Source organism: Humulus lupulus, chromosome 6 (assembly GCF_963169125.1).
Source record: "Humulus lupulus chromosome 6, drHumLupu1.1, whole genome shotgun sequence".
NCBI lineage: Eukaryota > Viridiplantae > Streptophyta > Magnoliopsida > Rosales > Cannabaceae > Humulus > Humulus lupulus.
In genome coordinates this window covers 205,730,863-205,802,951 of record NC_084798.1, presented here as the reverse complement: position 1 = coordinate 205,802,951, position 72,089 = coordinate 205,730,863, and the positions used below count along the sequence as shown (strand labels likewise).

The 72,089-nt window shown below is 37.2% G+C and overlaps 2 protein-coding genes across 3 annotated transcripts; one reads left to right on the top strand and one right to left on the bottom strand.

Annotated features, from left to right (window-relative positions):
* Positions 1–25,946: 25,946 nt before the first annotated feature.
* On the bottom strand, positions 25,947–26,867 carry LOC133785895 (uncharacterized). Its single transcript, XM_062225110.1, has 2 exons — positions 26,258–26,867; positions 25,947–26,191 (listed from the first exon to the last, which is right to left on the bottom strand). The coding sequence occupies exons 1-2, from the start codon at positions 26,865–26,867 to the stop codon at positions 25,947–25,949; spliced, it is 855 nt and encodes a 284-aa protein (XP_062081094.1).
* A 3,985-nt stretch (positions 26,868–30,852) lies between these two features.
* LOC133784408 (WAT1-related protein At4g28040-like) lies at positions 30,853–39,732 on the top strand. Of its 2 annotated transcripts, none has more exons than XM_062223765.1 (9): positions 30,853–31,062; positions 31,229–31,294; positions 31,532–31,846; positions 31,938–32,006; positions 33,022–33,138; positions 36,200–36,422; positions 38,998–39,159; positions 39,268–39,416; positions 39,531–39,732. In XM_062223765.1, exons 3-9 carry the CDS (start codon positions 31,665–31,667, stop codon positions 39,652–39,654), a joined length of 1,026 nt encoding a protein of 341 aa, XP_062079749.1. In that variant the 5' UTR covers positions 30,853–31,062; positions 31,229–31,294; positions 31,532–31,664; the 3' UTR covers positions 39,655–39,732. The 2 variants fall into 2 exon arrangements, with proteins under 2 accessions (XP_062079749.1, XP_062079751.1); XM_062223767.1 differs by having other exon boundaries at positions 31,229–31,371.
* The last annotated feature ends 32,357 nt before the right edge of the window (positions 39,733–72,089 follow it).

The following is a 72,089-nucleotide window of genomic DNA, read 5'->3' as shown; positions in this document are numbered from 1 at the left end:
AGGGGTCGACCTATGCTTTGACTTTTTGTCTCGAACAGACCAATCTTGCAGCAGCCTCGATGTTAACGTGTGGAGGTTTCTTAAGGGAGACAACACAACCACCCTCTTCGACCAACGTATGGAGCTTGGGGTTTCTCTAAGTCTCTCTAATTATTTATCTATTTATTTTCAAAGTTAGTTGTTTTCTAATCGTCATTGTTCTACCTTTTAGGCTCACCTCAGATTTATGTGTCAATGTTCCTTCCTGTCCTCAAAGGTCGCGACCGGCGAGAAACTGGTCAACGATGTTTACCAAGCTCGAATCCAAGCTGAGGACAACCTGAAAGAGGCTAAGGTAGCCTAGTCCAAAGCAAAAATTTTGCTCAAACAGGCCAGGAAGACCTAGGCCAAGGTCGAGGACGCCCTCAAAGTTACCCAGGATAAGCTTGCCTCCTCTGAGGCTAAGTCCAGCCGTCTGAAGGTGGAGCTTGACACCAAGACAACCGAATTTGATGCTGCAACAGCCGAGCTTTACAACAATTCCTCGGAGATCGAGCGCCTTAAAGAGGAGAAGAGTGTCTCCTATGAAATCCTTGAAGATGAAAAGAAATGTATGCTCGAGGAATTCATTGTAAAAAAGGATTGGGCCACTGACAGAGTTATGTACCAGATTTGGTTGCTCAACCTCGATGTCGACACCTCATTCCTGATGGACAAGGAAGAGGAGTTTTCTGATCAAGTGGAAGGCTTAGTTATCCAAAGAAGAGGCAATTGTGGGCACCACTTTTTACGCTAGCGGCGAGGAGGAGAAAGGAAAGGAGGCTTAGTCTACTCATGCTGACCAAGAGTAGTTTATTTGCAATATACACTTAATTAAGGCCCTTGAGGCCGAGTCAATTTATATTATGGCTAGTTTGTACACTCCAGGTCGAATGATGGATTCAATTTGATAAGGTCCCTCCAAATTTGGCCCGAGCATGCTTGCAGAGGGGTCTTGTGTTGCCAAAAATACACACCTAAGCACCAAATCTCCCAATCCGAAGTGTCTATCTTGAACCCTTTTTATTGAAGTATCTTGTAACCCTTTGCTAGTATGCAACATTTTTTAGATGGGCTTCCTCTTGTTTTTCTTCAATTAAATTTAGGGTTTCTTCGAGCTGAGACTAGTTTGAGGTCTGGTTGTATGCCTCGTGTCTGATTGTTGGAATTTCAACCTTAATGGGCAACATTGCTTCGTAGCCGTAGGCTAGGGAGAAAGGGGTATGTTCAGTTGAGGTTCGAGTTGTTGCTCTATAAGCCCATAGGACTTGAAGTAATTCTTCTGGACATTTGTCTTTAGCTTCTTCGAGCCTTTTCTTAATGGAGCTCTTTAGAGTCTTGTTTACAGCTTTGACCTAGCCATTTGCTAATGGATGAGCCACTGAGGAGAAACTCTTAATTATCCCATTTTTCTCGCAGAACTGTGTAAACAACTCACTATCAAACTGGGTTCCATTGTCTGAGAAAATTTTCCTTGGTATCCCATATCTGTGAATTATATTTTTTACCACAAATTCCAAGACTTTCTTCGAGGAGATTGTATATAGATGTTCAACATCGATCCATTTAGTGAAGTAATCAATAACAACTACAACATATTTGACTCTCCATTTTCCTGTTGGTAGTGATCCTATGATGTTGATCTCTAATACCGCAAATGGCCATGGGGAGCTCATCAGGGTGAGTTCGGTTGGTGGAGTTTGCGGGATTGAGGCAAATTGTTGACATTTATCACAACGTTTAACATACTCGAACGATTCTGCTTTTACTGTAGGCCATAAGTATCATTGCCTAATTACCTTCTGTGAGAGACTATGCCCCCAGTGTGATCTCCGCAAAATCCTTCATGGATTTCTTCTAAGATTTTTCTAGCCTCGGGTGGAGTTACGCATCTTAATAACAACATAGAATATCCTCTTTTGTACAATTTCCCTTCCAAGATAGTGTATCTTGGTATCTTGTACATCAGTTTTCTAGCCTCAATCTGGTCTGCTGGAAGGCTCCTGGTTTCGAGGTAGTCAATTATGGGCGTCACCAGGTAGGCTGTGAGTTTATCATATCGACTTCAAATTCGTCAAACTCGATTATGATAAGTACTAGTAAAAGTTCAACCGGTACCACATTCGTATTCTGTTCTCGCAGAACTTGCTCAATCGCATAGAACTCGAATTGTTGACCGCTGCTTTGACCTTTTACAAGTATGCTGGCATTTTAATTCCCCGAGCTTGGTATTCTCTTAGGACTTGGTTAAAAACCAATTGGGAGTCACTATAGAAATGAATGGATTTTTCCTTTAGCTCAGAAACCCTGCTAATAGTGCCTCGTATTCAACCTCGTTATTCGAGGCCTCGAAGCTAGGACTGGAAATTTGTGTAAACGTGTCAGATTCGTGTCGACATGGTTATGACACGACATGATTAAGGTAAACATGAACACGACACGGTTATTAAACGGGTCAACATGATTAAGGTAAACATGAACACGACATGATTATTAAATGTGTTAAACACTCAAACACGAACACGATTATTAAATGTGCCACACAAACCCATTTATTTTTTTGTCGTGTCGTGTCGTGTCATCGTGTCATGACCCAAATTTCCACCCCTACTTGAAGCCAAACCTCAAGGTTGCGTTAAACCTATTTCTCGACAGGGTAATTAGGATAACACCTATTCCTGATCCATTCTCGTTAGAGAAACCATCAACATAAAGTCTCCACAGCTCGCGGGTTGTGGTTACAACTTCCTCGTTGCTCCTTAATCAAACAATACTGAACATATATTATCAAGGATAGGAAGCTGACTTGTGACAACCTTGTTACTGGTTTCGGCTTCTCCCTAGGTCAAAGTGAAGACTCTGGCTAGGACCATCTTGTTATCTTTCTTCTTGTTACACCCAAATTTTGAGAATAGAAATTTTGATCTCGAAAGTCAAGCTCGTAAAGTGTAAGCTCGAAATAAGCAAATTAGTCATGAGATTAGCATTAATGAGAATCGAGTTTGACAATCTCATTCAATATTAAAACGACGACGTCGTAGGTGGTAAGCTCGGAACCACGTGATCTCGAAGGTTCGAGCCAAGCTTGAAGTTACAGTGACATGGGTTCAACACTTGTTTAATTTTCCTGGTCTGTTTGTATTAGCATCAGTCAAGAAGGTTCGAGTCTGAATATTGTAAGCTCGGAAGGGAAGACCTCGATAAAGACACTTAATGAGACTGAGGGAAGCCGAGCTAGCAAGCTCGTGATGATTTGTTGATCTTGAAGATATGTAAGTCGAAAGTGTGAGATCGATGGCCAACTGTGGACACGATTACTGTTTAAAAATCCATATATCTAAGGGATTTGTTGTAATCTGTTAATGAATCTCGAATATCATGGGATTTATACGCGTATTATATATTTATATGCATTTAATTGTATTTATTTTGAGATTTGAATCATAACTCCGTGAAATGTGAGGGGAGATATTCTGTAAACCAGTCTATAAATAGATTGGAGAAATTCATTTGTAGACACACTAAAATTGGCCCTGGGAATACTCTGCTGAATCGCTCCCTTAAAAAGAGCTTTTAGAGAATTCCATAGTTGAATAACATCGACTTGTGGACTAGGCAGATTTTAACTATTGAGCCACGTAAAAAATCGCGTGTTTCCTCTTTATTTTTCTGATTTTGTGTTTAGTGCTCTTCATTTCTAAGTTGACGAAAAACAGCATCAATAGTTTGGTGCTTTCGTTGAGAGTCATTAAACAAGATGTTAGCCTGTTTATTCAGAAAACCTTCTGAGTAATCAATGGTCGCCGCAAACAATCCCAGCACTGGTGGGCAACCATTGCCCTGAATACCGAAGGAGCAAACTCTTCATACCAAAGACTATCTGCGATGACCTGGAAAGCAGCCCATGGATGACCCAGGCCCTGAAGAAAGAAGTGATTCATCTGATTCTCAGGGGTCGCCAGCTCCAAGGCCTGATGAAGATCTGTACTACAATCCTGAAAGGTATGTTCCTATTGTGGAACTCAAAAATCACAAACTGCAAAAGCAGTTGGCAGAGGCGACAAAACGCAATGAGGAATTAGCTAGACAGGCTGCGGAAGTCCAGGCACCTCCCTGAAGGCCTAGAGGACGTCCTCGTGGGAGCACGACCGCCAGGAGGGCGGAACAAGCGCCACATCCAAATCAGCTAAGGCCCCGGAGAAGTACCTGGACTGAGGCCACTGCCAACCTGACTGCAGAATTACCAACAGGAACGGGTAATAACCGAGCCCCTCCAGTGGCTCAGAACCTGAATCCTGAAGCTGCAAGAAACAACCCAAAACCTGTCCAGGAAAACTCAGGGCCATCCAAGCCCAAAAATGGGAGACAGAAATCGTTGCCCATAAGGCATCCACCATCACCAATAAGGCACCCTTCACCAGTCCAAGAGGTCCTCTGACCTGCACCACAAAGACCGTCTCGCAGTGGCAGTCGGGATGGAAACTAACAGGCCAGACCTGGACGAGGAAATGAATGGGAGGCTACCCGAGAGCACAGAGCTCCTTAACCGTCGGGAAGCCAAATTTCAAGATCACAATTTACTGGGTTAGGGAGTCCGACAGGGGACCCACCCCATAATTATCGAGCATCACAGCCAGAAAAGACTGTAAACTATACAAGTAGGAACTCGAACTACACTCGGTCTGTAAGCATTTATTATACTTAGCATAGACATACAGGAAATCGGGGGAATCATCCTGATCTGCAGGATCACCTGAACCATAACCAGGAATGAGTTCGTAACGACCCAAAATCACTAATATGGCTTAAGGGCATTGATTAGTGTGCTGGGAAGGCATAATTGATTATGTGTGAATTTATTAAATTAACGTGTGATTATATGATAAACATGCTTGTATGGTTATATGAATGTAAATGTGATTATATGTTATATTTTTTAGAACCACATTATTATGTGGGTAAATTTGCAGCGTGTGACTCGAGGCGATCCTAGGGAGCTAGTTAGCGGGAAGTCACAACAGGGCTTAATGTTTAACTTGGGGCAAGTCAAGGGGTGATTCGGGTATTAGATGATTACTTGGGTTATCGGGTTCTGGAAATAAATATATGGAGATATATTTGAGGTTGGGAAGCCTAGGTGGGAATATTGGGGAATTTTACCTTTTTTCCCTTGGAGACGTTTTCGGTACCCTGAGCCCCTGGATTAACTTAATTACCTAAGGTTAGGCTAAGTAAAAACCTCAGAATTTGGTGGAAATAGAGGAACCGACTCTCCTATCTCTCTCTCCTTCTTTCTTCTTCCTTTTCAAGGGAACCATTAGAATCTAAGAAACTCAGCTCGAAACTTTATGATTTGGGCTAAAGTTTTGAGGAAATAGCTCAGTTTCAGCAAGGGAATTCAACCATAAACTAAGGTAAGAACTAAATTTCATTTTTGATTAGTTGATTATGAGGTTTATGGGTTGAAATCTAAGGGTTTTTAGGTTCTTAACTTCAAGGTTGAATTAAGGTGGAAAACTTGGGAGTTAGCTCGGATTTTGCTTAGAGAAGTGGTTCTGCTGTGGAGGTAAGCTTGAATCCATGAACTAATGGCTGAATTATGGTGTTCCATTGCTGGTTTTTATGTTCTTGAGCTCCTGGGTTTCAGAAATTAAAATGGGATTTTAATGGGTTTTAAAGCTAGGTTTTTGCTGGATTATGTTGCTAGAATCATGTTAGAAGTTTTGTGATCAATGGGTTTTGGAATTAGGATGATTTTGGGTGGTTTTGAACAAGGTTAGGATGTTAAAAATTGTGATTTTTCTGGGCACGAGGGGTTGGGCCGCGGCTCTGTTCTAGAGTGTCGCGGCCCTGCAAAGCAAAGAAGAGCCAGGGAGGCTCTGCCAAGGGGAAGCGCCGCGGCGCCACAAGGCAGGGCCGCAGCGCGTGTCTGTGATCAGAGAGGCCTAGCCTCTGTTTTTGGGGCGGGCCGCGGCCCTAAAGGGAATTTTTGGCTAAATGAAGGTTTTAAGCGCGGGAATCTAACCTAGGGTGCTCGGGATCGATTCCACCACCGTGTTTGGTGGAATTCGATGTCCCGGAAGCTATAACTATACCCAGAAACCTTTATTTGAATATTAATGGAATCCATTATCTTAGTTGTGACTAGGTGCTAAGCTAGGGCTCGGGGATCGGATCATGCTCAAGAGGCATCGCTCGTAGTCAGTACACTTGAGAACTATTGGTAAGAAAACTGCACCCGGTTGTGGATTTATAATGGGACTATGGGTTCCCTATCTTGTATGCTTTGAAAGGATGGTATTATGCCATGTAAACAGTAAACCAACGGCCTAAGAATGCCAAAGTTTACACTAGTGCACAGGGTGCGGCTCGGCCACTGGTAGTTGAGGACAGCTTATTATGCACTGAGCTCGGTTTAAGCGGGCCGGAGTCAGTGGGGTAAACAGGGGGTGCGACCTAAGGTGTCGATCCTGATTATTATGTGATGTGTTTGTTATTATTGATTGGTGGATTGTTATGTTGTATAGATGGGTGATGATTAGCTGATTCTTTGGTTGAAACTTCATGCTCTGTGATTATTGTGATATGTTAGGTGTACGAACATGCTGAAAAGGGTTATCCAAATGTTATTATTGTTTGCTTTGTAATATGATATGTTTTCTTGCTGGGCCTTGGCTCACGGGTGCTTCGTGGTGCAGGTAAAGGCAAGGGAAAACTTGAACAGCTCTGATTAGGAGAGCTCTGAGAGCAGAATGTACATGATCAGCTGCTCAGCCGCCACGGTTGACGGGAGACAAGGACAGGAAAACCATAATCTTTTGTTTTGCCTTTAGAAAGGCTGGTGGTTGTCTGTACACTGGAAATTTTGTAAACAGACTTTTAAACGATATTTCTTTTGGGATCCCATGTGTAAATGTTTAATTATATGGAAAGTATCTTTTGAGACCAAAACCTTTTAACCATAGTGCTTTAATGACTTTAGAATTCACATATTGTAACTGTTTGGCTTGATTAGCAAGTCCTGCACCTTTACAAATACACAGTGTAGCGGTCTTGGCTATCCAGGGCGTTACAGAGTTGATCCCCCAAACCCTGATCTGCGAGACCTTCTGAATGGTCGTAAGCAGTCGGTAGATAACCCCATGCCAATACCAAGAGCTGGAATTTTTATTAACGAAAACTAGCCCCATCAAGTCTAAGCTCCACCCACAGTGGATCTGGTCCAGGAAAGGATTGATCATTTGGAAAGAGCATTTAGGCTCCTACAAGACGAGCAGAGCAGGGATAAGGCTGAAGAGTCCGACAAGGAACTCGAGCCTTTTGCCCTACATATTTCTAGCACTCCATTTCCCCAAGGATTCAGAATACCTCACGTAGCACCAATCGATGGGAGCTCAGAACCATACAGTCATCTGAGCTCCTTTAATACCATCATGCGAGCCAGCAATGTTGGTTACGAGCTCATGTGTATGCTGTTTCTAGCAGCTCTTATGGGACCAATAAAAAAATGGTTTGAAAAGTTTTGGAGACACTCGATCTCGTCCTGGGATCAATTAGCAAGAGAATTTAAAAAGCAATACAAGGCTATTACAGCAGAGGGTATTACAAGGCTATTAGATTTACTGAAGAAGACGCGTCACACGTCCAATTTCCTCACAACGACCCTCTGGTCATTACTCTCCAGCTCGCGAACAAGAGGGTACACTAAGTCCTAATTGATAATGGGAGCTCGGTGAATATCCTTTACAAAGCCACTCTAGAAAAGAAAGGACTCGCACTTCACGATTTGAAAGCATGTGGAACAACATTGTACGGTTTTTCAGGAGAATGGATTGCCTGTTTGGGATCCATTTAACTCCCTGTAACCTTGGGAGAATATCTAGTCTCGGTAACCACGATGATGGAGTTTGTAGTGGTGGACCTCCCATCGGCCTACAACATACTGCTCGGGAGACCCGCCCTGATTGGGCTGGGGGCAGTGTCGTCTGTCAGGCACTTGGCCATCAAGTTCCCGACTTCTAGTGGCATCAGGACGTTGAAGGGGGGCCAACTCGTAGGAAGGGATTTCCACAACATTTCCATAAGAAGAAAAATCAAACGAGTGCGCAAACACTAGTAGTTGTTCAGGAGATAGATGGGCTCTTTTTTTTATATAGATGAAGAAATTGACCCCAGAATGGAAGAAAAGGCTGACCTCGAACCTTTGGAAGAACTCGAGGAAGTGACGCTCGAAGGAACGAATCCCACAAAGGCGGTAAAGGTGGGGAAGAGTCTTTCCAAAAAGGAAAAATAGCAATTAGTTTGCTTCTTAAAAGAAAACCAGGACATGTTCGCATGGTCACACTCGGACATGATCGGAATCAGTCCAAATGTCATAAGCCATGCATTGAACATTGACAGGGGCTCCCCCGCAAAGCAGCAAAAACGAAGGCTCCTAGACGATGACAAAAAGAAAGCCCTCAAAGAAGAAGTCAATAGGTTAAAAGAAAATCGATTTATACGAGATGCCTTTTATCCGAATTAGATCGCCAACCCAGTGTTGGTCCCAAAGCCCAACGGCAAATGGCGAACCTTCATCAACTACTCAGATCTTAACAAGGCATGCCCAAAAGACTGTTTTCCCTTACCTTGGATAGATCAGCTCGTAGATGCCACTGTAGGTCATGGCATCATGTCATTCATGGACGCTTATTCTGGATATAACCAAATCACCATGCATGCACTAGTTCAGGAACATACGAGCTTTGTAACTGACAAAGGGTTATACTGCTACAATGTCATGCCTTTCAGGCTCAAAAATGCTGGAGCCACGTACCAAAGGCTGGTGAACAGGATGTTTGTCGAGCAGATAAGAAATAACATGGAAGTTTATGTTGACGACATGTTGGTCAAGTCTAAACATAACTATAACCATGTGGATGATCTTGCAGAATGTTTTGTTGTGCTTTGGAAATACAACATGAAACCTAACCCACAAAAGTGCTCATTTGGAGTGTCTTCGGGAAAGTTTCTTGGAATCATAGTAAGTGCACAGGGAATAAAGGTGAATCCAGACAAGATTAAGGCTTTAATCGATATGCCTTCACCTTGAAAGCATAAGGATGTCTAGATCCTAACTAGGCAAATGGCGGCTTTAAGTAGGTTTATCTTGAAATCTACAGATCGATGCCTCCCATTCTTTAATCTTTTGAGAGGGGGTAAAAAATCTGAATGGAAAGAGGAGTGCGAGTAAGCATTTCAGAATCATAAGAAGCACCTTGCCGAGCCACCAATCTTGTCCAAGCCAATCATAGGAGAGATTTTGTATATGTACCTCGCTACAACCGAGCACGCCATTAGTGCAGTACTAGTGCGAGAAGAGAAAAAAGCACAAAGACCTGTGTATTACGTCAGCAAAAGATTACTGGGGGTAGAATAGAGATATCCATTAATGGAAAAACTGGCCCGAAGCCTGATACATGCATCTCGAAAGCTCCAACCATACTTCTAGGCACACACTATTTACGTGTTGACCGACTAGCCATTGGGACAAGTTTTGTCCAAGCCAGAAGCATCAGGAAAATTGTTAAAGTGGGCTGTCGAGCTTGGGCAATTCGAGATCACATATCACCCAAGAATAACTATCAAAGGGCAGGCCCTGGCAGATTTCATTATCGAATGTACCGGGATCTTAGATGACGAAGTTGTAACCCCAGCCCACGAGCTGTGGAAACTTTATGTCGATGGATCCTCTAATGAAAATGGATCGAGGGCAGGTATCATCTTAATTACCCCGGTGAGAAACTGATTCCACTCAGCTTTGAGGTTCAGCTTCAAAGCATCAAAGAACGAGGCTGAATACGAGGCTTTACTAGCAGGACTTTGGGTAGCCAGAGAGCTCAAAGCAAATGCTATACATTGCTATAGTGACTCACAACTAGTGGTTAACCAAGTCTTGGGTGAATATTAGGCTCGTGGCATCAAGATGGCTGCGTCCCGCCTCAGATCCGTCCCGCCTTTCATGTTCATTTTCCTTCACAATCTAAATAAAAAGGAATGAGCCTAATGCCCAATAAGGAAAAATTACTAAAACATAAAACATAAAACATAAAATAGACTTAAATATTAATGGTCATTAACTCATTATCGTAGTATGTAATAAAAACCGCTATAGTCCTCTTATTTTAACTATTATTTTAGAGGTAGGATTAGACACAACTATAGTCTATGATAATAATAAAAATCTCGAGATTTTTTATCTAAGCAACCATATTTCCCGAATGACTAAAGACATAAAAAAAACATACAAACACATAGCACATAAAATCAAACTTATTTTCATTACCAAAATCGAGATATTGGAGACAAGTGCGGGATTGAAAACTCCTAAAACCAAACATTAAAAATCATAAGTTTTATAGAGAAAAGAAGATGAAGAGAAGATCTAAACCATCGCAATAAAGACTTACCAAAAATTTTAAGTTTCAAAGAAATCGAGTATCTAACCAAAAGTCATTATGAAGAGTTAGGTTTTGAATTAAAAGAAAAGAATAAGAAGAATAGAAATAGACCAAATCCGAGGATTAAGAGTACCTTAGATAGCTAGAGCTTCAATCTATACTACAAACACCGAAATCACACTATATCTTACTTTCCAAGTGTTTAGAAAAGCTTAGATTTGAAAGTTTTATTCCCAAACCCCTAGTGTTTCTCTCTAGAATGAAAATGGATGCTTGGAGGCTCTGAGAAGTGTTTGAAAAATGATGCAAATGACTGAGGGAAGAGACCTATTTATAGGATTCAAGGAGTGAAACTAACTCCTATTAAAATGAATAAATAAATGAATAAAAATGGCACTTTCTGCTCAACAAATGCTCAGAACTTGGTGAAAATCATTTAAGAACAAGTCCAAGTAGTTGAGGATTGATTCTAGCTTTGGATTTCACAGAGATTCAAATGTGACACATGCAGTCGATATATCGCCCACTATAGGTAGATATATCACTGCCCTGTTTTTCGAGGGTTCGTGGTTTCAATCATGCAAAGTCGACGTGTTTTTCCATATCAGCATAAGCGATCTATCGCCCCTTATAGTCGCGATATATCAGCTTACGCTTACGTACTAAACCACGTTTTTGCACGTTTTAAGCACACTTAAAGCTGTTTAAACCACTTTGACTGATTAATATGAGAACCTAGCATATGAGGGAAGGTTCTAGACTTCCTAGGCTTATCCTTACCTTTATCTTTATCCTTGATTATTGTTATTCATCTAAAATCCTTAAATCCTTAATAAATATACATGTGACAATTGTCACATTCTTAATTATTCTATTTAAATCTTAGTTTATAATAAATAATAATTTTTTAGGACCAACCACATTAATTAAACCATATAATAAAATTAATATTTCTAAACTATAGGCTAAACTTATAAAATTCATAACTAGCTCTACGAGTTTCCAAATAATTCTCGGCTTGGACCAATATCACAAAATTAAAAATACTACAACATAAGATAATATTATATAACTAAGTAAAAATTTTAGGCACTACATGAAGGCATGTCAATTAAAGCCTTTATCTTATCCGGGTTTGCCTCTATGCTCCGAGCGTTTACTGAGAAAATTTCACGAGGATACTCCAAATGAGCATTTTTGTGGGTTGAGTCTCATGTTGTACTTTCGAAGTATAGAGAAACACTCAGTGAGATCATCAACATGGTTACAAGTGTGTTTGGACTTGACTAGCATATCATCCACGTACACTTCCATGTTGTTTCCTATCTGCTCGGCAAACATTCTATTTACCAGTCTCTGATATGTAGCCTCAACATTCTTGAGCCCGAAGGGCATCAAGTTGTAACAATACATCCCTTTATCAGTCATGAAGCTCGTGTGTTCCTAGTCATGCATGGCTATCTTGTTATATCCAGAATATGCATCCATGAACAACATGATGTCGTGACCCGAGGTTGCATCCACGAGTTGATCAATTCGAGCTAGGGGAAAACAATCTTTTGGACATGCCTTGCTGAGGTCCGAATAGTCGATGCAAGTTCTCCACTTGCCATTGGGCTTCGGGACCAGAATTAGGTTGGCTATCCATTATGGGTAGAAAAGCGTCTCAGATATACCAATTTGCCTTTATTCTTTAGACCTCCTCTTTCAAGGCCTTCTTCTTCTCGCCATCGAGGAGTCTTCTTTTCTGTTGCTTTGGAGGGAAGCTTTTGTCGATATTCAATGCATTGCTTATATTATTGGGGCTGATCGCAATCATATTTGAGTGTGACCGTGCGAATATATCCAGATTTTCCCTCAGGAAGTGAATTAATTGCTTTCTCGCATCGTTTGGGAGGTTCTTCCCAATCTTCACCACCTTGGTGGTCTTCTTCTCATCAAGTCGAATGTCTTCGAGCTCTTCAATTGGCCCAAGATCGGCCCTGTCCTCATCTACCTTGGCTCAATCTCTTCTTTGACCTCGTATATCACTTCAATTATTTCCTCAATAATTACAAGAACCTACGCATTATTTTGGCCCTTCCCCCTCATCGAGAAGCTATAGCACTCTCGGGTGGCTAATTGATCTCCTTTCAGTGTCCCAATACCGCTAGGCGTTAAGAATTTTATGGCCAAGTGCCTAACAGATGTAACTACCCGTAGCCCAATCAAGGCTGGTCTCTCAAACAGTACATTGTAGGTGGACAGGGTGTCTACCATGATGAACTCCATTATCTTGATTATCGAGACTAGATAGTCTCCCAAGGTCACTGGGAGCTCGATAGACCCCATACTAGCGATTCCATCTCCTAAAAATCCATACAACATTGTCGCACAGGTCTTCAGGTCTCGAACAGACAATCCCATTTTCTCCAAGGTTGCCCTATAGACGATGTTGACCGAGCTCCCATTATCGATCAGGACTCGTCACACCTTCTTATTAGCAAGTTGAAAGGTTATGACTAGAGGGTCATTATGAGGAAACTGGACGTGAGAAGCGTCTTCTTTGGTGAAGGTAATGGGTTGGGACTCAACCTTTTGTTGGTTCAGAGCTCGTGGTTCAGGCTCATAAGTAGATCCACCCCTTATTTTGAGCTCCTGGAAATACCTATGTTGGGCGTTCCTGCCCGACCCTGCAATGTGTGGTCTGCTTGTGATGGTTATTACATCTTCTCCATTGATTGGGGGAGGTCGATTATCCTCTCTTGCATGTGGGGTCGCTGATTGCTGGGCAGGTTGAGTCGGAGCTGCCTTTTGTCCAAGTGAAGTTTGGGCTGGATTTTGATTTTGGCATACGGCCTGAGGTAGACTCTCGAGATCAATCCTTTGATCTCATCTTTTAATTGTTTGCATTCATCGATGGTATGACCTACATCCTTGTGAAATCTGCTGAATTTGCTTGAATTTCTCTTGGATTTCTAGTTTCGCATCGCATGCTGTTGCCTAAAAGGGATCTGATTTTCATTCTCGACAAATATATTTTCCCGAGTATTTGTGAGCTCGGTGATGGACCAAAAACGGGTATGTTATAAAAATTTATAACTCGCAAGCGCACGAATCGTATATGAAATATAGTGTTCATGTAAGCACGAGATTGAACCCAAAGGAGTTGTCTAAAATAAAAAAGAAAACTATTTTAAACCAAAATTAATAAATTCTAACCTAGCTCCAAAGATTGATGAGATTTAATGTCATGAACATAAAATAAAAGATTTAAAATAAAGCTATTTAAGAGAATACAAAGGAAACCAATTATGATTTGAAAATAAGTTGTAAAAGAAAGATTATTAAGATACTAGAATCCACAAAATGTAAGTTTAATAATATTTATTAGATATTGATTCCCAAGTTTTAGTGATGGTTAAAATAAGTTAAACTATCATTTTCCAAATAGATTTATAATTTTAAGCACAAATTACTTCTAAAAATATAGGATTTTTCTTCACTTTTCAAAAAGTATAATTTCAAAGTATTTAATGTGAATACACCTAATGAAACAACAAAAAATCAAATAACATTATATTTTTCAATGGCCTCACTGGTCCTCTGAACTGCCTCAGGACCCAAGTATCTCATTTCACCTGTCTCATCCCAATGAATGAGAGATTTGCACTTCCTACCATACAACATCTCATAAGGTGCAACTGATAACTCTACAAAATAGAGTTATTTTACCACTTTTTATGTGTTAATTATTGCTTAATTCTTGAGTTTTTAATTGATTTATTAAGTTTGTAAGTAATTTTGAATTTATTAGTCTTATCATGATTTTATATGTTTTTGTGTGTTTTTATAGTTAAAATGTTGTAGTTGATTATTTGAATTATTATTGTTAAGTTAGTGGTAAAAAAAATGTTGTATTATTGAACTTGAATGTAAAATATGAATTAAGTTATAATTAATATTTTCAAAGAATTAAATTGATTTATTTTATAGATTGAAAATATTGTATTATAATTTATTTTATATTTATTTTGTAGGGAATTTATGCTCTTGAAAAGTAAGGAAAAAGAAAGAAAGGAAAATGGCATTTTTAAAAATGTCATGGATCAAGTTGCAAAGGCCCAAACGCCAAGCCCACGAAGCTTCTCCACCAAAGAAGCCATGGCCCAAGCCCAACAACTCCTCCAAATACCACCTGCCACTACAAAGCTTCTCCTTGCCTCCTCCGCCAGCTGTCAACCATTTATGCACCTCCATTCAGCCTTCCCAAAACATCAACCTGCCAGCTGCTTCTTCAGCCTTCATCAGCCCACGTTTGGGCCTTCTCCTCTCCAAGTCTGCACCAGCTCCAAGGCCCAGCCGCCTCCAGCCTTCTTCCAGCCCGCCTGCCAGGAACAAAGCCCCCTGCCAGCACACTGAAGCCCCAAGTCAGCAGGCCCCATGCATGCCATTTTTTCCTTGAGCCCATAATTTGTACCTTTGTCCCTATGTCCAAAAATACCAATTTTTACCCCACTTTCTACACATTTTACCCCCAAAACATCATAATTACACCCTATAATTTACCCCTATTTTCCATATTATAATCAATTAAATTAATTTAATTAATTTAAGTTGACTATTTTAATTCCCATTTTTTGGCTATAAATAAGGGATTTAGGGTGTCCATTAGAGGAGGTTACTATACCATAATTTCTACACATTCAAAACCTCTCAATTCTTCTTCTTCTTCTTCTTTTTGGTTATTTTCTATGTATTTTTAGAGGAAATTTTGGGGGTTTCTCCTCCAAATTTTCCTATCTATGTTTGTAATTTTTTTGTTTGTATTTTCTATTATAGTTATGAGTTTCTAATCTTTTTAAGATTATTAAGGTGATGATGAGACAATTTGTAACTAGATAGTATTTATTTTGTATGTTGATTTCCCATTTTGTGCAACAAAGTTCATGGAATTTTCTTCTTCAAATACCTTCTTTCATCTTAAATATAATGTATTTTGGATTGTTAGCACATATTTAAACTTTGTTCTTCATTAGTGCAAATACATAATATTCTTTGTGTAAGATGTGTCATTAAATTGTACACATCCATGCTTAGAGCAAAAATATTATGTTTTGCCTTATAAATAATGTTCATTGATTTATTTGTTATTTCATTAGATTGATTTACACTAAATACTTTGAAATTATAATTTTGAAAAGTGAAGAAAAATCCTATCTTCTTAGAAGTAATTTGTGCTTAAAATTATAAATCTATGTAGAAAATGATAGTTTGATTTATTTTAACTATAACTAAAACTTGGATATCAATGTACTTACAAATATTATTGAACTTATATTTTGTGGATTCTAATCCTTAATAATCTTTCTTTTACTATCTTGATTTTTACTTTTAATTTATATTTATATATATATTGTATTTTATTTATATATATTGTCTTTAATTTCTTTATTATTGTCTTTAATTTTGTTTTTATTGTTACAAATTTTCATCAATCTTTGGAGCTAGGTTAGAATTTATTAATTTTGATTTAAAATAGTTTTCTTTTCGATTTTAGACAACTCCTTTGGGTTCGATCTCGTGCTTACACGAACACTATATTCCATATACGATTCGTGCGCTTGCGAGTTATAAATATTTAAAACATACCCGTTTTGGGTCCATCAGCAACTCCAATGGTAGACTGATAACTATTATTGTAGGAGAACTCTATCAAAGGTAGATACTTGCTCCAAGATCCACCAAAGTCCAGCACACATGCCCGCAACATGTCTTCCAATATCTGGATCGTCCTCTCAGATTGCCCATCTGTCTGAGGATGATAAGCAGTACTGAACTTTAATTGTGTCCCCATAGCCTTTTTCAAACTTCCCCAGAACTTAGAAGTAAAAGTAGGGTCCCGATCTGACACGATCGACTTTGGCACTCCATGGAGGCGCACGATCTCTCTCACATAGAGATCTGCATACTGGTCAACTATATATGTAGTCCTCACTGGCAGAAAGTGAGCTGACTTGGTGTAGCGATCCACTATCACCCAAATGGAATCATGCTGACCAACAGTCCTGGGTAAGCCAACCACAAAATCCATTGTGATGTCTTCCCACTTCCACTCTGGGATATCCAGAGGCTGCAATAACCCTGCCGGCCTCTGATTCTCACCCTTGACCTGTTGACATGTCAAGCACTTAGCCACATACTCTACTACATCTCTTTTAATCCCTGGCCACCAATACAAAGATCTCACATCCTGATACATTTTCGTGGTGCCTGGATGCAAAGAGTAAGGTGTAGTATGAGATTCATCCAAAATCTCTCGCCTCAAAGCAGTGTCTAACGGAACACATATCCTCCCTTTGTATCTCAACAAGCCTAATTCAGACACTGAATAATCTCTGGATGCTTCAGCCAGAACATCCTCTCTGATCTTAATCAACTGTGGATCACTCAACTGACCCTCCTTGATTCTCTCCAACAGTGTATATTAGCCAACTGGCCCACCAACAACTCTATACCAGCTCTGGTCATATCATCTGCCAACTCTCTGGCTATCAGCCTCATACCATAAATCTGTCCCAAACCCTTCCGGCTTAAAGCATCAACTACCACGTTGGCTTTTCCTAGATGATACAAAATCTCACAATCATAATCTTTTACTAACTCTAGCCAACACCTTTGTCTCATATTCAGGTCTTTCTGGGTGAAAAAGTATTTCAGGCTCTTGTGGTCTGTATAGATCTCACATTTTTCTCCATAAAGATAATGCCTCCATATCTTTAAAGCAAAGACCACAGCCGCCAACTCTAAATCATGAGTGGGATATCTCTTTTCATACTCCTTCAACTGACGAGAAGCATAAGTAATTACCTTCTCTGACTACATCAGAACACAGCCCAAACCTTGATGAGAAGCATCACAGTAAATCACAAACTTCTCCTGATCTGTCAGAAGACTCAGAATCGGAGCTGTAATCAACCTCTGCTTCAGTTCCTGGAAGCTGTTCTCACATTTATCTGACCACACAAATTTCTGACTCATGCATGTCAGCTCAGTCAACGAAGAAGCAATCTTTGAGAACCCTTCCACGAAACGCCTGTAATAACCTGCCAATTCAAGGAAACTTCTAACCTCAGAAGCATTCTTTGGCCTTGGCCAATCTCTAACCGCATCGATCTTTGCTGGATCAACCTTAATCCTTTCCTTACTAACAATATGCCCAAGAAAGGATACCTGAGATAACCAGAACTCACATTTCTTGAACTTTGCAAATAGTCTGTGTTCCCTCAGTCTCTGTAGAACCAACCTCAGATGTTGTTCATGCTCTGACTCAGACTCAGAATATACCAGAATATCATCGATGAAGACGATCACAAACTGGTCCAGATAATCCTTGAACACTATGTTCATCATATCCATAAAAGCAGCAGGGGCATTAGTCAATCCAAAAGACATGACTAAGAACTCATAATGCCTATACCTGGTACAAAAAGCAATCTTTGGTATATCTCCCTCCTTGACCCTCAACTGATGATAACTAGAACGAAGGTCGATCTTTGAGAATACCTTCTTACCTTGCAACTGATCAAACAAATCATCTATCCTTGGCAAAGGATACTTGTTCTTAATTGTCAACTTATTCAGCTCTCTGTAATCAATACACATCCTCAGAGAACCATCCTTCTTTTTCACAAACAGAACTGGTGCACCCCAAGGTGAGAAACTAGGTCTGATAAAACCTAAATCCAATAGTTCTTGCAACTGTACTTTTAATTCTTTCAACTCAGCTGGGGCCATTCTGTAAGGTGCTCTAGAAACTGGCTCCGTCCCTGGTGCCAGTTCTATAACGAACTCAATTTCTCTATGTGGTGGCAACCCTGGCAAATCTTCTGGAAACACATCCGGAAATTCATAAACTAACCTGGTATCTTCTGGTCTCACTGGCACGACCTGAGTGGTATTAATCACACTGGCCAAGAATCCAATGCATCCTCCTTGCAATAGATCCCTAGCCCTCAATATAGAAATCATAGGTATGCGAGGTCCATGTACAACACCAACAAACACAAAAAGATCCTCACCTTCAGGCTCAAAGGTGACCATCTTCCTTCTGCAATCAATGGTTGCCCCATACTTTGCCAACCAATCCATATCCAATATCATGTCAAAGTCAGTCATAACCAACTCTATCAAATCCACTGATAACTCTCTGCCCTCCACTGTCACTGGCAAAGATCTGACCTATCTCCTGGATACCACTAACTCTCCAGTGGGTAACAAAGTTCCAAACCCCACAGCATAAAAATCACAGGGTCTACACAATCTATCAATAATACTACAAGCAACAAAAGAATGTGTAGCACCAGAATCAATCAATATATTATAAGGGATTCCAGCACTAAGAAGCTGACCTGTAATAACTGAGGGAGAAGCCTCAGCTTCTGCTTGAGTCAACGCGAACACTCGAGCTGGAGCCGAGCTGTTTGCTTTTTTGGGTTCTTCTTTTCTTGCCTTAGGGCAATCCTTTTTAAGATGACCTACTGCTCCACATGAGAAGCAAGCCCTTGCCCTACACTCTCCCAAATGATGCCTCTTTCATCTAGGGCATTCAGGATAAGGCAGCTGCCCAGCTGCTGGCACCGACACTGGAGGTGCCTATGATACACTAGCCACAGCAGGCGCTTGCTGCTGTCTCAGGAGATAAAGCTCTTCTCCCTGTCTTAGCACTGTTGCTTGTAAATCACTGACTATCTGCTGCCAGTTTACAGGAGTTGGCTGTGGAATCTGTTACTGGTCATTCTCCTGACCCTGACTGTTATTATTCTGGCCTTGATCACTTTGGCCAGCTGAAGTATCTGTCTGCCCTGGATTCATTCTTATCTGTTATACCTTGGTGAAACATTGATCAATACAGCCAGTCAGGTAGTAATAACTAAACCTCTTGCCGCCTTACGGTCCAAGAACAAGCAGACAATTATCACATTCCACAGTCATACAATTATACAAGGAGATACATGTTTATAGCATTTAGCACTCAGCATGTATCACATAATAGTTCACGATCAACCATACTTATAAGTATGTTCCAGCAATCTCAGTACTAATAAGCACACAGTTGCTGAGGATATAATATTTCAGGGCACAGGTTTAACATGGTGTCTCATGCATACAGGTAAAGCATATATACTATATTTAAGCAGTTATACATATAACTAAACCATGAGTCGAGCTTGACTTCAGTGGTGTGTGTACATGCCCAGCCAGTCTACAGGAACCCTAACCTTGGCACGCTCTGATACCAAGTTGTAACGCCCTGGTTACCCCAGAACAATTATGGTGAACCGGAAATTTGACCCACTACCCGAGTCCTTTGGTTAAAACATGCTCTAAGTGTTATTAACAGGCTAAGGTGGAAAAACCAATAAAAAGGAAAGGATATATTTTATTTAATACATAAAACTGTACATGGGCCCATAAAAACATTTAAAAGTTATTTACAACTCAAAAAGGTCATTAATGTTTCAAATTTACAAACCCGCCGACCTAAGCGGCAAAAATAGGGTAAACCCCTTAGTTCCTCTGAGTACTCCTTGGTCGTGGTGGTCAAGCGGCCGCATATGTACACAGCACCACCTAAGCTCTCCACTCAAGGTTGGGTGAGCTTTTCTTTCCCTTTACCTGCACCACATAGCACCCATGAGCCAAGGCCCAGCAAGAAAACACAATATAGCATGATATAATATCAATAATGATCATAATAATCATTCAAGACTTTCAGTCCAAAATAGATGGGTAGCAGTCGCAAAAGTCACTAAGTTGGGCATAGCTCCCTTTAGCCTTGTGAAGATAGGGTCACCGGGGCTTAATAGATAAGTGAACCTTTCACTAGCTTAAGAAAGATAGGTGCATGATGACTAGTCACCAACATAACCTTCCTCATGACTCTAGAGTCATAACTATCGAACTTTGTTCCCTAGCCATGTGACAAGCAGTCACCTAGGCCTTTGGCCCTGGCTCTGAGTAACTAGTCTTAGACTAGCCAAGCGCTTATAAGTTTCATCGACCTTAGGGTCGGTCCAGCGTTAATGCCTTAGAGTCATTCAATGCTGATATCAATTATATCTAATCTTCATTCGGCCCTGCGTTCAGGACGCTTATGCCATTTCTGACTCTTAGGTCAGTATCCCTGACTAGTCAGTGCCATATACAAGTAAACAATATTCGCTAGCATTTAATATGCAATCAATGTCCACATTTATCAACCAACATGCCTCAATAACAATCATGCATGTCAAATACACAGGGTGCAGTTTTCTTACCTCTGATTCGAGCGAGAATGAATAAAAGAACGACCCTTGAGAACGATCTGACTTTTAGTCCTTTAGCGGTCACCTAGTCATAACCAAATATGGGACACCATCAATAAAATGATTAACAAAGGTTCCCAAACCAAGATCTAGCCTCCGGGACATCAATCCCCACTAATCCGAGTAGTAGGAACAATCCCGAGGCCTAAAACCAAGTTCCCGAGGCCAAAACACTCAAACGGGCTCAACCCTGCTCAAGGACTGCAGCCCTAACACCTTAGGCCGCGGCCCCCAGCCACTCCAGGAGCAAGGGCCGCGGCACCCAACACCAAGGGATGTGGCGTCCAGCAAAGGCAAAATCGTCCACCTGTTTCTTCGAGCTAGGCCGCGGCGCCCAAGAACAGGGTCGCGGCCCCCAACCTAGAGCCATCCCCAATCACGTTCTCCTTCATCCCAAAGCCTCCAAAATCATACCTAAACACTTCCAAATCATCAAATAAAAGTTCCCAAGCTTCCCAATGGTAAAAAACCATCAAATCCCAAGGCTTAATCGAACCAAAAACTCAACGATTCACAAAAGCCAATTCTAAGCTTAGAAACTCTAAAAACTCAAAACTTAGATTACCTTCGATTGGGTTGTTTCTCATCAAATCCTTCAGTCAAGAAGCTTCTAATCTTTCCTAGGATCGCTATGCCTCGATCCTCGCTTGATTCCGACTCCTAGAACTCGAGATTTCTTCGAAAACGCTTCGAACGATAAAACGAACTAACAGGAAAGAACGAGAGGTTTTCTAACGTACGTTCTATCTGACAAGCTACTTCTAGCTTAAGTAACCTCAAATAAAACCTAAGGCTCGAGGTCCCAAAAATACCCCCGAGGACCATATAGTCAAAACTCCCAGAATTCCATCCTGATCTCAATAACTCCCAATTTATCATCAAATAACATCCTCATTATCCAATATCCCAATAAAAGACTCTCGTTATGACAAAACCGCTAGTTCATAATATAAGATCGTCTCATGCCGAATAGCTCAAATATATCTCCATAATAATGGGATCTCATTCATAAATCACAATATGCACCCAAATACACAAATATACCCTTAACGGGCCAAATTACCAAAATATCATAATAGTCAAACGTAGGCCCACATGCATGCATATAACATCATATTATAATATAACTCTCATAAACATGCACATAATCATTTAATGGCATAATTAAACAGTTATGGCCCTCCTGGCCTACTAATCCAGCCATTAAACCGCATTAGGGATTTCGGGGCATTACAAAAATGCTCTTGAAAAACCCAAAATGGAAGAGAGAACGATAGAGAGAAATGGTAGAAAGAAGATGGTAACCAAAAATTAAGCACCCCCCCCCCCCCCCAAATGGTCTTGAAAACCCTTATTTATAGCCAATATGAGATTATTAAAATAATCAATTTAAATTAATTAAATTGATTAAATTAATTAAATAAAGTAAATATGGCATGTAGAGGTAAATTATAGAGTGTAACGATGATGTTGTGGTGAAATATGTGAGAAAATTGGATAAAAATGTGGCATTTTAGACATAGGGGACAAAGGTACAAAAATGCAATTGTTGGGCTCAAAATGGGGAAAAGGCAGCTTGTTGGCTACTGGTGGCAGGCGGCTGTGGCATTGGGCCTCAGAGTTTGGGTCGTGGGCTGGTTTGGCCTGGCTGCTGGTGGGCCGAACTGGGCTGCTGAAGGCTTGTGCCAGGAGCCAGGCCCACGTAGTTGCTGAAGGGAAACCGTGGGGCTTGAGCTGTTAGGTCGAAGGGTGCTGTTGGTGGGCTGGAGTGGCTTCAGGAGGTAGGTGGGCCTGGCTAGTGGGACAGCAGGGGACTTCGGGCCTGGGCAGAGGCGGCCCAAACGGCTGGAGGCTGCTTGGAGGCACGAGTTGGGGAAGCAGGCGGGCTTGGGCTTGGGCCGTGAAGCTGCTGGGCTGGAAGGGCCGTTGGCAGCTGGGTGGTTGATTTCAGTTTTGCCATTTTTCCCTTTCTTTCCTTGAATATGCCATTTCTTTTCCTTCATTATTCTTGCGTTTCAAGAGTAAAAATTCAACAAATTCTCTACAAAATAAACATAAATTAAATTAAAACTAAATATTTTCAATAATAAAATATACAACAAAAGTTCCATGAAAATATTAATTAAAATTTAATTTACTTAAACATTTAAGCTTAAAATTGCATATTTTTACTCCTAACTTAACAATATTGATTTTAAATAATTAAACTACAACATATTATAATAAAATATCTATAAAAGCACACAAAAATATATAAAATCATGATAAGACTAATAAATTCAAAATTATTTAAAAACTTAATAAATTAATTAAAAACTCAAGAACTAAGCAACAATTAACACATAAAAAGTGGTAAAATAACTCTAATTTGTAGAGTTATCACTCGATATTAACTGTATAAATAGAGAAGTATTTATATCCTTTCTTTTTCTTACCCCCGTCAGCCTCTGAGTTACTCCCTTCATTCTTCTTTCTTTTAGAAGGGTTATCTCTTGAGGGTCGCGTTGTGGAGGGTGTAGCCAGAGTGGTGGCTGAGTTAACGTTTGTCGTTGTAGTTATTACAGGTAAATGAGTTAGTTTGAGTGCCAACCTCACCTCTTCTACATTAACAAACCATTGAGCTCGAGTATTGAACTCGGCTATTAACCTCACAAGGTTTTTATGCATGTCGTCTCAAAGAGGACTCCTTGGCAGTACTCCAGCTCGTACTGCCATGAGATGACCATTGTCATCGACATTGAGAGCTCGTGCCACTTCTATATTGAACCTTTCCAAATAGCCCTTCAGTGACTCACCCGGCTGCTGCCTTACATTGGTCAATGTGGATGCCTCAGGTTTAATGCTCCTCACAGCTTGGAATCGTTTTTTGAGTTCTCTGGACAATTAATCCCATGATGAGATCGAATGTCTTTGAAATTTGTCGAACCAATTTTTTGCTGGTCCAATGAGTGTGGTGGGAAAGGGATACATTTGAGCTCATACCCGACGTTACTAGCTCGCATTACTGTATTAAAAGTACTCATGTGGCTGCCTGGGTCGGTGGTCCCATTGTAGGGTGCCACATGGGGTATTTTGAAACCATTAGGAAATGGTGTATTTGAGATATGGTAAGAAAAAGGCTCGAGCTCCTCGCTGGAATTGTAAGCCTTTTCTTTATTTTTCCCTTCTTAAAGGAGCTTGAATGCCTCCTCCAGCTGGTTGATCCTCTTTGGACCAAATCCACCGGAGGGGGAGCTTGCACTACTAGCACCTGGTTATCATTTGTAAGTGCTCCAGCTCCTTGTCGCGACATAAGGTTATATTGGTTTCCATATACTGGTTGCAGGGGATCTCTCTGGGTATTTAAGTGTGTTCGCAGGTCCGAGTTTGGCTAATTAGATTGCCCCCGATTATTATTTAGGTGATCTCGAAGATTAGGATAATTGTTCTGGTAATTCTCGTAATTTCAGTATATATTTTTAAAATAGTTAGGTCGTAGTTACTTACATTCGATTGCACAATTTCTATATTATTTGGAATCTCGGGAGGTTTTGGTAGATTGGTCAGAAAAAGGTTGAAAGCATTGACTATTACTGCCACAATTTCTTCATGTTATATGTCTGCACGTCTTCCCAAGGAAGACGTTAGAGGCCTCCCAATGTCTGATATTTATATATAAATTAATTATTTTATTTCAATTTTTTATTTTTTCTAAACAACGTCTCCTACTACTTTTAATGACTTATGCCCTTAGACTTAAAATATCCCTAAATACTTTTAATGTCTTACACCATTGGTGTAAGTGATTATAAAAAGTCATTAAAAATAGAAATTGTTGTAGTGAGAATTCTAGAGAGAAAATATGAGAAATGAGATTAAGATTTAGTAGAGTTTTGCTACCTAAAAATTACATGAAAAACTATGGAAAATGAGCTCTTATTTATAGAGCTTAAAAAAGACTAAAAATAAATAAATAAAAGTTTGGGCATACAAAATAAATATTAATAATAATTTCTATTATTAATATGATTTTAAATTATTGTTATAATTGTTTTTTTTTTTTTTTGCTTTTGTTGCGCATGGAGTTGGAGTGTGATGGACAAAATGGAGTTGATAACATTTATGTTGACTGCAAGGGTCAAAATGAGCAAAAAATGACAGAGGCAGGCATAACCAATCAAAATGTGACATGCGGCGCTTGGCAGGTGGTTGGTAAGGGGAGCAGGCGGACCAAGTCGGGTAGTGCCAGGCGTGGTCAGGTGGGTCGAGGTCCGGGGCAGACGCGGGTCGGCTGGGCTCACAGGACGCGTGACACGCAGAGGGGGCACCACTTGGCAATGCATGTGAGAGGAGAGATGAAGGGCTGGACGGGCCTGGGGAGGTGATCCAAATCATTTGGGCTTTGCTCTTGGACTTCAATAATGCTATTTTTCAATTGTTTTCATATTTAACTCTTTATTTTTTCTTTCTTTTTCTTTATGCCAAAATGCAACTTTAATTCCTCCAAAATAACAATAATTTAAATCATAATCAAATATTTTCATTTATAAAATAAATCATATTAATTCCATGAAAATTTTAATTAAACTTAATTTATTTTGACCATTAAAATCAATAAATATGCATTTTTCACCACTAATCACCTCTCTACCCCTGCCATATTCTAACTTCTGATATAATTCCAGTTAATTCCACTAAACTTCTAAATGCTAATATTTCCCCCAAATATATCTCATATCACAATAATTCCTGGTAATTCACCAAATTACCCAAAATACCTCTAGGTATTAATCTCTGTTGTGACTTTTCCGCTCACTTGCTCAAAATGACTAACTCGTGCCCAATATCTCAAATACATCCACATAATAACGTGGTCTTAAACATATAGCATATATAATTACAATTATACTCTCAACGGGTCAAAATTATAAAAAATGTCCATTTCTAACAAAATCGGGTCTTTAAGCATGTTTAATACATATAAACATGCATAAAAGAATCATATCATAATATAACTCATATAATCCACATAATCACATATTTATTCAATTAATTAACACATAATTACTCCACGTGCCCTCCCGGCATGCTACTAAAGGCACTAAACCTCATTAGGAATTTTGGGATGTTACACAAACCGTGAGACCACTCACCCCAATCTCTATCATCCTTTTGCAATTTTTTTAATATTATTCTGTTGTTTGCGAGCTGAGGCAGTGGCATGGAAGTATTTGCTATTAAGATCACCAGCCTTGAGCCATAGTTGTTTGGATCTTTGACGCCAAAATATTTCCTTTTGATAGAGGGTCTCCATAAACTTATTCTCTATGGCTTTATAACGCTGAATGGAATCTGCATCACACCTATTTTTTAGCTTGCTAATAGTCTCCTTGCGTTTCTTCAATTTTCCTTTAGAATTTCAAGTGATGTCCTTAGCCCAAACAATCAAAGGTTGGCTACAATGAGCTAATTTACCATTCGAATTCTTGTCAGCAAAAGCATCCCACACACTACTAATAATCTGACCACAAAGAGGCCCCCTCAGCCAAGCATTTTCGAATCTAAAGGAGTGAGTGACATGATCGAAAGGTCTACGTGTGTGTTCAACGAGGATTGGACAGTGGTCTGAAGAAGAGTAGGCGGGGTTAGATAGTTGAACTTCTTGAAACAGAGACAACCATGCAAGAGAAACAAAAGCATGACCAAGACGAACTTCAATCCAATTCTTAGTGCCATTCCCACGCTCCCAAGTGAAAGGGCAGCCTTTGAGATCCAAATCCACCAACTCAAAGTAAAAAATAACCTGTTGAAAGCTCTCAAGTAACCAGTTAGGATAGAGTATTTCTCCTCTCTTATCATCATTACTCAAGACATTGTTAAAATCTCCAAGGATGCACCACGAAACCAAAGATATTGCACCAAACGAACGAATCAAATCCCAAGATTTTTGTCTTTCCAACCGATTAGGTTCACCATAGAAGCCAGTCAAATGCCATTGATCCATGCCATCAACTTTAGTAAGCAAATCAATATGATTAGCAGAAAATCCAATAATGGAGGCCTCCTCTTGATGGTACGAAAGCATGGTTAATCCACCACTACGACCTTTGGGGTTGACAACAAAAATCCCCTAAAAACCCAAGGATCTTCTAATGATCTTCGATTTCTCCTTCCGACTTTAAGTCTCACAAAGGAAAACAAAGTTAGGATTCTTTTGAGAAAAAATTTCCAAAAGGAATTGAACATTCCGAGGGTTCCCAAGCCCTCAGAAATTCTAGCTCAAAGAAGTCATAATCCATCGCGGGTCTGTGTAACAGATCCCACCCCAACCAAGTTTTTTTGACCATCACCTCCTTTGCCATCCATTTCTACGTCATCCTCGTGTTGTCCCTCGGCTCCACTACCCCCACTTGTACATCTCCTCTTCGTCTAAAAAACAATCAGCTCTGCCCCTTCCCCGGTATAACTACTCTAAGAATCATTCTCTATCCCATTATGTGTGTTGTCATCTACTTGAGTATGAGGAAATGAAAGTTTTTTTGTTCTGTTTTTGTCAAAATGCCTTCAAGCCTACCCGAGTTCTTGACAGTGCCCAAATTGTGCATGGTATCCGATCTATCCTCCATTTGAGTATCTCCACCACCACCTGTACGAAGCCATTTAGCCCCTATGAGCATATTCTGTCTTCTTGGAACAACCCTCATCCATAACCCATATGGTTTTTCAGCCAATTCCAAAGGTATATAAAAAATCTTGTCACAAATTTTTTTGGAATGCCCAACAATTCCACAAAATGAAACAAAAGGTTGGGATTCTTTCATATTTGAGTTGAACCCAGAACCAATCACCATTTGAATTACTAATCTTCATCTTCCTTTTTAATGGTATATCAATATCAAGAGATACCCTAACCCTGAGATAATCTCTCCAAACGCCATTGAAGTTGTTAGGATCTGATTCAAGAAACATACCCACATGGTTACCTATGTCCCGAACCACCCTTTCTGCCATGAATCATGGGTGAAGACCGTGCAATTGAACTCAAATTTCCAGTTGGTGTAGCTTCACAAGTCTTGTATTGTCACCTAGCTTTAGTCTTTCGAAAATCAGTTGTGCCATATTGCATGTCCAAGGGTTTCCTTCTATAACCCTTTTGATGTCCACTTCATGGTAAAATTGGAAGATGTATAGGTTGCTCTCAAGTTCTTTCACATTCATTCCCCTCCCTAGTTTCCATAAAGCTGCCATCATGTGGTTCATAACTGGGAATTCAAGACGTTTGTCAACCAAGAATTTGATCACCAAGCACCACCATGCATCAATACTAGAGATCTCTTCTCACATTGTGTCATAACAGAGGCCCCCTGTTCTTCTTCTTTAATTTGCAACCCTGCACAACATTCCTCTAGTTCCCTGAGATCCAAACTCGATGAAGCCATGAAAGCCAAAACCCACGAGCGTTGTTGACGAGAAATTGGAAACCCACGAACGTCGTTGACAAGAAACAGGAAACCCACGAACGTCGTTGCCGATGACGCCACAACTAGGTCACTAAGACTATACATTGGCCCTTCAAAGAAGGGCTAGGCTAGCAAAATAGAAACCCTAGCAGAGCACCCTTTCGTAATAGACAGTGTTATGTTAGTAACACATTCTTTTAATATGTTTATGTCATTCTTTTATATATAATATTGTTTTGTTATTTAAAATTTATATAACAATCATAAAAACTTATTAAAAATAACTAATAATTTTTTTAAATAAAACTAAGCAAGCGTACGTTGTTTGCACCTAGTATCTAAATAAATATGTTATTAGATCGGTCCACTAGGGGTGTTCATAAAACCACCCACATCGCACAAACTGCCTACACCGCACCACACCGCACAAACCGCCTACACCACACCGCAATTTGCGGTCTAGAACCCTTCATGTTGCAGTTTGTATTTTTGCCAAACCGCGCAGTGCGGTGCAGTTTGCGGTTTTAAATTTTATAAATGCGATTCAAACCATACCGCACCACATCATTATATATTAACTTTTTTATATTATTTTTTTCAATTTTACTACATTTAAAGTTAATGCATAAATATTTATATAGTATAATATAATATACACAATATCTAGAAAAAAATGTATAATGTTTCATAGGATGCTAACACATATTCTACTTCAATCTAAAGATATTCCTCCTTAATTAAAATAATATTTACTTTTATATTACATTTTTTCTTTGTTATTAGTTTGTTATATTTTTATTGTTTTGCTTAAAGTTTATTAGCTTGTTGTACATTTAATTATTTTGTTAAACACTCTATGGTTATGAGATTTATTATGAATATTTCTTAATTATAATATTTAATTATTAAATTATTTGGCGATAGGTATAAACTGCCCACACCGCACCGTACCACACCACATTTTTGCCATGCGGTTTAATAAGCGGTTTGAGGTCTATGCGGTGCGGGTTGCGGTTTGGAAAATTGTTGAAACCGCATATGCGGTGCGGTCCAAAAAATTAGAGAAAAACTGCACCACCCGCACCACGAACACCCCGACGGTCCACAAATAATTTAATTTATTCTAATTAATGTAAAACTTTTAAATTTTTAATGAATGCACTATAATCATTCGAATAATTATATACAGTAGATATAATTGACATTATGTAAAGTAAAACAACATAATTTCAAGTCGACATCTATCTATATAAGTGTATACCGACATACATATACCATTGACATCAATATGATATTGCTCAAGAACATCTTCTACTAAGATTTTTTTAATTTGTAAACTGGGCACCCACCACCACTAAAAAAATTATGAGTGGCCTTAGTTGGATTTCCTTGATTTATTTATTGTTTTTGGATTTTTCCCTATTGGAGAAAGTTTGTACCACTGAATTTCACCAAATGATCATTAATCAGTCCACACTAATTAGATATTATGCATTATGCAATCACGTCACCTTTAGCTAGATACAGGGACGGATCTAGATAGACGTAAAGGGTGGCCTTTGGCCCCTTAATTTATTTATTTCATTTAAAAAAATTAGTAATTTTTAAATAGAAATTTATAATTTTGTTTAAAAATTATGTAATTGGCCCTCCTAATTTTTTTTTTTATGTTTTGGCACCCTTTATTCAACTTTCTACTAAGAGTGTGGAGAATATATCTAATCCAATTACAACCGACCTCCAAAAATTAAATATTCAATTATTATTGGATCAGATCGAATGTAATTTTTAAAAATCCAAATTGGATCGGTCGGTTGTTGGATGAGGGTCCAATATCTAATAAAATCTGACCGTACCAATCCAATAATCATCCAATTACATATATGCTTTTAATTTAGATGAATTTATGTTGTATGCTTCTAAATTATTATAATTAAATAGTGTTTTAATTTGGATGAGTAATTTGTGTATTTTATAATTGAAATATACATGAAAATTAGATTTAAAAAGACTCTAAATGATTGGATAGATCCGATCCGATCTGATATAATAAATAGCCAGAAGATGCATCCAATGAATGAAACCGATCCAATACAATTATCAATCAGATCATATTAGATCAATTAACTCAATGCAATTGGATTGGATCAGTTGTAAAAATCTAACCTCCAATGAATAATTTAATTGGATCGAATGAGCTTAAATCCATTAAATGTGATCCAATGTATACCCTACCTTCTGCCTTCCTCCCTAAATACTCCGTAATTATTAATTGTTACATATTGCTTTTTTCAAAGCAGAGCACATGAAAATTTGTAACCATTTTGGGCACAAACAGCATCATAAAAATGGTCTCAGATGCTCTGTTTTTTTTCTTTCTTTCTCCCCAGTACGTAGAATCATATTCTCAGTCCACGTGGCCACAACACATGCATATATCTAAATAAATATTCCCACAAATATAATAAAATTTGTAATTAATAATTATTTGTTTTTATTCTCAACAGAAGCACTTGTGGCATAAGCACACTTTTGGCCTTTTCCCATAAGTCTTCCCTCAAAACAATCAAAACGAAGCTGCCTACCATAGATATTAGATACACGGCAACTGCAACTAAAAACATATCTTTGTTGTTTTTTTCTTCTTCTCAATTATATATACATATAAAAAAAAAAAGTGAAATTTTCACTTCTATTTCTCTCAATATGTTTGAAGTTTTTTCTTCTTCTTTCTATTGTAGTTAATATTCTTACTTTCTACTTTGTGAGTTGAAAAGTCTATGGATTCCTCCCATAAAAACTCTACTGCTGGTAAAATTGGTAGGTATATATACAGTACAATACGTTTCTATCTTAGTGTAATTTCTTTTGTTTTTTTTTTCCGAATCTTTGACTCAAATATGTAATCGTTGATGATCTAATGTCAGTGAACTTTAAAGTTCTTTCCATTTTTTTTCACTCATAAATACTTGGATTTCTTTTCAAGATGAAGAAGAAAAACGCTTCTAGTCTCCACTTTCTTCTCTGGCCTCGTTTGCTCCCCGGAATCAAGGTCCATTGACATATTTCTACATATATTAATTAGTTTTGGTATCTAAACAAAAGGTTGTTCAAGAAAAACAGTAAAAAGTAAGGATATGTTTGCTTTGTATGAATGGAAATTGTAATGGAATCATCATTTCAATTTCGTTTTCTGGTTTGTTTTTGAAAACTAGTAACGCCTTTACACTGTAATTATATATATATGAATAAGTATTATATCTCTATACTTTTTTTTATTTTTTTGCAGGTTGACCATTATTTATAATAGTAATCTGCCACGTGGAAAATTTGGGAAGCGGGCTTAGCAGCAAAAATACACGTGTGGATCGTGTTAAAGTTTGATTTGGTGTGTTTTTGAGGGAATAATAATAATAATAATAATGGATAGTAGTTATAAAGCAGGACCAGGTTTGTGTATGGTTTTGTTGCAATTTCTCTATGCAGGACAGGCTGTGTTCACCAAAGCTGCACTAATGCGTGGTATGAGTCCCAGGGTGTTCATGGTTTATAGGCAGACTGTTGCCATTATACTACTAGCTCCGCTTGTTTCTTTCTCTAGATGGTAATATAATGAGTAACCTCTAATATGTACTATATATCTACTCTCTTTCTTTCTTTCTTTCTCATGATTTTTCTTCTTTTACTATTGGCAGGAAGAATCCAAATAATATTTCATTGGGATTGAAGGGGTTTTGCTTCATATTTTTGAATGCTCTTATTGGGTACGTGTAATCCTAATTTCTAATGTTGTAAAAAAAAAAGTGGTGCACTGTTATATTTATCACATTTTATCAAAATTATCTCTTCAATATATGTTAAAAAGTGTGTTAAATTTGTTGTATATTAAAAGTTGTACCAAATTTGGCTCATGTTTGGCACAAGATATGACATGAGCCAAATTTAGCACAACAATAAATACTAATTTTTTTATTTACTATATTACCACTAATATATTAATTAAAAATTAATGAATATTTATTGACTTTTTGTAGTTAATTTGCATCTTGTGCATTGGAACACAATTATAAATATTAGGTCAAATATAACATTGACTTATTATTTGTACCAAATTTACATCTTGCATCGAATATGGTCTAAGATGTAAAATTTATGCTAAATTTGGCACAAAAAATGAGTCATTGTTATATTTTGCTCAATATTTGCAACAAAGTGAATTAAAATAGTCAACCGTTCAATTAATATTTATTGATAATATAAAAAAATTATTCTTTTTTTGTTATTTTTTATTGTCCAAAAAAAGTAATATGGTTAGTCATAATTGTTAATTAATAAATTATAATAACTGATAGTAATATCTCTTCTATATAAAAAGTGTGTAGATAAAGAAATTTTTTTATTATATATATATAAATCATAAACAATATTTTGGTTTAATTTTTTAGTCAATATGTTTATATCATTCTTTTATATATAATATTTTTTATTTATTTTAAATTTATATAACAATGATACAAATTTAATAAATATAATTAATAGATTCTATAAATAAAACTAATCAAACCTGCAATACACTTTATTTGTATCTAGTGGTAAATAAAAATATAATATTTTATAATTGTGTCAAATTTAACCCAAGATAAACTAAATTTAACCCAAGATAAACTTAATTTAGCACAATAGAGTGATGTTTTTGCTAAAATTTACTAGATATTATAATGCACCACTTTTTTGTCACTCAATTAGAAATAATTTTATATCATGTATCCTGACATGCAGACTAACAGCGAATCACAATGCTTATTACCAAGGCCTAAAATTATCATCTTCATCAATAACTACGGCAATGGTAAATCTGATGCCTGCAATCACCTTTCTTATGGCAAGCTTAATTGGGTAAAATACTAATTTTCAAACATTAATTTTCATATTATATACATATTAAAGTAGGATAACCTGATTTATAATAGGTAGTTACACAATTTGTGTATGAACAATTTCGTCCCATTTATTACTCTTTTATTATTGACTAGTAGTGGCATGTACACAATGTACCTCATGTTATCAACTTTTATCATAAGTGTTTGGAAAATATATGTTGTATCAATGGAAATGGTAAGAAATATTACAACTCTAGACAAAATAATACATATAAACAAGATTGATTAAATGATGTTACAATTCTATGACTAAAAATAAAAATAAATAAGAGAAGAATTAGAAGAAGAGAATGGAGAAATACAACTTTAAACAAAAGATACAAATAAAGTAAAAATATTTGTAACAAAAGAAATGAAAGGAATACAACTCTAAACAAAAAAATAAAAGTAAATAGAAAAGAATAATAAGAATATGAAAAACAATAGTAGAAAATGTAGGAACAAGAATCAAAAAACAAACAACTCTCACTCGCACTATCAAAGTGAAGAGGGTTCACCAACTTGAACAAGGTTTGAAACATTTGTCCAAAAACTTATTACCCCCCTAACTCAAGCACTAAGGGATCTCTCACAGATTTGGAAATTGCTTTATGGAATTATCAAGTCTCTCGGTGTTTTCTAGCCAAGTGCTCTAATGGATAGAAAAGTTGTGTCAAACAAGTAAGCAATAGACTCCTATTTATAGAATTTGGAGACATCATTTGAATTTCATATTCCACCAACCTCTTGGCTGTTACAAATGATTAATTGAATGTTTATGGAATTAAAAATGAGATTTGTGAGTTATTGATGTTTTTGGAGCCATTAAGAAAAAAGTTGGAAAAAACTGAAATTTTGGTCAGTCAGCCTTTGTGGCCGCGGTCAGGAGTATCAGTGGCCGCGACAACTGGTCTCCGTTCCCCAGGCCACGGCCACCAACATCCCTGGCCGCGGCCACTGACCAATTTCAGCACACAAAAATGTGTTGTTTTTCCAAACAGTTCCAATCTACTCCCAATTGATTATGTAACCTCCAAAACACATTATTGGGGTTAAAATCACATCTCTAACAGTCATTTCACATATGGCTTTAAGAAATTTAACTCAAAATTGTGTAACAACAAATCTACACAATAATTGGCAATATTTGGAAGTTACAAATTTGTAACTGAATTTATAACACCAAATATGTTACATATTTGGATATTCACATATATCTAAATTTTGTAACTCTCTATTATATGTTACAATATGTGACACTCTTTGTCATATTTATTTAATCTAAAACATTATATTATAAAATAATATAACAATAAGACATTCACTAAATTTATATTTGGTGAATGTGTGTAATGTACACTGTAATTTTCATTTATTTATTGTTTTGAACAATTTTTCACAAAAAAAAATTATCCCCCAAACCTTGGATAAAGGTTTGGCAAGGTTTTTATCTTTTTTATACCTATCCATTCTCTATATCTCATTATTCATATTTAATACATTGTTATTAGAGCATTTCTAGGAAGAAGTGTGATAAAAGTGGTATATTGCTATATTTTGACACATTTATTTTTAAAAATGACTTCAATGGTATTGCAAAATGTGTGCCGAATTTGACACATAGTAAAAGTTGTGCCAAATTTAGCACAAAATATAATATGGGTCAAATTTGGCACACAATCAATTTTGTTTTTCTTATTTACTCTTTTGTTACTAATAAATGAAATTTACTTTTTTTAGTTATCATTTTGCCACTAATTAATATCATTTGTTAATTAAAAGTTTTTTAGCTTTTTATTTATATATTTAAATATATATATTCTTTTAATACATTTTAAATAAAAATTAAATGACTTTGTAGACTTTTTGAGTAAATTTGAATCTTGTGTATTGGAGTACAATTGCAAAAATTGGTCCAAATATTGCGTTAGCTTTTTTTTTGGGTCAAATTTAGCACAAAAATTGTATCATCCATTAGAAATGATCTTATTTCTTAAAATGGTATTCAATTAATAATTATTTGCAAAGCAATCTCTAACATAAATGTATCAATTGTAATGGGTAAATTATTATACAAAATAACCATGGATTATTAATGAAATAGCTAGTACATATATATAAATAAATAAAAGTAAGAAATAAATAATATTGTAAATAAAGAATTGAGTTCACATATGAAAATAATTGTAGAAAATCTGTTATAAATTTAGCTGATCCCAACAACTTAATAACAGAGTTAGTCAAATTTATTCAAATTGAAACTCAACAAGATAAACTCTGTTAGAACATGAACTAAGTAGTAAAGTAATGAAAAACACAAGAAATCAAAACTGGAACAATATATATATATATATTCTATGGTACAATTATACGAGCATGAAGAGTGCAAAAAACTAGAGTGGTAAAGACAAAAGCAAGTCAAATGAATGTAACCCAGAAAACTAAACAAAGAAGAAACAACACATAAAATTATACTGGTTCAGAACAATATCAATATTGATCTTGTTCCTAATACAATTTTAGGAACACTTCTCTTTCTTCTTTATTAGCTCAAATCTGAAACAAATGAGTACATCCACAAAGCAGAATCTTGATAAGATATCTATCACAATATCAAGTGTATTTCTCCCTCACACCCCCCTAAGTTATCACATTCAAACAGTTGTGATACTCAGATACAATATCCCAAACCCCCAACTTTCTTCTCTCGTACTCTCTTTCTCTCTGACTTTTTAGATTTCTTGAGCTTCTCTCAATCTGTGTTGTTTAAGTGAGAACTAAGTCTGAGTATTTATAGGACTTCAGATGTCTAGACATTGGTTGCTAAGTTGGTTATTCTGTTATAACTGATATTAATTAGGAATTGGAGAAACTATTTCCACAATAATAATTTTAAAAAAATCAAAGAAGGCGAAATTAAAAGCGATGTTATTTCTCCCAATTAGTGATATCTCCCTTTACAATTTGTAATAGGAAATATTTCGATTTATTTTTTTGATATTATATATTTTTATAATTATAATCTTGATTGTTGATAGGTTGGAGAAAGTTAACAGTGGAAGCTTGAGAGGCATTGCAAAGATAGTAGGAACAGTTATATGTATTGGTGGAGCAATTGTGATTGCATTAGTGAAGGGGCCAACACTCTTAAACTCACTACATTCTTCTTCATCATCCACCAATGCACCTCAGAATTTGCAGTTGGGCTGTCTGTTTCTTTTTATTTGCTGCTGCTGTTGGTCATTTTGGATCATTTTTCAGGTTCGATCAAAACTCAATCTGCCATTATTATATAAATTGCATGATTTAATTAACATCTAAAACTACACACTACTAATTAATACAATATTAAGTGAATCCCAACATACAATTTATTATGTTGTACTAGTTTAATTATTTGTTTACACACATATTCTTCAACAAATTTTTTTTTCTTTTGACAAATTGGAATCTTTTCATTGATTAACCTTGCTGATTATGAGCTAATACATTAGAGTGAATACAACTAGGATGGTACATTCGAATACCAAGCAACATACCTTGAAACAAAGATGTTGCCTCTACCACTTTTGGGACCCAAACATGCTACAATAGGGAGTGCTGCTGAACTAAGTGTGGTGTACAACCAGATTTCCCCTGACTTAATCCACCCTTGCATTAATGTTGATTTTAATCACTCATGGATCTGGAGTAGAGCTATAAATGTGGGCCAGTTTGTCCTAGGACAACTCATATTTTCGTGCCTTCGAATAATTCGGGTCGTACTGGGCCGAACTCGTATACAAATTCGTGACGTGCCGGGCTGACCAATATTTGAAGAAATAAGCTCAGCACGACCTGCAGGCACGATCCATGTCATGCCGTGTCCAAATCAGGCCGGCCTATTTTTCTTATTCGGGCCCATTCTTAGGCTCATATTTAAGCTCATTTTATTATTGCTAAAATGATAAATTGAATCCTCACCTACTCTTTAACAATTAAAGGACTAACCACCAATCTAAATGTATTTCCTTATTTAAATTATATTTTGAGATACTTTTATATATTTTTTAATTATACTTAACACAAAATTATATTAATCACAAATTTTAAAACAAATTAATATAGTTTTGAGAAAAATAAGATTTTTATTATCATTTTATTTATATTTAATTGACAAATAAAAATTTATTATAATTATTAATATTAAAATATTAGGATTTTTATATTATCGTACTTTTGAGCTAGTCTGTTCGTACTTTTGTGTCGTACCATCGGACTTGTCGTGTCGTACTGTGTTCAGGTCCATGTCGTGTCGTGCATTTTCCCAAGCTCATATTTTTCATGTAGGAACATGCTCGTGCCTCTCGGACTCGTGCCGATTTCGTGTTGTGCTAAAAAGCTTGACCTGTATCTACAGCACTAATCCGGAGGTTCCAACGAGGAGTAGGTGAGGCAGGGGTACTCTCTCCCATTTGTGGTTTGCATATTAGACGTTGAAACTTATCAAGGTATAGCTTTGAGCCTAGTTCATGATCATTTTGGCGCTCCATAATTGGTTCTCCTGGACCATCTTGTTCCTCCTCATACAAATTCTTCAAAGAAAACTACTCAACAACTCCAACAGATAGAAGGTTAACAAGATCAAGGATAACCTCATAGAAATCCATGCGTTGAGGATAAACCGTGGGAGTTGGAATGGAATGGCCATTCATGAAGTATAGATTTAAGTAATTTGCAACCCAATAACGTATGGAACCACGTTTCCTCATATCTTTGATAGACAGGACATACATTATTATCATGTTTTTTCCATCGTCATTGTCATTGAAGAGACCCTCAATGGTAGTTTTCTTCTTTCTACTTGTGGCCTTCCGATGGAAATCAGTTGTATTCCTATCACCCAATCTCACCCAATTGTCTTTTGATCATGCTGCCCAAAACTCTTCTATTCTTTAAGGAAAAGTACGTCCAGCTCTTCTAATTCAAGTGAGCAATGCTTAGACCAGCCATAACATTAAAGTTTTTTTTTTTCTCTTCTCTCTCGTTACTGAAGAGAATATCTTAAGTTGTCTGTAAGTCTATTCGATCGCTATGAATGTCGAAAACCTTGCAGTTTACTGTACCATTCGATTGACATTGATGATGACGGGGATGATATTCCCTATATCCAATCGGATCTATTTGATCAACGTGAAGGGGCCATGACCATGGCGAAATCATCTCATTGCAACAAATTCTTAGGTCAACTCACAATGCTTATAATTAAGTAAACAAATATTATGCCCAATATGCAATCTTCCTGTAATGGGAAGAGAAGAGTGATCTATTGAGTCCTAATGTGAAGTGCTCTGTTTATATCAATTATTTCATATTGTTCCTGGCTGCTCTTCATCAAATCATATTTATCCAACACTTTCATACATATTATATAATCATAGTATTTTCTTTTTTAATTCTTAATTTTATAATATAATAATCTAATCTAATTTGTGATACTGTATATTTATGCTCATCTAATTAACCACTAGTATATATAATAAATTAGTACTATAATTTGAGTCATATATCTAATATTTAAAATTCATTTTAGACATTCCAAAAAGATGGATCGTATTTCGTTCTATAATGAGTTTTATTTAAGTAATTTTCTTTAAATTATTTTTAGATATACAATATTCCAAACAAAGAAGAAAGTTTTTTTTTTTTTTTTATGAAAGTAATTAATTTAATAAAATCATATTAAAAAACAAGTACAATAAAATAAAATAAAAAGTTCCAATAATTCTTATTTATGTATATACAAAATTGATTCCAATTAATAATTTTGTTTTAATTAAATATAATATACCTACAGGTTAAAGTTTCAGCAATCTGTCCTGACCACTCTTATTCAACTCTTTGGATGTGTTTCTTAGCAACGATTCAATCAACCATATTTGCATTATCCATTGATCGTACAAAATCAGAAGCATGGCTTCTTAATACACCTATTGAAATTGGAAGTTGTATATTTGCTGTAAGTATATATAAATATATATATTTAATTATTATTTATTAAAATTAGTTTTAATATAATTAATAGTATTATAATCTCCATTTGATTATCTTAATAATGTTGAATTAGGGTGTTGTTGGTGCTTTATCTTTTACCCTTCAAACGTGGTGCGTATCACAAAGAGGTCCAGTTTTTTCTGCTATCTTTAGCCCACTCTGCACAGTAATTACAACCATTATAGCTACTTCTTTTCTACATGAAGAGTTATATATTGGAAGGTATAGATAAATATATATATATATAATTATTAATAGACTTTTCTGATATAGTTGATATTTTTTTCTTCATAATTCTTTGTAGTTATATTTTTGAAATCCTTGGTTCTTGTTCAGCCTAATAGGTGGTTTTGCTGTGATCATTGGGCTATATGTGGTGCTATGGGGCAAAGCCAAAGACCTCGAAGATGCCAATAAGCTTCTAGAATTAAATCAAGATGTTGAGCTTCAAAGAGCATAAGAAAGTTTTACAAAGATTAAGCGCCAACAAAAATTACAATGTTATATGTATCAAAATAAAACTTTATTATTAGTGTTAGGACTAAAAATTTCATGAAATTTAAATAATTAATAATTAATCCAATATATATTTATTATATGCTTAATTTTAAAAAAAAATCATTAATATTATGTATATATATGATTTCACTACCAATGAGTTTTGGGTTCAATGGATTTAATTGGGAACCTTAAGCATAATTTGAGATTAGTGGAAATTTTGGGAAAAAGACTAAAATACCTTTGAGTGAGCTTTGAGGATAAGGTTATGGTAAGGGGTAAATAGGTCTTTTAGCTATGCAGTAGATAGTTGAACCAAGGCTGAGTCATAAGTTCCCCTCCCTAATACACGTTATCTCTCTCTCTCTCTTGTTCACTTGGTTCCTTTCTCTTTGGGTTTTAGTCACACCTTAGGCTATTGAAGTTGCGATATCCTTGGTGGTGGATTCAAGGGTGAGAAGTGTAACGCCCCAAACTCCAGGGACCACTACGGTGTGCCTTGTAAACAGTGCTAAACTCGCTAATCGAGTCATTTGGCCGAAATCGTGATCTAGGTATGATTGGCAGTTTAGGGATTTAAAACTTTGGTTAGGATGTAACGTTTCACTAGAACGTTTAATATATACATTGGGATACCGAAAATTTAATCTCAGAGTTTATTACAGAAAATATTTACAACAGGCCGTTCTAAGCGGCAAAACAGGGTTCAACCCTAGTTCCACTTTAAACCTCAGCCGTGGCGGACGAGCAGCTGCATATGTACACGTCATCACCTAAGCTCTCCAACTCAAGGATGGTCCAGCTTCCTCTTGCCTTTACCTGCACCACGTAGCACCCGTGAGCCAAAGCCCAGTAAGAAAACACTATAAAGCATGACATAATATCAACAACGATCATAATAACCATTCAGGACTATCAGTCCAAGCAAATAGGTGACAATAGCCAAAAGTCACAATAACGAGCATTGCTCCTTTTAGTCATGTGACGATAGGGTCACCAGGGCTTAACCGATAAGTGATTCTTTCTTAAGTTTGATTAGGACAGGTGCAAGGTGATTAGTCACCAACATAACCTTCCTCACGACTCTAGAGTCGAAACTATGGACAACGTCCCTTAGCCATGTGACAAACGGTCACCGGGGTCATATACCTTGGCTTTAATCATCTGGTCATAGACCAGGCAAGCGCTTATAAGTTCTTCGACCCTAGGGTCGGTCTAGCACTAATACCATAGTGCCATTCAATGCATGATTCTCGACTTTAGAGTCGATCCCTGACTAGTCAGTGTCAATCACAAGCAAGTCATGCCACCAATTGTATACCACATGTTCAATATCCTTAAACAAGGTATTTAGCATGCTTACTAAACAGATACCAGTACAATTAGGACCATGCACAACCACAGAGGCTCAAGCTCTGAACAATATCGTACTTAGTATATAAAGCATGTCCCAATCACATGTTTCTCATGCATCATATGCAATAAATCCAGCAATCTAACACGCACCAATAATAGCCATGCATGTCACGTTTAATAGTCAACCAACATGCATCAAGAATAGCCATGCATGTCATACATAATAATCAACCAACATGCGTCATAATAACCATGCATGTCATACATAATAACCAACTGACATGCATCAATAATAACCATGTTTGTCATACATAATAATCAACTGACATGCATCAATAATAACCATGCATGTCTCATATACACAGGGTGCAGTTTTCTTACCTCCGGTTCGAGTAAGAGTTAGAACAAGAACGACCCCTGAGGACGATCGATCCTTAACCCTTTAATGGTCACCTAGTCATAACCCAAAATAACCTCCAATTAATGAAAATTATCAAAGATAGGGTCTTAACCTAAACCCCACTCTCAGGACCTCGAAACATGCCCACACAGTGAGTAGATTCGATCCCGGGCCTTAAGGATTGAAACCCCAAGCCAAAAGCCCTTAAAAACACCCAAAACAGGGTTCTGAAGGAACAGGGTAGCGCTACAGCGCTGCCCTTCTAGCGCCCCAGCGCTCAAGACAGAATCACAAACCGCCCAACTGAGCCCTGTGTAGCACTATAGCGCCCTCTGATGGGCGCTGTAGCGCTACCCCCAGACAGCACCACCCCTGAAACTTCCTTCTTCGACTTCCTCAATTCTAACTCGATTCCAATGCTTCCAAATCCCATTTTTGGTGCCAAATGAACCCAAAAACCATCCCCACATGTCCTAGGGACCACAACCCCAAGAACCCTAGCCAAAACTCCAACCAATTCCCAAGTTTCCAACCCAAAAACCAGCTGAAACTTAACTAAGAAAACAGAGCAAAACAAAGAGTTCTAGTGGCTAGAAACTCACCTTAATCTTGGCAACACACCCTCTTCAATGGTGGAGCATAACCCTAGCTTGGCTAAGCTTGGTTCCTTGGCTCGATTCCTCAAACTGAGCTCGAAAATCCAAAGAGAAAAGAGGAAGAAAATCTATCGGGAGAGGAGGAGAGGCTCTGTTTTTGTTACTCTTCTACAGCCTTAATGGCTGATATATATCTCTTAGGGTAAAAAGACCTAAATACCCTTAGGTCTAAAATAAAACCTTAACAGCCACCAAGGGCAAAACCGTCCTTTCGCACCTATTTCATTAATCACAATTAACACCCTCCAATTCCCTCTATTCTCAATAACCTTAAACACTAGTAATCCATATCCCATTACCCTTTAATTCCCGGTAATGCTCTAATCATTAAATTCACCCCGAGACTCACCCCGAGCCCCGAACTTAAACCCGTTATGACTAGACCGAACACTCGCATCTCATGATCGTCTCATGTCGACTAGCTCGAACCAATCCACCTTATAATGTGGCTATACTAATTAATCACAATCATGCACCCAAAATATACAATTACGCCCACAGTGGCCAAATTACCAAAATACCCTCATAGTTAGCATATGAGCCCATATGCATGCATTCCCCATCATATAATAATATAATTCACATAAACATGCATATAATCATTAAATACTATAATAAATCAATTATGGCCCTCCCGGCCTCCTAATCAAGGTCCTAAACCTTATTAGGAAATTTGGGGCATTACAAGAAGAATTCTACGAAGGGTGTTGGCAGCAAGTAAGGGCACCTTCAACTTGCTAGTTTTGGATTCTCCATAGAGGTAAGAAGTTTCAACTTGCTTAACTTCTTGTTATTGAGTTCTTGAGGTAGAAATCTTTAAGTTGGGTCTGAATTTGTGGTTGGATTGGAGATTTTGTGAAGTATTATATGTTTAAGTATGTGCTTTGAGGTTTAGTTATGCTTTGTGGTGTTCTGGTGGCTGAATTGTTAGGATTTGGATTGGATTGGCAAGTTTTGGTTCTGGTGGCTGAACCCTGTTTTGACTCTTAGGACGGCTAGTTTGTATTTTACTTGTCTTTTATCAGTCTTTAAACACTTTTTGGGATCCCATGTATAAATTAAACATTTTTAATATAAAATTATTACTTTGTTGACCAAAATTTTTAATACCTAACCCTTGTTTAGTTTTAATTACACATTTAAGTCCAAATGACTCGCTTAGAGGGCTAAGCACTATTTCAAATACACGGTGTAACGGTCTTGGCTAACCAGGGTGTTATACCGCTCATAATTTTAAAACTAATTTTTTAACTATTTACTAATTAGGTTACTTAAGGTGAGATTTGACACATTTGACTACGCACAATGTCACTAATTGTACTAACAATCTCTGAGGTAATCTCTCACAATTTGATAACTAATATGGTAATCATCTATTAATTAGGTTACTAGATGTGATATTTAGACATTTTTTTACTGTGTCTAGTGTCATTAATAATACTAAACATCCCTTAATATCACACTTAACATCATTTTTACTCACAACTTGCAACCTCCAAGCTAATTTCTCACAATTTACGAATTAATTTGGTAATCATTCACTAATTAGATTACTAAGTGTGAGATTTGGAACATTTTGACTATGTTTAGTGTCACTAATTATACTAACATCCCTTAATATCCCAGTTAGTCACTCGGGACCCCTACTAATGAGGAAAATCACGCCATTTGAACTCACAAGTCGCAAATTCGAAGCTAATCTCTTAAAAATTGAGAACTAATTGGGTAACCATTTAGTAATTATGTTACTTATGTTACTAGGTGTGATATATGGAATATTTTGATCGTGTTTAGTGTTACTTATGGTACTAACATCCTTAATACCCATTTACTCGCCCAACAACCCTACTAATGAAGGGAACCACCTCATTTGTACTACAATTTGCAACCTTTGAGCTAATCTACCATAATTTGAGAACTAATTTAGTAACCATTCACTAATAAGGTTACTAGGTGTGACATTTGAAACAATTTGACTATGTCTGGTATCACTAAAAGTATTAATATCCCAGTTAATTACTTGAGAGCACTAATAACATGGAAACCACATCATTTGTACTCACAATTTGCAACTTCCAAGCAAATGTCTCACAATTTAATAGTTAATTTGGTAACCATTCACTAATTAGGTTACTAGGTGTGATATTTGAAAGATTTTGACTGTGTCTAGTGTTACTTATATCTCGAATATCTCATTTACTCACTCAACATCCCTTCTAATGAAGAGAACTATATCATTTATACTCACAATTTGCAACATCTCAGCTAATAAATCATAACTTGAGAACTAACTTGGTAACCATCCACTAATTAGGTTACTAGTTATGATATTTAGAGCAATGGACTATGCATAGTTCCACTAATTGTACTAACATCCCCTAATATCACACTTTGTTACTTAGGAACCCTAATAATGAGGAAACCACATCATTTGTATCCACAAATTGCAACCTCCAAGCTAATCTCTCATAATTTGATAACTAATTTGGTAATCATTATCTAATTAGGTTACTCGGTGTGATATTTGAAACATTTGACTATGCCTAACACCACTTATAATGCTAACATCCTCTAATATCATACTTAGTTACTTGAGAGCCCTACTAATACGTAAACCAAATGTAAATTGCAAAAATAAACTAACAAAAAGAATACGAGTTTAACACTGAAATTAGAGAAACAAAAGAGAATTACTTCAATAAATAGTGAATTAGGGAGTTTAATATCCTCTTCTATCCACTCTACTATTTCATTAATGCTAGATTTCACTATCACTCTTCTTATTAAGAGAGCAAGTTTACAAAAGAATTTTATATTTAGATTAAGATGTATAAAATTCGACCTAGATATGAATTTTCTATATTTCTATGATAAACTCAAATATAAGAAGCATTAAGATAAAAAAACTCATAAACTACATAAATTATATGGATACTCTCGTTCAATATTAAAATCTATGTCCAATCAATTATAGCATGTTTAAATCTCCCCTTTCAGATTTTGACTCGAACTCATATGAATTATGTAAAAGATGGTCAATCAATCACATATAATAAACACAAATTGAAAGGATCTTAAAGAAGATGAAAGAAATATAAACTTTGCATTAAATCATTGTAAAGTTTCAAGAGATTCAATTAAAAACCCTAAGAATAAAATTAGTTCATCAACATGGCAAAGAAATCCATAATACTAGAGTTTAACACAAAGAAAATTAAAGAAGAAGAAACAAAATGTAGATTCAATCTCTGAAATTGCTCCCAAAATGTTCTCATTGCTTCCTCTTATAAAAATCTAGCCTCTTGCATCTTCCCTTGTTTTCTGTCCACTTCCTCCTCTTTTAGAACATTTTTTATTTATTTAAAACTCTTTAACCCTAACCTTTCCTGTTGAAAGCCACAATTGCCCTTATTTTCAAAATGCTTATGGACACAAGCGCCGCAACTCAGCTTTCATGCATCGCGGCCCTAGCATGATAGCCCCAAATCGAGGAGCCTCTTACTTCGATGGCGCCGCAACCCAACATTCTTCTGTCACAGCTCAAAATATGGACGTATAATAGTCTTTCTGACTAAACCAGTGTCGCAGCCCAGCTTCAAGAGCTGCAGCGCAAGATAGCTTTTTTTTTAGAAAATCAACTTTTAAAGCTTCCTTACGACCCTCGATCTCTTCTAAAGTGCCCCAACACGACCAATTGGGTCTAAATTCAAAATCTTTTTATTTATCTATCTTTCAATTAAATAAATAAATAAATAATTAAATCTTTATTCAAATTAGCTAATTATAATTTGAAAATTGATTTAATATTATTTAATAAGGGTAAATACCATTTTGGACTCTGTGTTTTGCAAAAGTTACCGATCGGCCCCTGTGTTTTGTTAAATGACAATTCGGACTCTGCGTTTTGTAAAATGGAACAAAAAGGTACCTTATACCTAATTTTGGTCAAAATTTTTTTAATTATAAGATCAATTCTCGGGTCATTAGTGATGCGATGAATTTAGAGAAGCAAGGAAAGTGGTCGAGGAGCTGAGAATGAAATATTATATTTGAATTTTTTTTACCACAATTGGATATAAGGTACTATTTGTTCCATTTTGTAAAACACAAGGTCTAAATTGTCATTTAACAAAACAGAGTCCGATGGATAACTTTTGTAAAACACAAGGTCCAAAATGATATTTACCCTTATAATAAAAATATGTCAAAAACTTTAATAAGATAAATAATAACTTACTTACTTTAGGAACGCAAACTTTTAGTTTAATAGACTCTTTTTGTCTTCGATGTGTATCATATTGATCTAAGGCCCTGCACAAAATATTAATATTTATCCGGATGTGAGTCTGGATGAAATCGTAAATTGATTAAGTAATATGTGTAATTTACATAATAATTATCTCCTTGATTTCTATACGAAAATGTGAATTTATAGGATCCAAAAATATCACCGAATGACTGTGTGACTGAATCAATACTAACATCCACCAAAAATACTTTTGTGTAAGATATTTATCAGTAAAAAAAGTATATGGATATAAAATTAAGATGACTTACTTGTTATTCCATGGAAAAATTAGAAATTGTGTCTTACTTGTTATTCCATGGACAATCAAAATTTCTACCACGTGATCACTTTTCCACCGATCAATAAACTTCAACAAATATTTCAACATTTTTGTCATGGCCACTTCTTTAGGCTCCTGTGTCAATGCATCTATTCTTTGCCTTGATTGTCTTGGTTGTTGAGTAGAGGGCGCAAGTGACTCTTTAATTTGTTGATTAGTAAGGACCCAATGTTGTGGTTAACCAACATCGTACCCAACTGCTTGACCAACCAAGGTATAACCTTCCATTGTAAGTGGATGTGGTAAACTAGCGTATATGCAAAATTTGGGCAGCATTTCCCTTATTTCTATCACATCTCCCAAATTTAAATGAACCTATATTCATCACATAAAAAAACAAAAAAATTAATCAATCAAACATGCATGATTCCAACATTATATCATCGTAGCGCACAGTGTCAGAGCCTATCTCCACTAATTTATAATTCCTACATTCCACTAAGTTCAATATCTTAATTATATTTTTAGGTAAAAAAATATTATTACTTCCAATATAAAATCATCCAAAGTTTGATCTCACCAACAAATTCGTCAACAAAAATCCTATTCAAATATATCAATAAACAAAATATAAATGAAAAAGTTATCAAAATATAAAGAAAAATATACTAAACTATTCAAACTAAATAAACAATAAAGTAGAACTTAAATAAAACACATAATTTAATTATACATACTCATTTAAATACTTAAACCCGGAATTAAATAATTTTTTTTATAAAAAGTTAACAAAACAAACAGAAAAATACACTAAAAATATTCTAACTAACTAAATAATAAAATGAAACTGAAAGAAAACAAACAATTTAATATATATATATACATATTCAAACTATTAAACCCAAAATTTTAAAAAAAAATTAAAAGTTAACAAAATATAAAGAAAATTTTACTAAAAATATTAAAACTAAATAATTAATAAAGTGGAACTTATAGAAAATATATAAACTAATCTATATACCCATTTACATAATAAAATCATAAATTAAATTTAATAAAAAAATAGAAAAAGTTAACAAAAAATAAATAAATTATAATAAAAAAATTTCTAAAAAATAAAATATTAAAATGCAAAGTTTAAACCTAAAACAATTACATAATCTCAATATAAAACAAAACAAAAATTTTAAAATCCGAAATATAGCTATTTCATAAAAGAAAATCACAAAAATTAAATTTAATTCATAAAAATTAATAAAATTACACTTATTTATGGTAATTGAGTAATGTGGGTTCTTGAAAAAGGAAACCCCAAAAAACTAAGGAAGATTTTGGATTTTTAAACAATAATCTTCAAAAATAAAAAATCTACGCAAAAAATTAAAAATATATATATATGTATAAGGTTCATAAACATATATAAATCATCATTTTAACCTTAAAATTGAAAAAAAAATGAAGAAAACATACCAAAATGTTCGGAAGAGCCGCTGGTTTTAGAGAGAATACACAGATAATTTTTTCTGCATTTTTAGGGTAAATGAGCTCTTTAGAGGGGACGAAAAGCTTTCAAAATGCACAGAGGTGTTAGCGTCAGTGCCCCACTGACGTTAACAGGACGTTTGAGTCAATGGGGCACTAACGCGAACGATGATATTAACAGAATCAGTGTCCCTTGACTCAAATGGTCCCCACTAACACTGTTAGTGTCTAACTGACACAAATACACTTTCATTTGTGGCAGTGCCCACCTACATCAAATGTTAATGCTTGATCAACGAAATTAGTTAACTACGTTGACTAACTTGTTTGACTGACACAAAAGGAGTATTTTGCTATAGTGTAAATAAATTAAATAATGCTCAATAAAAATAATAATTCTTGGAATTAAATAATATTTAAGAAAACAAATTAAGGATATAAATAGTTTAACTTTCAAAATTTAAATTTGAATATTATAAGAAAACAATCATAATAGATGTTTATCCAAAAAATATATGTGGATGACGTAGCAAGAATTGTCAATACGTGGCTGACACGTGGCAGAGATGTTGCTCGCCTATCGACCAGAGATACTTCCGTATGCGAGGTTCAAGTTTTGTGTACGACCAGCCTGGTCGTATACTCCGTTTATTTATGTATAAATTTGTATAGTTGTAATGATATCCGAGAATATCTCTTCATTATAACCTGGATATCTGTTTATTAAGGAAAGATATGATTAATTGACTCATGTAATCCTCCTTGAGCCTATAAATAGTCAAGAAATAGCTCAAGGGGGGATCCTTTTGATCTTTTTCCGAATTGTATTGCTATTATCCATCTTATGTATTGTTTCTCCTTCTAAGGTCTGTGAAACTCAGGAACCCTAGTTCTTTGATCACACCTTTGAAGCTCAACATTAATAATAGTATCAAGTGGACGTAGGTCATTACCAATCACTGGGGCCGAACCACTATTATTCTTGGTGTTCTTTACTTTCCATTAGATTGCATTCTCAAGCATCGTACTAATTTCCTGTCGTATACTTGACTCTGTTTTGTTGGCCAAAACAAGGGTCAACATTCTGGTGCTTTCATTGAGAGCTTGCGAAAGAATCTAATGGCAAAATCTTCCAAGAAGACCGGACAGGCTGCTGTCGCTGCATCATCCCAGCCTCCTCCCCCAAATGTGGCTGAGGATGAACCTCATTTGGAGTTTGATGAGGAGGAGTTAGATTTTGAGACCCTGAAGGCAACACTGGGGGTGTTGCAGGATGAGTTGGCCAATCTGAGGACCAATCAACAGAATGTTGCAGAGATAAGGGTGTCGTAGCAAAGGGGAATAGAACGCCAGTGTCAGGAGCTGAGCGAGCGACACGCTGAGATGGCCCGTCGACAGAGGGATGCCATGGCCGCCCTTGAAGTAGTCCTCCAACTGGCTAGGAATTAGGCTGCGCCAGCCTCCCAGCCATATCAGTCATCGAATGGGCCACCTCAAAGGGGTCCCAATCCTAGTCCTCCACTTCAACCAGTAAGCCCTCAGAGGCTGGAGTAGCCACCTATCCCTCAGGATGATGTCCCACCTAGGGATCCTGAGCAGTAGCCTCCGTCTCAGGCTGGTCGAGGCAATCCCCCGCGCCCGAGGCAGAATAGGGCCGGGCAACCGCCCCGCAGCCCTAGACGCCCAGGGGATGAAGAGCCGCATCCACCGAGCAAGGGGCAGCGTCTTTCTGCCAACAGGAGGAACTCAGAGACAGGCTTTGTGGTCAAGGGCCCCCCACGGCATAACAATGCACGGGGACCCACCGACCAGCGCAGGCCTCCCCCTAACGCTCGGGAAATGCCAGCCCAAGGAGGCAACAGAGGGAATAGTCGGTTGCACCATAGCTAGCCACGATTCAGAGATGGCCACAGCTACAATGAAGCCGACTCTGGCATAGGAAATGCTGGTCGGAGCCCCCTACCTAGAGAAGAACGACCTGCAGGTCATAATGCTGGGGGGCAGCCCAGGCAGAATAACGTCTTTAGTCGGCTCGGAGCCAGCGAGCAGCGGCGAAGAGACGATGATTTGAGGGATGTACTTAACGACCGCCGAGAAAGGCACAATGAGTACATTCCCCTGGCACCAGAGGCCCCAGCAATCCCAGAAGTTGTTCAGGCTCAAATCGATGCCTTGAACCAAGCTGTGCAGCAGCTGGTTGGGGGGCGAACATCCCACATTGAGTACGATCGGAGGAGAGGCACCCCATTCGTACAAAGGATTGCTGTGGCTGAAACCCCCAGTAAGTTCAAGACGCAAACACTGCCAAAATTTCGATGCGTATGGAGACCCAATATCTCATGTCAACAAGTTTGAGATACAAATGGATATTCATAAAGTCTCTGAAGACGCTCGCTGCAGGATCTTCCCAGCAACACTTTCTGATGCCGCCCAGGAGTGGTTCTTTAAGTTCCATCCTGCGAGTATAGTATCCTGGGAAATGTTCGTGAAGGAGTTTTACGGACAGTTCTATGCGGGTCGTGTGCACCCCACTGAGGCGAACCAACTGGTCGAGATACGCCAGAAGGAGGGGGAGCCCTTGAAGGAATACGTTCAACGCTTCATACGAGCTGCCACTGAATCCAAGACTGTGGGCGACGAAGGTAAGATGATGGCCCTGACTGCTGGGGTTAGGCGTCATTCACCCTCTGGAGTAGCCTCAGAAAGCATGGGGTTAAAAGTACCCAGGAGTTCTTAGATTGAGTTGATCGGTACATCAAGCTCGAGGACGCGATTGCCAATGAAGGGAAATTTCCAGCAAAAGAAAAGGGGCCCAAGGAAGAACCCGCCAAAGCCACCAACGGGTCTAAGCCCAATGGCAACGGCAAAGGCAACGGGAATGGCAATGGTAAGAATGGTGGAAAGCGGGTGAGCAGCGAACCTTCGACCTCCGAGAGTAAGCGCCCTAAAGGTAATCGGTATGAACCGAGATTCACCAACTACACTGCCCATGTTGAAAGCCGAGCCGAGGTCTACCAGGCGACTAGCTTAAGCGTACCCTACAAATGACCCGCACCTATAAGGAAAGATATCTCCAAGAGAGATGCAACAAAGTTTTGTCGTTTTCACAACGACTACGGGCACGACACTAATGAATGTAACCAGCTGAAGGAAGAAATTGAGTTGCTAATACGGTAGGGACATTTAAGAAGATATGTACGAGCCGCGGGAGGTTCTCAATGAGAGGCTCAAGGTAGCAACAATTCGGCCCCTGCACGCCAACGATCGCCACCTTTACAGCCAGCTCCTGTGGCAGGTACCCTACTCACCATCTGCGGAGGCCCACATCTTGCAGGAGATAGTGGGAAAGCGAGGGAACGATATGCTCGAACCCTGCACCACGACCAGGACATCAAAATGATGAGTGTTGAGGATCGAGCACCAAAAAAGGCTCGAACAGAGGAGGAACTGATCACTTTCTCTGACGACGACGCCCAGCACGTGCCATTCCCACACTCCGATCTGATGGTCGAGGACGTACAAATCGCAAACATGATGGTGAAAATTTGTTGGTCGATACAGGAAGTTCGGTCAACATCCTATACAAGTCTTCACTGGAAAGGATGAAGTTGTCCGTGAAAGACATGGAGCCATGCAACCAAACCATTTATGGTTTTTCTGGAGAAGGGCTCGCCCCAACAGGGTTGATTAGACTCCTAGTCACAGCAGGCACTGCACCTACTAATAGGACATTACTCACTACATTTATAGTAGTTGATTTTCCTTCAGCGTACAACGCTGTGATAGGGAGACCAATCTTGGTCGATCTCCGAGCCGTTACCTCTATATGGCACCTCGCTATGAAATTCCCAACAGACGCAGGGGTAGGATGTGTGTTGGGAAACCAGAGGGAAGCGAGGGAGTGCTACAACGCCTCGATCACCAAGGCAAAGAAGGGTGTATCGAGAGATGCCACCAGAAAGGAGTTGCAAATGGTGACTGATGTTCAGGCCTGCTCGGGTGATAATCTCACCAAATAGGGTGTTGCCCAAAGTGAGGATAGGGACTTAGATCCTCGCTTTGGGGATTTTGAAGAAGAAGTAGGACCCGTCGAGGACCTTGAAGAGGTCCAACTCGATGAGGAAAATCCGACCAGAGTTGTGAAAGTCGGTAAAAACTTAGAGACAACAACAAAACAAGCATTGGTGAAGTTCTTAAGGAGGAACCAGGAGGTCTTTGCCTGGTCGCACAAAGACATGGTCGTGATAGATCTTGTAGTCATCAGCCATGTCTTGAACATTGACAAAAGCTTTCCACCAGTGCAACAAAAAAGAAGGTTGCTCGACAAAGATAGATCAAAGGCCTTGAAAGAGGAAGTCGAGAAGCTGAAGGAGAATGGGATCATCAGGGTGGCGTTTTATCCATCGTGGGTCTCTAATCCCATACTAATGCCCAAGTCAAATGGAAAATGGCGTACGTGCGTGGATTTTACAGACCTAAATAAAGCCTGCCCCAAAGATTGTTTCCCACTTGTGAGGATTGACCAGCTGGTCGATGCCACTGCAGGGCATGAGATCCTCTCATTCATGGATGCATACTCCGGGTATAATCAAATCAGTATGCATCCCCCTGATAAGGATCACACTAGCTTTCGGACTGATACAGGGCTCTACTGTTACAAGGTGATGCCCTTCGGTTTAAAAAATGCTGGTGCGACTTACTAGAGACTCGTCAACCACATGTTCAAGGAGTTGATCAGGACGAACATGGAGGTCTATGTCGATGACATGCTGGTCAAGTCAAAGAAGGAAGAAGGACATATAAGGGATTTGCAGGATTGCTTCAACGTCCTGAATAAATATCGGATGAAGTTAAATCCCCTTAAATGCTCCTTCGGAGTAGGATTAGGGAAGTTCTTGGGATTTATAGTGAACTCAAGAGGAATTGAATCCAATCCCGAGAAAATTAAAGCCCTCATCGAGATGAAATAGCCAGTAAAGATTAAAGATGTCCAAAGCCTGACCAGGAGGATTACTGCTCTCAGTAGATTCATTTCAAAATCGACAGGCAAGTGCGTCCCATTTTTCAATCTACTAAGAGGCAATAAGAAATTTGAATGGACAGATGAGTGCGAACAGGCCTTTCAAGCACTAAAAAAACATATGGCGCAACCACCCATCCTATCAAAGTCAGTCGATAAAGAAACTTTATTCATCTACCTGGCGATCACGGAATACGCTGCTAATGTTGTTCTAGTAAGAGAAGAAAAAGTTATGCAGAAGGCTATCTACTACGTGAGCAAAAGGTTGATTGGAGCAGAACAGCGATATCCGCCCATCGAAAAGCTAGCCTACTGCCTAGTTTTGGCCTCTCGAAAGCTGCGGCCTTACTTCCAAGCTCATCCAATTACGGTCTTGACCGACCAGCCTCTTCGACAAGTCCTACAAAAGCCAGAGGCTGCAGGTAGATTGCTAAAATGGGCAGTCGAACTCAGGCAGTTTGACATATCTTACTTGTCACGAGCAGCGATAAAAGGACAAGCCTTGGCTGACTTCATTGCTGAATTCACAGAGCTCACGGGCGGCGAGCAAACTGAAGAGCCCAGCGAGCCTGAGTGTCAAATACAAGCACCCTCGTGGAAGTTATTCACAGACGGTTCATCCAACGAATCCCACGCAGGAGCAGGAGTGATATTGATAACGCCGGAAGGGCATCGATTTCACTGTGTAATCAGATTTGACTTCACTGCTTCTAACAATGAGGCTGAATATGAAGCACTACTCACTGGATTGCGGTTAGCCAAGGATATGAACATAAAAGTGCTTAAGATCTATAGTGATTCTCAGCTGGTGGTGAATCAGGTCTCAGGAGAGTACCAAGGGTGAGGCTTAAAGATGGTTGCCTATCTGAACAAAACAAAGGATCTGTTAGCCCAGTTCGATAAATACAGTCTCCAGCAGGTACCTCGCGATCAGAATTCCAACGCAGACGCTTTGGCAAAGTTGGCAAGTGCGAAGGATGCTGATACTCTGAACATAGTGCCAGTCGAACGACTATCAGTACCGAGCATCCAAGCTGCAGAAACCACTCTAGTAATCCAGATGGCAGATACGTGGATGGCACCATATGTAGAGTATCTGTCAAGCGGCGTGCTACCAGCGGACAGGAACAAAGCCAGGACCCTTCAGCAACAAGCTGCTAGGTATATCCTGGTCGATAGGATCCTGTACCGAAAGGGATACTCATTGCCACTTCTATGATGTATTACAAAAGAGAAAGCCAAAGAGTTGATGAAAGAGGTGCACGAAGGATTTTGCGGGGACCACGCTAGGGGGCAAAGTTTGTCAAAAAAGATCCTAAGGCAGGGATATTTCTGGCCAACCATGAATGAAGACTCAATGGAGTTCGTGTGGAGATGTGACAAGTGTCAAAGATTTTCCAAAATCCCACGAGCAGCCCCTAACGAGTTAAAGCAAATGCAGAGTCCATGGCCCTTCACAGTTTGGGGAATAGATCTAATCAGATCTTTGCCTACAGGAAAAGGTGGTGTAAAGTATGTAGTGGTTGTCGTCGATTACTTCACCAAATGGGCCGAAGTTAAACCGCAGGCAACCATAATGACCAAGAAATTTCTTGACTTTATAGTCAAGAACATCGTTTGTCGATATGGATTGCCAAGGAAGATCGTCTCGGATAACGGCACCCAATTTGATAGTGATCTATTCACAGACTTCTGCAAATAGAATAGTATTATCAAAAGCTTTTCTTCAGTCGCTCATCCCCAAGCGAATGGGCAGGTCAAAGCAGTTAATAAAATGTTGAAGGATACACCGAAGAAGAGGCTAGAAGAAGCTAAGGGAGCATGGCCAGAGCAGTTGCCTGAAGTTCTTTGGTCATATAGGACTTCCCACCGAACAGCAACAGGTCATACCCCGTTTTCCTTGACATACGGGTATGAAGCTATGTTGCCTGTCGAGTTAGATCCACCCTCGCACCACAGATTAACATACGACCAAGACTCTAATAGCCAGCTATTGATGGAATCCCTGGACTCAATCGATGAGAAGCATGAACAAGCCCAACTCCGAGTAGCTGCGTACCAGCAGAAGGTCGCCCGATATTTCAACTCTAAAGTATGAGAAAGAAAATTCAATGTTGGAGATCTTGTACTCCGAAGAGTTTTTCTAAACACCCGCGACCAAGCTTCTGGAGTACTCTGGCCTAATTAGGAAAGGCCATACCAGATCGATGAGGTCCTTCACCCAGGCACTTATAAACTTGCACGCTTAAACGGAGATCTCGTTCCTCGCTATTGGAATGGAGAACACATGCGCAAGTATTACCAATGAACAATCTTCTTAAAGAATTGGCTTGTATTAATTTTACTTTTTACAAGTTTTGGAAAAGGGTTGGTCATTTTATGTGACTAATCGCTTATAAGTGTAAGATCTTATTGATCACTCGTACAAACATGTTTAGTCCATTTATTACGAGAAATAAAAGGGACTGTGCGCAGCCAGTCATTTCTTGCCAATTATTGTATTTATTACAAGTATTTGCTCATTACGTGTGTTGTTTTGCTGTATTATAATGCTAATCATATTGCTACGAGCAGTAATGTTCAAACAGGTTCTGGTCAAGGCAAGTGACTAAGGACCTAAAGCTCCTCGATCACTTGGGGGGCATATAAGGTACAAGTAAGCAAATCATATCGTTAAAAGGTATGTAAACACATGGGCAAAATAAGTGAAAGCATGCTAGGGAACTTAGAGTATTTTTCAAAATTTTGTTATTTTGTTAAATCAAACCAAAGTGCTATGATAAGTTCGGTCATGGGAACAGATGTTATAATAAGATACAAATATAATATAATATCAAAATGTATCCTTTTACACCGTGAGCAGTCGCTGCTCGGATGTAATTGTTCAAATAAAAGTAAAAGCTGCCCATGCAACAATAAAAAATATATTGTCTTTACATCATGACCCGTAGGTCGTACAATTAAAAAGATGAAAATAAAAACAGAAAAAGACTAAGGAGTCGAAGGATCTTGAGGAGCCTGAGGATCTTGAGGAGGGCCCTGATCGACGACGTCTGCAGCCTCATTGTCTGCCCCGTCCATCCCAGTGGCCAGCGAGATCTCAGGGGAAGCAGGAATCCTTGCTCTTTCTTCCTCTACCAGTTGAGCAGCACAGCGAGCGAGCTCGGCGTTTCTTGCATTCTCAAGAAGGTAATTGAAGTTGGCACCCTGGTTGTGCTTCCAGAAATCGTAGAAGCATCGGAGAGTGGCATTCTTATACCTTTCCAAGTTGTTGGCATTGGCTTTCTCAAGCTCCTCGATCCGGCCCTCCAAGGTAGTATTCTCCATTCTACTCGCAACCAAGTCCTCCTCGAGCTGTTTAGCCGCGCGGTAATTGACGCAGTTAGACTCCTTGAACTGGTCCCTCTGATCGATGGCTTTGTCCAGAGACTTTTGCTTCTCCTTCATCTCCTCAGCCAGTTTATTCTTCTCCTCAAGCACCACTGGAAGTTGTCTAGCATATTTCTCTACGGCAGCTTTGAGTTCATCAGCGTGTCGTTGCTCCAAATATTTGGCCTGCTCGATAACGGCACCCGAGCGGAGACGGTCGACAGTAAGGGTCAGCATTGCCTGCGGTCAGAGCAGAAGTTAGACTAACTGTAGAATATAGAAGGGCTATCTCTGCAGAAAAAGATGACTTATACTGGTAAACTCGTTCAAGGCGCGGTTTAAGATTAGATCGACGTCCATCGCCTCTCAGCAGCGATCGTGCTTTACAATTTTTGCGACCGTGTCCTTAACCGATTTAAAGGCGCGACTAGTTATGTCGCCCCCAGTCGAGGTAGGACCGGCCTGCTGAGTTTGGTCGGTTGGGGCCGCTGGAGGTGGAGTCAATCCGGCTGGAGCAGGGGGAGTCTGATGTTCGCGAGGAGAAGGTAGAGTTGCATTGGCTGAGGGCCCATCCTCTAGGAGGCCTGCATTGCGAGGCTTCTTGGCCTGAGGCGCTTTGCTGCTTTCCCCATGATGCCTCTTGCTTGTCTTATTTTTGCTCAGGGGAGCCGCGGGAGTCTCGGGAGTGTTGTAAATGTCGAACACGTTCCCGAAGTCCATGTCTGGAAAAGAAGCAAAATGTCGAACAGTGAGATAGCATAAATGACTAAGTATATTACATCAGGAAAAGAAATGAAGAAATATTGCAAAGTCAAATACCCGAGCTATTATTACTGGTCGCTATACTATAGACTCTACTAGTCTTATACTCACTCTCTGACATGAAGAAGTCTGGACCTAAATTTGGAGCATATTTAAAATTGCCGTCCCCGTTGAATAAGTGACAGGGAATTGGCAAGCTATCTAAAAGTGAAATAACTGTACCATTCTCATCTGAAGACTCGTCCAAGTGTTTGACAGGCTCGGTGGCCTTCTTTTTCCCCTTCCCCAAGGGGGCAGAGGGCCTCTCTGCTGGTGGTGTGCCAACAGGTTCCCTGATCGTGACCCCGGTTGGTCTCCTTCGTGGAGGCGACACTGGTGGTTGCTGCTCAGGTTCCTCCTCGGCTGTGGCACTCCCTGCTGTTGACTCCCTCATGTCCTGATGAGGGGCCAAGAGGCCAACCAGCCTAAGGTTAGCCTCTGTGACCAGATGTTTGACGTTTTTTTCTACGTCAGTCATGTTGGCCAAGAGAGTTGATCTCAACTCCATGTCTGGAGTTGGGTCTGGTTGCAGCCATGGGCCTGAAAGGCATTAAAAGTTTAAGAGAATGGGGAGAAGAACACTAAATAAAGAGTAATAGCCAGTGATGCAAAGGTTTTACCTCCTTGAGCAAAGGCCAGATTGTACGCGATCATGTCGGTCGTGAGGAAGTACTCCTGGTAATACCTCCCCACATTCGATATATGGGTGGTGTCAATCAGGAAGGTGTGCCCAGTTTCCTGATGACAGAAATGAAAAAACCCCGTGCCTTCTTGGTTGGGGTTAGCCTTGAGGTGAAACAAGTAGTTAACCTCATGAGGAGTTGGCACGGGTCATTTTTTGTGGATGTACAGGATATAGAGTGATGTGAGCATTCTATATCCATTTGGAGTTATTTGAAAAGGGGCAACTCTGAAATAGTTGGCCACCCCTTGGAAAAATGAATGAAGAGGCAAGGTAGCCCCTGCCTCAATGTGGAACCTCGACCAGGCACCTCCGAGTAGGTTTGCCCGATGGTCTTGGTTAGGTCGAACTAAGGTCACCCTCGTGAGACCATACTTCCTGATGTAGTTGGCGATCATCCTGATCATCACTCGGCTCTCAGGTACTAAATACCACTCAATATCTGGCTGAATGGCATGTCGGGGCTAAGCGTGTCTTTGCATATTGGGGTCAAGAACATTTTCAGCTCGACCACTGGTCGAGGGAATTTCAGCCCGAGGAGCAGGCTGATGTGAAGTATTGGGGGTTTTCTTTTTCTGGGCTTTGGTTTTAGCACGAGCCATATTTTGAGCAAGGGCAGGTAAAGTGTTTGAAGTGACACGAGAAAATGGAATGTCAGGTATCAGTGACGATGGTTGCTCCTCCTCGTCAAGCAGTTGAGCTAATAAGTCATCGTCGATAGGTCTTTCTCCGCCCCCCCCCCCCTCCACAAATCTTGCATGTAAGCTGCGGACAGAGAAAGGAGGAGATAAGACGCACAGCCTGAGAGCTTATGTTGAAAGTTGGAATAACGTTGCTCGCGTCTACGACCAGCAGCATTCTAACAGAAACACTAAGTTTTATGCGAGCAGTTTGAAAAACAGATCGAAAAGCAGAAATAAAAAGTTTTTTCGACTCCGAAGGGGCGGGAAAAACCAAGTTTTTCAACTAGCCTAAAAATTGAATTTTTACTTCGATTTTATGCCCTAAACTTACAATCTTGACTATCAAACTGACTCCTAACTCCTACAGAGCAAAACTACACTACCCTATCAAGCATCAGTCAGTATACACTCAATCCTCATGCATTTCTACCCAAGAACACGAAAAATTTCAGAACTCAAAACACGCATGTGACAGTATGCATGGCATGTTAGAGAGCACGAAAGTTGAAGAAAGTTACCTAGATGAAGATTGGAGGTTCTGAAATGAAGCAACTTTGGACGTGTGAACAGAGGATCTTCCGAACAAGCGACGGATGATCTTCAAAGTTTCTAAGCTCTGAGATGAAGTTCTTGAGGGTTCTTGGCAAGAAAATGGCGAGTAAAAAGTGAAAAGGTAAATTTGGGGATTATTTATAGCGGCTGAAATATGATAAAAAGGGGTAATCATGAGTTACCTTTTTCAAGGCACGGGGGAGTGTAATAGCCGTCAGAAGGATTACTTGGAAACTGAAAAGGCGTGATTGGACATGATTAGGTCACCTTTTTCGAGGAAGCACGAGTGACTCTGACAGATTTCGTGGGGCATACGAAATGTTATTTTCCTAAGTTTACTTATTGCTAGTGGCAATAAATAAACTTGGGGGGCAAATATTTATCCAAAAAACAGTTGTGGATGACATGGCAAGAATTGTCAACACGTGGCTGAGATGCTGCTCGCCTATCGACCAGAGATACTTCAGTATGCGAGGTTCAAGTTTTGTATACGACCAGCCTGGTCGCATACTCCGTTTATTTATGTATAAATTTGTATAGTTATAATGATATCCGAGAATATCTCTTCATTATAACCTGAATATCTGTTTATTAAGGAAAGATATGATTAATTGACTCATGTAATCCTCCTTGAGCCTATAAATAGTCAAGAAATAGCTCAAGGGGGGATCCTTTTGATCTTTTTCCGAATTGTATTGTTATTATCCATCGTATGTATTGTTTCTCCTTCTAAGGTCTGTGAAACTCAGGAACCCTAGTTCTTTGATCACACCTTTGAAGCTCAACATTAATAATAGTATCAAGTGGACGTAGGTCATTACCAATCACTAGGGCTGAACCACTATAATTCTTGGTGTTCTTTACTTTCCATTAGATTGTATTCTCAAGCATCGTACTAATTTCCTGTCGTATACTTAACTCTGTGTCGTTAGCCAAAACAAGGGTCAACAATAGATAATATATATATATATTTCAATAAAATTTGATGGTAGATAAAATTTATTATTTTTAAAATTAAAAATTTATCATTTCTCATTTTTAAATAAAATATAATATATTATATGTTTAAAAAAACTAGTTATAAAAAAGAAAGAAAAACTTGTATTGTATGAGACTAAAATAAACCACCTTTCTTGTGGGTTAATACAAGGGAAATTTTAGTTTGCATGCTTTGTAAATGGTACTAATAAAAAAAAAAAGATATGCATGTTAAAGATTCCAAAATAATCACTACAACAAAAAATGCAATTTGCGTCAGTTTATAACTGCCACAATTGAGTTTTTGCGTCTGTTTAATATGTGACACAATTGCCCATGATGCAAACCAAACTAGCATTTGCGTCAGTTGGGCACTGTCACAAATCTGGCATTTGTGGCAGTGCACAACTGACGCAAACGCCAGGAGTTTGTGTCAGTGGGCCACTGCCACAAATGTTAAAAATGGGTATAATTTGCGTCGGTTGGGAACTGTCACATAAAGTATTAACCAGGGAAATTGCAAATGTTTATGCCGATTTCCCTGGCCTATTTTGATTAAAAAAAATAGCAGCAGAAACAGAAAAAACAACAGTATAAACAGAAAAACAACTGTATAACTTTTTTAAATATTTATCTAAAGTTAACTTTTATGATCAAATCTACAAAAGTAATTCAGATTTCAATGTTAATCTATGTATATAGGTAGTCTTGTGTTCTAAATTTCTAAGTATTAAACCTCATTTAACTAAAATTTCCTCACCAACTTGCTCATTTGCTAAGCAAGACACGCCAAAACTGATTTAGCTCACTCATCCTGTACCTCGTTGATTTCGTCAGCCGAATATGGTGCCGTATTCGTAAACTAATTAGAAAATATTAAAAATAATAAGTTAGAAATCATCCAAATAAAATCATGAACGATAGTTTAAATTAAAATTAAAAGGTAAAACAATACCTCATTTTTCAAGTAGGCCTTTGGTCTAGGCTGTGAAATCAACTCTCTAGCAAACTTCATAATGTAAAAGCCACACTCGGTTGGCCCAGTTTGGTTTCGACACTATTACAACATAGTTATACAAATTTAAGTATTATATTTAGCAAGTGATTATAATAAAAATATGTCAAAAACTTTAATACGATAAGTAATATAATTTACTTATCTTAGGAACACAAACTTTAAGATTGGTTGACTCTTTTTGTCTTCGGTGAGTATCATATAGATCCAATGCCCTGAACAAAATATTAATATTTACCCAATTATGAGTTTGAAATGAAATTATAAATTAATTTAAGTAATATGTATAACTTACATGATAATTATTTCCTTGATTTCTGTGCGAAAATGTGAGTTTACAGAATCCAAAAAAGCTACCGAATGACTATGTGGCTGAATTAATATTAACATCCAATGATAGCTACAATAAAAAAAACTTGCGTAAGATATTTATCAATAAACAAAATGTATAAATATAAAATTAAACTGACTTACTTATTGTTCCAAGGACAAATTAGAAACTGTGTCTCTAGCTCCATCTGTAGAACTGATCGAGAAGATTTTTAGCACGTATTTCATTGGTTCCTGCATTAGTGGACACTAAAGCAGGATACATGAAAGTGTACATGTGGTTCAACCCCTTCGTTTGCACTAAATCATCGAGCACGCTACATATAATTAAAAAAGTCAATAAACTATTAAATTTCAAGTTACACTAAATAAACTAAAAGTTTATAAACACCATTGTACCTCATATATATTGCTAGTTCAGTCTGCCCGATCATCTCATAGTTGCAAAAGTGGAGGAACTCATCTTTCCCTAACATAGCAGTAGTTTGGAATCCAAATACCCTTTCTACAATTTGAATTTCTACCACGTGGTCATCTTTCCATTTATCAGTAAACTTCACCAAACACTTAACAATTCTTGGCATAGGCACTTCTGTAGGCTCCTGTGTCAATGCCTCTATTCTTTTCTTTGATTGTCTTGGCTGTTGAGTAGAGGGCGCAAGTGGCTCTTTTGTTTGTTGATTAGTAAGGACCCAATGTTGTGGCCATCCAACATCGTACATGACTGCTTGTCCAACCAATGTATAACCTTCCATTGTAAGCGGATATGGTAAACTAGCGTTCTCTTGAATGGCTACCTCAATTCTCACACGATAATTTCCAGGAGGCAGTTGAACGCTATGTATTTCTGTGCAACAGGTACTTAAAAGTTTCCCCTCTGCAACTATATTTTGTGTCGAACCAAGACACTACTTACAATTAATCTGTTACATTCCAATTAATCTGTTAGACTTTTCGATAAACTAGTTTATTTTTACTAGGTCAAATATATGCAATAATGACTTAATAAGAAACTATTACCTCATCAGGAAAATGAAAGAGAAAAATAAGATTGATCATGCATATGTATGAGAACTTACTCGATGTATGGTTGAACATCATCAATATTTTGTAAGACTAGGCGATGTGCTTCATCTCTATCGGATTTATTTACTTCAGAAACAGCCACACCTCTACCACATTTACTTATTTCAAACTCATTTTTAGAAAAACATAGTCCAATGCTCGCAACACCTGATAAGTATTCTGAGCAGAACTTCATTGCTTCTTCAACGATGTAGGATTCAACTATGCAACCCTTAGGTCTACTTCTATTTCTAACATAACCTTTTAAAACCTTCATATACCGTTCAAATGGGTACATCCATCTCAAGTATACTGGTCCACACAATTTTTCTTCTCTCACCAAATGAACTATTAAATGAACCATTATGTCAAAAAATGAAGGTGGGAAATACTGCTCCAACTCACACATAGTTATCACAATATTTGTTTGAAGATTGTCCAACTTCGACACATCTACCACTTTACAACAAATATATTTAAAGAAAAAGCATAGTTTGGTAATTTCATATCGACCTTTTTTGGGTAACACAGAACAGATAGCTACCGGTAGAAGATGTTCAAGTAGTGTATGATGGTTATGAGATTTCATTCCAACTAAATTCAAATTTTTCATATCTACCAGAGAAGAAATATTTGAAGAATAACCTTCTGGTACTTTCACATTCGACAAAGAATGACATACAATCCGTTTTTCTTCTTTAGACAGGGTATAACACACTGGTGGTAAATAGGTTCGTCTCTCACCATCCTCTGGTTGTAACTTACTGCGTATACCCATTACTTTTAAATCCAACCGAGCTTTGATTCCATCCTTACTCTGACCAGGAATATTCAGCAATGTACTAATTAAGCTATCTGACACGTTTTCCTCAATGTGCATTATATTCAATTTGTGCCGCAAAACCAAATACTCACAATACTCAAGCTAAAAAAAAATAGATTTCTTCTTCCAACAACCTGTCGCACCATCTACAACCTCCTTTGTTTTTTCACGTCTAACATTTTTTCTCTTATTTGTAAAATTTCTAGGTTTTCCGAACTTGCATTGGAATTTGTTCAACTTTGTTAACAATTGTCCTCCAAGTAAATGTGGTGGAGCCTTTCCAAATTTAGGATTACCATTAAAGGCATCTGTCAAGCTTCGAAATTTATGTTTTTCGGATAAGAACTTTCGGTGTCCCATATAACAAATCTTTCTAGAATGTTTTAAATATTCAGATGAGTCCCTTCTTCACAAATGGGACATGCCTTGTACCCTTTCACACTAAATCCAGAAAGATTACCTAAGGCTAGAAAATCATTAATAGTCCACAACAACACTGCTTTAAGATTAAAATTTTCTTTCTTATAAGCATCATAAGCATTAACCCCCTCATACCACAATGTGCTCAAATCATCAATTAAAGGAGCTAAGTATACATCAATATCATTTCCAGGTTGTTTAGGACCAGATATCAACAAGGTCAACATGGTAAACTTCCTCTTCATACATAATCATGGCGGTAGATTATAGATGACTAGCATTACAGGACAACAACTATATTTACTACTAAGGGAATTGTGTGGATTAATTCCGTCAGCAGAAAGACCCAAACGAATATTCCTCGGTTCATTCCCGAATTCCGGCCATTTAACATCTACTGTTTTCCAAGCTGGCGAGTCAGCTGGATGTCTTAGCTTGCCATCCTTTACTCTATTTTAGCATGCCAAATTAAATTTTTAGCATGATCATCATTTCGGTACAACCTAACCAAACGAGGTATCGGTGGTAGATACCATAAAACCTTTCCAGGGACACCTTTTCTAACTGTATCTGAATTTTTTTTCTTTTTCCATCTAGACTCGCCACATGTCGGACATGCAATTGCATCAACAAATCTCTTTCGATATAAGATGCAATCATTAGGACAAGCATGTATTTTTTCATATTGCATGCCTAACGAACACAATGTCTTCTTCGCTTCATAAAATAAAGACAAAATTTCATTACCTTCGGGTAATAATTCTCCTAAAAATGTTAACAACTCTGTCATTCCCTTATCACTCCACCCATGTTTGGCTTTTAAGTTATACAACCTAAGCAGTGCTGATAATTTAGTGAACCTTGTACAATTAGGGAAAATATATTTCTCAGCATCTTCTAAGATTGACTGAAATTTAATCCACATGTGATTCATATTGTGCATCATCAATCATCTCTGCAATATCATCAACTTCGTAATCAACATCAAAATACTTATTATTCTTAGATGGTCCCTCATCAGTGACTTTCATTTTTTTACCGTGCAAAAACCATACTTTATAACTTTTGTCTATTCCATTCCTAAATAAGTGGTCTTTTATTTTAAAAATTGGCATCCTCACAACGTTACCACACTTAACACACGGACAAGGAATACTATTAGGAGATTGAGTATTTCTTGCACAAAATTCCAAGAAAAACTCAACTCCATTCCTATATTTCATGGATAACCTATCCGCTGACATCCAATCTCTATCTATTGTCAAACTTCACACAACAAAAAAAAATAAACAAACAAAGCAACAAACATTAACAATTAAGTTCATGGAGCACTTAATTGACAAGTAAATAAATGAAACAATATGTCCAAAAAAAATTGGGCAGTATTTCCCCTATTTCTATCACATTTCTCAAATTTAAAATGTGCATTTATACAGCACATGGTATACACAAAAATATTCAACTAATCAATCAAACATGCATAATTCTCAAATTACTAAATCCTAAAAAAAATTGGCCAGCATTTCCCCTATTTCTATCATATTTCCCAAAATTTAAATAAACATATATTCATCACATAAACACAACAAACCAATTAATCAATCAAACATGCATAATTATCAAATTACTAAATCTTACAAAAAATTGGGCAGCATTTCCCCTATTTCTATCATATTTCCCAAAATTTAAATAAACTTATATTCATCACATAAATATAACAAATCAAGTAATCAATCAAACATGCACAATTACAGTCTTATATCACCGCAGCACACAGTCTCATATCATATCTCCACTATTTTATAATTCGTACATGCTACTAAGTTTAATATATTAATTATACATTAAGGTTTAAAATATTACCTCTAATATAAAATCCTCCAAAGCTTGATCTCGCCAACAAAGTTGTCAACAAAATACCTACTCAAATATAACAATAAACAAAAAAACAATAAAAAAAGTTAACAAAATATAAAGAAAAATATATTAAAGCTATATTGTAACTAAATAAACAATAAAGTGTTTAAAGAAAACAAATAATTTATTATATGTACTCATTTGTTTACTTAAACCCGAAATGTACTAATTTTAAAAAAAAAAAAGTTAACAACTCACATAAATAAAAATCAACTATAAATATCCTAACTAAATCAATAATAAAATATAACTTAAGAAAACAAACAATTTTAATATATACCTATTTAACCAATTAAACCCAAAATTTAAAAATAATTTTCAAAAGTTAACAAAATATAAACAAAAATTTACTAATAATAATCAAACTAAACAATTAATAAAACTAAACTTATAAAAAATATATACGTTAATATATATATATATATACTCATTTACATAGTTAAATTCGAAATTTAATTAATTTTTAAAAAAAAAGTTAATAAAAAATAAATAAATTATAATAAAAAATTCTAAAAAAGTAAAATATTAAAATGCAAAATTTAAACCTAGAACAATTTCATAATCATTAATATAAAACTATCTAAAAATTAAAAATCCGAAATATAGTCAATTTATAAAAAAAAATCACAAAAATTAAATTTAAATCATAAAAATTAATAAAATTACACTTACATGTGGTAATTGAGCAATGTGGGTTCTTGAAGTAGAAAACCCCAAAAAACCAATAAAGATTATGGGTTTTCAAACTATAATCTTCAAAACACAAAATCTATACAAAAAATTCAAAAAAAAAAAACTATATATAAGGTTCATAAACATATATAAATCATTATTTTGACATTAAAATTGAAAAAAAAAAAAGGGGCCAAAAACGTACCTAAATGAGTAGAAGTTCGGTTGGGCGCCGCTGGTTTGTAAAGGAAACGGTTCTGAAATTTTTTGAGTGAAATGGGGCTCGGCTGGGGACGATGAGGTGAAATGTGGCTCAACTGGGGACAATGAGGGTTTATTGAAAAAGGAGGCCCAGTTGCGTCAGTGGCCCACTGACACAAACGCTCTGTTACCATCAGTGGCCCACTGACACCGTTAACGACCCGTTTGCATTAGTGCCCCACTGACGCAAACAATCCCATTAAACAATGTCAGTGTATGTTATGACGGAATTGGACCCTCATTTGTGACAGTGTCCAACTGCCACAAATGTTAATTCTTGGTCAACAGCGTCAGTCAACTGCGTTGACTAACGCGTTTGACTGACATAATTGCTTTTTTTTTTTGTAGTAGTGAATGCTATTTTTTGGTACTTTACCCAAATACTCTTGCCATTTTACTCCTCACTTCTCTCTTCTCTCTTCTCTCTTCCCTCTCTCTCTCTCTCTCTCTCTCTCTCTCTCTCTCTCTCTCTCTCTCTCTCTCTCTCTCTCTCTCTCTCTCTCTCTCTCTCTCTCTCTCTCTCTCTCTCTCTCTCTCTCTCTCTCTCTCTCTCACCTCACGACACCACCAACATCACCACCACACTAAATAGAGGAAATTACACCAAATATGTGATTTTTTTTATAAACTTTGAAAAATATGGCAATTTTTTTTTAAAAGTTTTTTATGGCATATTTTTTTTGTTTACATTTTTATGGGATTTTTTTTCCCATATATTTGTAAAACTTTATTTGTATACCATATTTTATCTTTTATTCTTTTTTAGTACCTATTTTTGATATATTTTGAAGTTATTTTAATAATTTTAATCTATTTGTGTTAATTTTTATCATTTATATTTAATAAAATATTTTTTTATATAATTCTTTGAAAGAAAAAACTAAGACATATTCAAAAGAAAATGCTTGTATTGATTATTCTTATATTATTATTGGTAGTATTATTTTTTTTGTTCTTTTCTCTTTTGTTGATTTTCCGGATTCTTATTGTCTCTCTATATTTATCTATCTATATATCCATTTCTCTTTTCTCTTCATATGCTTTGATTTTTTTTTCTTTTTTTTCTTAGTTGTTTGAAAGTTGCTGCTGGGTTTTCAAATTCATATGGATGTGTCTTTATATAATTTGGATTGATCTTATCTTCTTCATCTTCTTTTTCTTCTTCTTCTTCTTCATCATCTTTATCTTATTTTCCTGGAGATATATTAGAAAGTGTTTGCATTGCATATTACAACAACCTAATTCATCCACTGCTACTCTCACTTCCTCAATTGTTTCCACCACTGCTCCTCCAAAGAAGAGAAGAAATCAATCATCATCAAGCAAGTATCATTTATATTTTGAGATTATTTTAATAATTTTAATCTATTTGTGTTAATTTTTATCATTTATTTTTTATTATTTGAAAGAAACAACTGAGACATTCATCACCATACTTTTTATTCTCATTTCTTCTTCTTTTTTTCTATTTTTTATCTTCTTTAATCAACATTTTATCCACAGTAACTGGTTATCCCTATCAAAATAATTTTGATTTTTTTTGTGATAATAATCGTATGCCACTGTCTATTTTTTTAATGATGTATGGTAACCGGTTACAACTATAAAAATCAGTTTTATTATTTAAGAGGTGTTGTAGTAACTGGTTACAACTATAAAAATAATTTTTATTTTTTTAAGTAATGCACCATTATCAAAATATCAATTGAATTGTAACTGGTTACTCAGTGGGATTTGGAAGAAAAAAAAATGATATGAAAAAAATAAACTAAATTGATCTTGAAAGTAACTGGTTACAACTAGGTCTGAAAAAAAAAATGAAAAAAAAACAGAGACAGTTGCAATGGTAAATGATTACTTAGCCAGACTTGGAAAAAAATAAGATTCAAACAGAAAATCTAAACTAATCATAATCGTAACTGGTAACAGCGAGGTTTCAAAAAAAAAAATCAAATCTAAAAAAAAAATCAATTGCTATGGTACCTGGTTACTTAGTCAAGTGTAAAAACAAAATCAAATCTAAACAAAAGAATCTAAATTAATCGTTATTGTAACTGGTTACTCATATGTCTAAAAAAAATCAGATATGAATGAAATGAATCACGCGTCATGGTACCTGGTTACTTAAACAGATTTGGAAAAAAAAACACTGATATGAAAAAAAATAAACTAAGTTGATCTTGAAGGTAACTGGTTACAACTTGGTCTAAAAAAAATAAACAGAGAAAGTTGCAATGGTAAACGATTACTTAGCCAGACTTGGAAAAAAAATAAGATTCAAACAAAAAATCTAAACTAATCATAATCCTAACTGGTTACAGCGAGGTTTGAAAAAAAATCAAATCTAAAAAAAAGAACCAATTGATATGGTACCTGGTTACTTAGTCAAGTGTGAAAACAAAATCAAATATAAACAAAAGAATCTAATTTAATCGTTATTGTAACTGGTTACACCTAGGTCTAAAAAAAATTAGATATGAATATAAAATGAATCAGGCGTCATGGTACCTGGTTACTTAAAAAGTTACCACACTCATATATATTTAACATATATTAGCTTATCAAACACTAGATAGCGCAAATGGCAAATCTTATAAAAATAAATAAATAAAAATAGCAATAAGGGATGCTAAACATCATAAGAATTAACTAGAAAGTTAGGAAGAAACAATTAACAAATCATTATTGGTGCAAAGGAAAAAAAATATATAACTACAAAATATCGGCAAAAAGTAGAGGTTAGAAGAATTTGATAATTATTCAGTACAAAATGATTTTAATTTGGAATAGAAACTTATGTGGAACTAGAGCTGTAAATACAGGCCGGGCTTTTGAGCACGGCACGAAACCGGCACGAGCTCGGGAGGCACGAGCACGACACGGCACGAAAAAATATGGGCTTGGGCCAGGCACGGCACGACACGGGCTTAGCACGGCACGGCACGACAAGCCCGAAGGCACGACACGAAAGCATGAACAAACTAGCCCGAAAGGACGACATGATAAAAAACCCGATATTTTGACAATAATAATCATAATAAATTTTTATTTGTCAATAATTAATAAATTGAAATGATAATATATGTCTTATTTTTTTTCAATGTTTATATTTTTATAATTATATTAATTTATTTTAAGATTTGTTAGTTAAATTTTTAGCATTTATTAGTAGGTATTAAAATTCTAATAATTATCTTTGATATAATTTTGTGTAAAATATTGTTAAAAAGTATATAAAAATATCTAAAATTATAATTTAAACAAAGAAATGTATTTGGTTTGGTGGTAAGTCCATTGATGGTTAAAGAGGAGGTGGAGGGTTCAATTCTCCATCCTCACATTTTTTTAGCAAAAAAAAAGTGGGCCCAAATTTGGGCCCGAATATAGAAAGTGGGTTGGCCCGAATAAGGAAAGTGGGTTGGCCCGACACGGCACGACATGGGCCGGGCCCATGGGCTGTGTTGGGCCTACTCTTTCAAAAATGGGCCGGCACGAGCAAAGCACGAATTGAATATGGGCCGGGCCGGGCCGGCCCGAATTTACTGGAGGCACGAAAAATGTGGGCCGGGCCGGGCCGGGCGGCCCACATTTACAGCTCTATGTGGAACGTACCAAAGCTACCAGTAATTGAGTATGGCAATAACTAAATACCACAGGGCACAGCTTTGAAGCCATGGAAGTGCTTCTATATATATATATCATATATTTACAACATTTGGGCAGTAAAAATAGAAGAAAAAGAAAATGACTCACTCACTTCTGAAGTGAAATTAATTTTCTAACAAACGGTAAGATTACACAAAAGAATATTTTCGACAAAAATGAAAACGACACCGAGCACAATAAAATGAATAAATTAACTGAAACCTGAAATTTCTAGATAGAAGAGCAAAATACAGAAAAGAAAAGAAAGAACACACAATATATATGCAAACTAGAAAAGAGAAACAGAGACGATCACTCTTCCTCGGTTGCATATCTGTCATGATCTTATCCAATCCAAAGAGTACTTGTAGCTGTAGTAGGGATACAATACTAGATAGGCGAAGAGCTGATGATGTTGCATGTTTGTGGCACTTTCCAACGTTTGGCTACTAAACCTATATCGATCCAATTGACCTAAACATCACAGGGAAAAACCTTTTGACAACTTTTGTCATTTTCCAACCAAAAAATCTAATCAGCTAACCTAAGCTTTCATATGTTAAAAGTACCCTAAAATATTCAACTACCTAGCTTCATGGTACCTGGTTACTTAAATAGATTTGGAAAAAAAAAAACCCAGAAAAATCAAATATGAAGTTTAAAATCAGATGTGAAAAAAAAAAAGAAAAAAAAAACTAGATTTGAAGAAAGAAAAAAAAGAATAAGAAAGAAAGAAAGAAGAAGAAGAAGAAAGAAAGAAAGAAGAAGAAGAAGGAAGAAAGAAAGAAAAAAGAAGAAGAAAAAGAAGAAAGAAAGAAAGAAAGAAAGAAGAAGAAGAACCAGGTTGTCGTCGTCGTCGGAGGCAGCGACGGAGGTGGCATCGCTGGAATCTGAGATGGACATTGAATGGGGGAGGAAAAAGAAAGAAATGAGAAGAGAGAGAGAGAGATCGTGAGGGAGAGAAGAGAAAATAAGAGACAGTTGTGTAATTAAGTATATGGTAATTTATTTACCATATTTTAAATTTTTTTTCCAAAACTTACCATATTTTGTATAGTTATTTTTTTCCCCATAAATTTAGAAACTATATATATTTTTCTCATATTTATGTAAATTTCCCCACTAAATATTGCATTTCGAACAGATCTGGGTATGATTTTTCGATTTTTTTTTTTCAGATTTGAAACTCTAAAATCTGCAGAAAATTGACATTGCTCGATGGTGGTTCAATGGTGCTCGATGTCAGCCCAATTGGGCCTTCAAAATCATGATTTTTCATGAAAAATGACTTTACTCGATGGTAGTTCGATGGTGCTCAATACGATTATTGCAAGAGACATAATTTTTTACGCTGGTGTCCTGTTTGGGGTTATTTATTTTTATTTTTTATATTTTTTCAAGATCTACATGTTTGACATGCTCAGATGCACATTTGGGAAGTTTAAAACTTGATATAAATAGTTTATAAAATAACACTTAATATAGTTTAATTCGTCTTTTAAACCCAAGCTTTTATTTTTTGTTGTAAAAGTGACCCCCACAATATCTATTGTCATTAATTTTTATATACTAATGTCATCAATGTAATGATGTAGGAAATAAATCCAAGAATGAAATTAACCTTTCAAATATAAGCATATATTCCATTTTAAAAAATATATATTTATATAAGCATATAGGATTTTCCGTGTAGTAAGACTTG

What these genes read in the sequence shown, in the direction of transcription:
- LOC133784408 (XM_062223765.1), top strand. Translation starts at nt 31,665, where the DNA reads ATGGATAGTAGTTATAAAGCAGGACCAGGTTTGTGTATGGTTTTGTTG. An exon ending in CTTGTTTCTTTCTCTAGATG is followed by an intron (nt 31,847 to 31,937) that starts GTAATATAATGA and finishes TACTATTGGCAG; the next exon opens with GAAGAATCCAAATAATATTT. An exon ending in CATTTTGGATCATTTTTCAG is followed by an intron (nt 36,423 to 38,997) that starts GTTCGATCAAAA and finishes ATATACCTACAG; the next exon opens with GTTAAAGTTTCAGCAATCTG.
- LOC133785895 (XM_062225110.1), bottom strand. Translation starts at nt 26,867, where the DNA reads ATGCTTTCGTACCATCAAGAGGAGGCCTCCATTATTGGATTTTCTGCT. An exon ending in TGCTGACAAGAATTCGAATG is followed by an intron (nt 26,192 to 26,257) that starts GTAAATTAGCTC and finishes GAAATTCTAAAG; the next exon opens with GAAAATTGAAGAAACGCAAG.